The following is a 72089-nucleotide window of genomic DNA, read 5'->3' on the forward strand; positions in this document are numbered from 1 at the left end:
AAAGGTATGGACATATCCTCCGAATCAAATTTCTCAACAAATGGCTTTAATTGATGTCCATTTACTTTAAACTCATTGTCATTGTTTGGATTCCGAATCTTGACCATCCCATTGATAATAGTGAAAGGGCCAGTCCAACGAGATTGGAGCTTACCCGAAAAGAGATGTAATCGAGAATTATACAAAAGGATCTTTTGACTTAGCGTGAATGATTTTTGAAGAATGTGTTGGTCATGAAATGCCTTCATCATGTCCTTGTAAATTCTCGAGTTCTCATACGCATCATTCCTGATTTCTTCATGTTCATTTAACTGAAGTTTGGGCAGGATTTTTGATTACCTAGTAGGCTCTATGCTCCAACTCCACAAGCAAATGACAAGCCTTACCATAAACAAGTTTAAAGGGAGACATTCCAATAGGGGTTTTAAATGCGGTACGGTAAGCCCATAAAGCATCGGTCAATCAGATTGACCAATCCTTACAGTCAGGGTTAACCATCTTTTCTAAGATATATTTAATTTTCTTATTGAAAATCTCAGCTTGCCCACTTGTTTGTTGGTGGTATGGAGTACTCACCTTATGAGAGATGTCATATTTTTTCATTAAATTCGTGAATGGCCTATTACAAAAATGTAAGCCCCCATCACTAATGATGGCTCGAGGCATTCCGAACTGGGAAAGAATGTTCTCTTTTAAGAACTTATTGTTATTGTTCTGGCATGGGATCGCTTCGACCCATTTAGTGACATAGTCTACTGCAAACAAAATGTATAAATGGCCAAAAAACTGGGGGAATGGTTTTATGAAATCGATGCCTCAACAATCAAATGCTTCTATAATAAGGATGGGGTTTAAGGGCATCATATTTCGACGAGACAATGTTCTCAATTTCTGACAACGCTCACAAGCCTTGTTAAAATCATGAGTGTCCTTGAACATAGTGGGCCAGTAAAACCCACATTGCAGAATCTTGGTCGTGGTCTTTTTAGAAGAAAAGTGACCACCATAGGCCTGAGAGTGACAGAAGGAGATGACACTTTGATGTTCATCGTCTGACACACATCTCCTTAAGATTTGGTCTGGGCAATATTTAAACAAGTATGGATCATCTCAAAAGAATTTGCGCACCTCAGTAAAAATTTTCCTCTTATCTTGCACAGTCCAATGTGTCGGTGTAAAACCTGTGGCAAGATAATTAGCAATATCAACAAACCAAGGTGAATGAGAGACTTTGAACAATTGTTCGTTAGGGAATATGTCATTTATGTGTGTCGTCTTAAGGGAATCAGAGAGATCAAGGCGAGAAAGATGGTTAGCCACTACGTTCTCTACTCCTTTTTTATCTTTTATTTCTAAATCGAATTCTTGGAGGATCCATCTTATCAGAAGGGGCTTAGCATTATTCTTAGAAAGAAGATGCTTGAGCACTGCATGATCTGTGTAAACGATGATTTTCGATTCGATCAAGTAGGACCTAAATTTGTCCAAAGCGAACACTACGGCTAAGAGTTCCTTTTTTGTAGTTGAGTAGTTCACTTGGGCAGGATTTAGAGTTTTACTTACGTAATGAATAACGTAGGGCTTCTTTTCTTTTCTCTGGCCTAAAACCGCCCCAAAAGCATAGTCAGACGCATCGCACATAAGTTCAAAAGGAAGACTCCAGTTGGGTGGCTACATGATAGGTGCAGTGGTTAACATGCCCTTAAGCTTAGTGAAAGCTTCCTGACATTGCTCAGTCCACTCGTATGGTGCATCCTTTTGAAGTAGATTACATAGAGGACGAGAGAGGGACTAAAGTCTTTTATGAATCTTCTGTAAAAACTGGCGTGTCTTAAGAAGGATCGCACGTCTCATATGTTCTGAGGTGGAGGTAAGTTAAAGATAAGATCAATTTTTGTCTTATCTATCTCGATTCCTTTGGATAAGATGATATGTCCAAGAATAATTTTCTTACGAACCATGAAATGACACTTCTCCCAATTGAGTACCAAATTCTTTTCTGCACATCTTTTCAACACACATTTAAGATTCTTTAAGCAATTGCTGAACGATGGACCGAAAATAGAGAAGTCGTCCATGAAAACCTCTAGATATTGCCCCACTATATCAGAAAAAATACTTATCATGCATCACTGAAAAGTGGCAGGGGTATTACATAATCCAAATGGTATCCTTCGGTAAGCAAAGGTATCGTAGGTACATGTAAACGTAGTCTTTTCTTGATCTTCAAGGGCTATCTCTATCTGGTTGTAGCCCGAATATCCGTCAAGGAAACAGTAATAGGAATGACTAGCTAGCCTTTCCAAGATTTGATCAATAAAGGGCAAAGGAAAATGGTTCTTCCTTATGACGATATTCAACTTCCTGTAGTTAATGCACATTCTCCAACCAGTAGTAACTCTAGTTGGCACAAGTTCATTTTTGGCATTGACTACAATGGTGATTCCAGACTTCTTGGGAACCACCTGAGTTGGACTCATCCATTGACTATCGGATATAGGGTATATGATACTCACATCCAATAGTTTAAGAACTCCGGCCTTAACCACTTTCTTCATGTTTGGATTTAGTCTACGTTGTGATTGCCAACAGGTCTTCGCATTATCCTCGAGATAAATGCGGTGAGTACAAATTGAAGGGTCAATTCCCTTGAGGTCTGCAATTATCCATCCAAGGGCTCCCTTATGCTCAATGAGAGTAGATATGACCATACTCTCTTGTTCTTGCTCAAGGTGGGAAGAAATTACCACCAGGTATATCTTATCTTGACTTAAATAGACATATTTCAAATCAGAGGACAAAGATTTTAGGTCAAGCTTCGGTGTCTTGAGGTTAGATGGCAGAGGCACTTCATCAGTTTGGGGCAACTCTTCAAATTGTGGCCTCCACCAGTTAACTTCAAGTACTGGTATAGTATCAAGCATGACACCCATCTCTCTGATCATATCATCATGAAAATCATAGGAGTGGGCCAGACACGTCTCTAGAGGATCAAAGGATAAGGTCAAAAGTATTCTATCTTCCACGAAAGAGTCAATCATGTTAATGTCGTGGAAATCGTCATCATCCTCTAATCGTCTGCCTGTATTGAAAAAGATATTTAGCTCTAATGTCATATTCCTGAAAAATATACTCATGACTCCATTCCTGCAATTAATAATTGCGTTTGAAGTGGCAAGGAATAGGCGACCAAGAATGACGAAAATTTGAGTGCCCATGTTACTGATGGGTTCCATATCCAGGATGATAAAATCTATAGGGTAGTAGAATCTGTCAACCTGAACCAACACATCCTCAATTATCCCTCTCGATACACGAACTAAGCAATCAACAAGTGTAATGTGGTTAGGGTGAGTTTTAATTCACCTAGACCTAACTATTTGTAAACCGAGTAGGGAATCGGGTTTACGCTTATTCCTAAGTCAAGAAGTGTGTGCTTAATTTAGTAATTCCCAATTATACAAGGTATGGTTGGGTTACCGGGATCTTTGAATTTCTATAACACATCTTGCTTTAGGATGACACTCACTTTCTCAGTTAAGAAGATTTTCTTTTGAATGTTTTGTCATTTTTTGGGTGTACACAAGTCTTTCAGAAATTTGGCATATGAAGGTATTTGTTTAACCGCATCAAGTAGAGGAATATTGACCTTCACTTGTTTCAACACCTCTAGAATGTTCTAAGAGTTAGAGAAAGGTTTTGGTGCAACCAACTGTTGGGGAAATGGAGCAATCAACTTCCCTTGAAGTTCTAGTTCTTGGTTTATTGCCGTTGTCCTCTTCCAGGTCCTTAAGCTTTTCAGTCCTAACCGGAATGGTTTTGTCAATGGTCTTCTTAATCCTAAGAGTGGTGATAAATTTAACTTGCTCCATCTGATTCGAAGAGCTTGTATCGCTAACTTTATATTGTGGTTTTGGATTGGGAAGAGGTTGAGTTGGAAGGTTCCCCTTATTCCTAATCTCACTTTTAGTCTCAAGTCCTTGTATAGCTTTTGTGAGGTCTTAAAAGGCTTGTAGCATACCCTGATTGAAAAGCTCTTGCTTTTGAAGATGTTTTAGAACCAGGTCCTCTTGAGGTTTCTCTTGATTTGGAATTTGATTAAAGAAACCTTGAGGTGTAGCAGTTTGTCCATTCATCCAACTAAAGTTTGGATAATTTCTCCAACTATGATTATATGTATTGGAGGTAGGTCCATTAAAAGGTCTTTTGCGATTGTTCACGGCATTGGACTGCTCATTCAACACCTCTTGAAAGGCAGGTATTATTGGATAATTTTCAGTTGTGTGAACGTCGCAAGCACAAATACTGTAAACAGTTTCCTTAACCTTATTCTTTTTAATTCCATAGCCTCTAATTTCCTTATGAGATTAGCCACTTTAAATTGATATCATCAACCTCCTTCAAAAGGTATAATCCACCCCTCTCCTTTGACTGAGTGGGCCTATAAGTGGTGCTTGATTTTGGGTAAGTGTCCCATGATTGTGCATTTTCAACAAGTCTATCCAAGTAGTCCCACACATCATCGACATTTTTATTCATAATTTTCCCATTGCACATTGTCTCAACTAATTGGCGCATGGAAGATGTCAGACCATCATAGAAAAAGTGTGTAATGCACCACGTTTCAAAACCGTGTTGTGGGCATGAACTGACAATATTCTTGAACCTTTCCCAACATTGGAAGAATATTTCATCCTCCTTTTCGGCGAAGTTCATGATTGACTTGCTAAGGGTGTTCATTTTATGATGTGAAAAAATTTTCCTTTATGAATTCCCTTATCATGTCATTCCATGTACCAATAGATCCGGGATGTAGTGAATGCAACCACGTCTTAGCTTTCTCTTTCAAAGAAAAGGGAAAGAGTTTCAATCTGACCATGTCCTCAGATAGGTTTGGAAAATATAAAGTGGATATGATCTCATCAAACTCTTTCAAGTGCAAATATGAACTTTTATATTCAAGTCCATGGAATTTTGGAAGGAGTTGGATCACCCCTGGCTTGATATCCATGTGTCCCGTATTTTCTGGAAAAACCATGCATGAAGGCGTACTCACCCCCGCTGGTTGTAAATAATCTCTCAAAGTACGAGGCGAGGGTGCTTGATGCACCTCATTCTCATCATGGACTTCCTCAACCAGAGGTTGAGGTTGTCTTTCGGGTTGATTTGCAGACATCACTTCAATTAACACTTAAGATCTCAAGTGGTGTTTAACCCTGTAATGGATAGATAACCCCTCAACTAATCCTCCTTCCCTCAAAAGATGTCGAGTGTTGTCACGAACTCACTTGGGCATGAAACACTCTCAGCCCTCAATCTCGGATTCTAACCTAAACCTAAAAAGGAAGAAAGGAAATAGAAATCTATAAATAGAGAAGAAGAGAGACTTGGAGAGAAGTTGCTAAATTAGACGTTCCTAATTAAAATCCTGCAAAACAAAACAAAACAAGTCAATTTCTAAAAAAGGAATTTTAAAATTAAAAAGTTTCTAAAAACAGAAAATAAATCATAATCCTAAAAATAGGAAAATAAAAAAATTAGAAAGAGATTACCAACTTAGAAAGTCTATATCAGGATCCTACAAAACTGGAAAGTTAGGTTAGTTTTTAAAAATCAAACAGAAAAACCTAAACCTAAAATTAGAAAACCCTAATCTTAAATTATAAAACTAGTTAATATCACACCCCAAACCCGGAGATCGGGCTCATAGGAATCCCGATCGCCGAATCCGGTGCCAACATCCTCCATAGTACCCCATTCTCGGCTCCCAGTACTCATTGCCAGATTCCGATCCTAGGATCCTACAATGAGGATTTTTCAATGTACATTTATCTTATAAGAAGCATAACTACAAGTTTACCAAAATCATAAAGGCAACATCATCATCACATATCCACTAATATAAACATTTGAATACAATGCTGAAAGGGAAATATATATGTTAAAATCAAAGCTCCAGAAGACCACTGCACGCTCCATGCTCAATGCTCCTGCAACTTAATGCCACCTGCACGCATCTATCGTGCATAAGCTTATAGAAATCTTAGAGGGCAGTGTAAGTGTGTGCACAAGGTAAGTGTCAAGTATTCAATACAATGCCATAATCATACAATACGAAAAATACTGGTAATCCATAAATCGTATAATATCAGAATAAGTAGAAATACTGAGAAGATCATAAATTATCAGAGTAAACAGAAATACTAACAAGATCAGAAATTATCAGAGTAAACAGAGATACTGATAAGATTATAAATCATAAAATATCAGAGTACACAATACAGATCAGCTAGGCAAATGAGGAGTCATAGAGAGCCAAATATCAGATGTCGAGGATGTAATGCAATGTGTAAATCCTACTAAGTCCGTCTAGGCCATATAAGTGCCGAAACATAGCAACCCAAAATGTCATATGCCTGCGGATGTAATGCAATATGCGGTGCAAATGGAATGACCATGGTGGAGTATGAAGTCAGGATGATAGTACGTAGTATCGCAGGCTATGGGATCCATCACAAGGGACTTCTATCCAAACAAGTCACATACCTAATTTGGATAGTCAGACTCAATGTGGTAAACTCTTAATCTTAGGTTAGTCACGCGCCCCAACCGAAATCCTAGCCATTGTGAGGGTACACATAACAAATGTTGTGCACCACCCAAGTGGATAGTGAATGAATGAATGAATAAGTATGCAATTCCTACTCAAAAAGTCCACATATCAGTACAGTTCATCTCTGGGATCATCACCGGGGTTTTGTACACTCCAAATGACACTGCCGCTCTCCCAGCCGCACAGTCCAAATAAGTGTAAGAAACCTCATTATCTGCCTGGCCAACAGTCTGCCAATACCTATTCGCCACGTCGATAGCGGACCCATTCACAAGCTGGTCAAACTCAGCCTAGTAATGCCCCCTACACTCGGGGGGTAAGGCCACACCCCCTCCCAATCGACCACGACACAGTGGGAGACGCGACCTCTTGGTATTCGGCACTCGGGGGCTCATGTATCCACTCGGTCTCGATATTGGGCCGTCTCCTGGCCACGAAGGTTTAGGAATTTTCACCCAGGGACATCTACGACGCCCGTATGCTAGAACCAAACATTTTTGGTATCCCATCTGGCTATTCACGATATGCCTGTGGAAGCTACGGCCCTGATATCGCTAGGGCATACAGTAGTCATATCAGAAAATGCGTGATGCATGAGTCATATAATCCGATCATACATCAATTCTGCGCATGCCGTGTGCTCATATGAGATAACCTCCTCCTATCAGGGAGTCTCATATCAACACGCCCAATGACATATGCAATGGTCAATCACATCTCATAACAAACATGCAGATGATGCGTATGGGCATGTATCATGGTGCTATGCTGTCACCTACTCATGATCGGTATCAATAACCGAAATCAACAATCAGCCTTGACAATGTGGACATTTAACTAACATTGTCCCCAAGGAATAGCCCACGTAGAGCCAAACATATAATGGGCCCACGACCTCACATAAAGGCCTGATATACAACACAATGGGCCTTACTCAAGGGCCACATATACACAAAAGGTGGGCCCTGCTCATGGGCCTTAAATACATGACATGTGGGCCCTACACATGGATCTCAAATATATCAAATAGGTCATGCATCATGGGCCTAATACATATCACAATGGACCTTGCCCATAGGCCACGAATACATCACAATGGGCCTTGCCCATGGGCCGTGAACACATCATAATGGGCTTTTCCATGGGCCTAACATACATCATAATGGGTTCCATCGCCTGGCCCTCAAATGCATCGCAATGGGCCTCATCACATATGCCTCATATACATCAAATTGGGCCTTAAACACGGCCTGAATGCGCATCACAACGGGCCTCAAATACAGGCCGCATATACATCGCATTGGGCCTCAAACACGGGCCGAATGCACATCACAATGGGCCTCAAATACAGGTCGTATATATATCACATTGGGCCTCGACAATCGGCCTCGATATCTAGCCTTGATATCGAAATCGGAATCAACCTCAACACTCGGAATCGGTAATCGGTCACGATAATCGACCTCGATCGTTAATCGGTCAATTGGCCATGACAATCAGAGTCGGCAATCAGTCACGATAATCAGAATCGATCGATAATCAACCTTGATCGTAAATCGGTCAATCAGTCACAATAATTAGAATCGGCAATCGGCCACGACAATTGGAATCGATCGATAATCGATTTCGATAATCGGAATCAACAATCGGCCATGATAATCGGCCTCAATCGCTAATCGGTCAATCAGTCACAATAATCAGAATCGTCAATCGGTCACGATAGTCGGAATCGATCGATAATCGACCTTGACAATCTAAATCGGCAATCAGTCACGATAATTGACCTCGATCATTAATCGGTCACGATAATTAAAATCGGCAATCGGCCACGACAATTGGAATTGATTGATAATCGATCTCTATACTCAGAAATCGGTAATTGGTCACGATAATCGACCTCGATCGATCAATCGACCACGACAATCAGAGTCGATAATCAATAATCGGCCTCAATGAGAATGGGCCGAACAAGGCCTGAGGGAAGGTCACAACATGGATATTAAACCATCATTGCCCATCAATGTGGCCATTTAACCATCATTGCTCTCAAGAGTGGCCCACATAGAGCCAAACGTATCGTGGGCCCATAGCCTCATACAAGGGCCTCATACAATCATCATGGGCCGTATTAATGGGCCGCACCAACGGGCCTCATGTACATCAAGTGGGCTGTATTAATGGGCCTCGTGTACATTTAGTCGGGCCTCATCATATGGGCCTCATATATGCCAAGTGGGCCACATCAACGAGCCACACTAATGGGCCTCATATACGGTCAAGTGGGCTGCATCAATGGGTCGCACTAATGGGCCTAACACACAACAATAGGGGCCGCTCACATGGGCTTCAAATACCTCACATCGAGCCTCACCATGTGGCCTGGAAATACGTCACAATGGCCCACGACATATGGGCTGTACATACATCACAATGGGCCACAACCCATGGGCCATACATACATTAAGTGGGCCGCACAAGTGGAAGGGACAGATGAAACATGAACAATATAGTGGGCCCTACATTCACACAGCAGGTGGGCCCTGCATCCATGGCCAAATTGTGTGGATGTACAACGCATTTATCATGGAGTCCCACCATCATGGTGAGGATATACAACACGTGCATCAAGGCTGGCCTCACGTCCTAGAAATGGAGGGACGGCCTGGATATAAATCACATACATCACATGGGTCCCATCCTACGGACGGTGCGGATAAGATCCATACATCATGGCCGTCCTACATGGCAGAAAATAGATGGACGGCGTGAGTATACAATATATACATGAAGTGGGGTCCAACAGTTTAGACAATCGGGATACAACACATTCATCAGGTGCGTCCCACGATCTGGACAGATACATCACGGTGTGGCCCACAGAACTTGCTGACGCTAGCCAGCAGCTATATAGCTGGAGTGGGGTCCATGGAGCTTGCTGAAGTCAGACAGTAGCCAAGTGGCTGCACTGTCCAGATGGACAGTTTAGATGTATAATACATACATTAGAGTGGGCCCCCACCAATCACCGTCTAGTAGTGGACGGTGTAGATACATAATACATACAGCAAGGTGGGTCCCACCCCCACATGTGCCACACGTGAGGGGTGGCCCCACGTCCAAAGCGAATGGATGGAGTGTATAAAACACATGCATTACAGAGGGGTCCACCGTCCAAACTATGGAGGGTATGGATACTACACACATGCATCACGGTGGGTACCACCATCCAACTACTGGACAATGGGTACAACACATTACGGTGGTTCCCACATCCAGTCAAAATGGATGGACGATCAGATATAAAACACATATATCAAAGGCGGGCCCCACCCCACACGTGCTACACATGTGGGTGGGTGCCACCCTAAAAAGGGTTGTATGGCGTAGGATATAATACATACCTTGTGACCAGACCATAAACACGTGTGGAATCCACACATGGATGGATAGTGGGGATATAATTCATATCTCATGTGGTCCCACGGCTGTCCAGCAGCGTACACTAGGTGGACAGTGTGGATCAAATCCACACATCATGGTGGGTCACACACAGGTACATCACGGTGGCCCCACACAGCCCGTCCATTGAACGGTGCTGATATAACCCATACATAAGGGTGGCCCCATCCCGCACGTGCAGCACACGTGGGGTGGGTCCCAACCCAAAAATGGAAGGACGGTGGGGTTATACCCTTACAGCATGGTGCGGCTCAAACAACACCTTCCCTATGGACGGTGTAGATATAGATTAAATACATCAAGGTGGGTCCCACCCGTCCAGAGGGCTGGACGGTGTGGATGGGACCCTTACATCATGGCGGGGGGCCACCAAAACTTGATGACGTCATTTGCACCAGCTACTTGCTGGTGAGGTACACCAGCCAATCCGTTTCAATGGTGGACGAGTACCACGTGGGCCCACAACAATATATTAATATATTCTATTTATTTTTGTTTGCTATCGTATAGTCCAGCGTCCAGTGGACTGGACGGTGTGGACTGCCACACATGTAGCGGGCCCCACCATCCACGATCCTACGGACGGTGTGGATACAAAGTACACGCATCACGACGGGATTTCCACCATCCACGGTGTTGATCTGGTCCATTCATCAAGGTGGGTTGCAATAGGAAAAATAGTGAGAGAGAGAGAAAAAGAGAGAGAGACGAGATGAGATGGAGGGACCCCGCCACTATGGGTCCCTCTAGATTACAACACATACATCAAAATGGGTCCTACATACAAGTGGGCCCTCAAGTGAAAATCAACGGTAGATCACCCACCTCGAATTCCTTCATTTCTCCTTCTGCCTATAGGTTCTAGAGCTCCAAGGGGTGTGATTCAATGGTCAAGATTGATTTTAGAGGGTGAGATTGGGTGGTAGGGAGTGGGCCATGCCAAGCTTATCTCATGGAGCTTGGACGATGGACTCTCATGGGTTGCTTGGGAGAATGAGAAAGAGAGATGAGAGAGAGAGAGGTGTAAGAGAGAGAGAGATGGGTGTGATGGGTGTGAGTGATGTGTACTTGTGTAAGAGAGAGTTGACTTTAGGGGAGGGGTGGTTGTACTTGGGGATGGGTGAGTGATGGAGTGTGATGTGTACTTTGATTGATGGGATTGATGTGATGGATTCTCTCAAGATCGCAGCGCGCGGCGTTTTCTTCGAACTGAATGCGGGTCACATCTCCTGGCTCGGTAACCACCTTGGCGCGCGAGACGCAGCGTTGGAACCACAACGACGGGCGCGGTTGCAATGATACAAGTCTCGGGTCGAGCCGATTCTAATATATGGGACATGACTCAGGATCGCGCGTAAAAGCCGATAATAGATCGCGGGTCGCTGGAATTCGACCGGGAGAACCGCAAAGGCATACGGAACGGTACGGGCTAGCATACGGGTCTTACAATTAATCTCAGAAAAACACAACTGTTAGTCCTCGGCAACGGCGTTAAAAACTTATTTCAACCTTAAGTATAGGGTTGCGATGTAGTAATAATATCGGTAAGACCAAGGTCGAATTCATAAGGACTTAACCTTGTATATATTCTAAAAGTTAACTAAAACTAAAACTAGAACTAGAAGAAGATGTAATCTAAATTAAGAGAATGTAGGAGAATAATGGTGAATTATTAAACTAAAACTTGTAAAATTCAAAGGTGAGAAACTAGGGTTTCCAAGGATCTACTTGTAGAGATTAGGAAGATCTATGCTTGACTCACAAACACAACTGGAGTTAGAATCCCATTTGCATCAAATTGGAAGATAATTCATTAAAAATCAATTATGAACTTCCTTTGATCTAATTTTCAATGAATGATAGGTATGAGAACTAAAAGTGACACCATCACTAAACCATGCCCATGAGACAAAGCAAACAACAGAATTTACCAATCCACAACCAATCTTAGAGAATCGTGAACGTTAGGAAGGATTCCATCATCCAACCATGCCTATGGGACGATGGTGAACAACGAGATTTTGTAATTTCACAATCTCAATACATGAACAGAATATACTCAATGCTATCACAGATCTATTGTAATTGAAGTCACAACAAACCATTAAAAACTGAGAGTATTTCATATAATCAAATTAGAATCAAAGATAGTTTCACTTAATATGAATCCAAGCAATAGAAAGTATTCCATCACACTACAAGCTTCACCTCTTAGCCCTAGCTAAGAGGTTTGGCCAATCATAGACATGATTAACTTAAAATCTCTTACAAACATCAAAGGAAGAAAAACTAAAGAGGAAAGAAAAACTCTTGATGATGGAGATGGCCAGCTTGCTCCACGCTCCTTCTCTCTCTCTTGCTCTCCCGTCCGATCCACGGCTGATGATCCTCTCCACGTTCTCTCTCTCTCTCTCTCTTTCTCTCTCTCTCTCTCTCCCCTTTTATAGTAGTGAGAGTTGATCGGTTGCATGATTGGTGAAGTTTATGGAGCAACAGTGGTGCGTGCGCAGCAAAACCGCAAAACTGGTTTGCATTGGAATGGGTTTTAGGACGCTGATCGTCCCAAACTCTGTTTGGGCTTCATGGGTGGGGTTGGTTTTGGCCTGAGCTTCCTCTGGACGGTCCGAATCATGCAATCGGTCAAAAGTGGTGGGCCACAACGGCCTGAGACGTCCGTTTTTCACGGACGTGCGTTCCTTGCGCACGGGAACTGGGCTGAGCTCGGTGGGGTCCACTTCAGTTGTCCTTATGGAGCATCAATCCCTTCTTCGAGCCTCTACATTAGCCCCTGATCACGGACCCAAGTTTGGAGTGAATCCGTGTTTCAGATGGGCTACACCATCAATCGACGTAGAAATGTACTCCTTGTAGGTCTAAACTTGGATGCGTGCATGGAAGCATATGAATAACAAGGTTTTGGTAAATATCTCGGTCTGCACACGATGGACGACTCGGATTCACCATTTGGATGATTGTGGTGGGCCATCATTGGTCCCAGCAAACGACATGCTCGAGAGAAGAGAGAGAGTCTCCCTCTCAGATTGGAAAGTCGTGTCAAACCGACTTTGGCTAGAATTTCGGTCCGGTGCACCATGAGTGCACTCCTGTGGTGCACTTGCAGCATGCGTGTGGGCCCCACAGTGATATTCCTGATCAATCCACTTCGTCCATTCCTTTTATCTATCCAATTTATGGGTTGAGTCCAAAGTTGAGGCATATCCAGAGATCAAGTGGGCCCCAAATCGGTGATTTATGACTGATCTTTCCATTGAACCACTTTCACAAAGATCCACGGGCTGAAATTTTACTTGTACAGTTACTTTATGATCCTCAGGCCGGATATAAAGTTTTGTGCCAAACGGATGGTGGGAACCCTATGATCTTGCATTCAGGATGATTTTCAGGCTTCTTTATCCTCGATCTGTCCCTTGCCTTGGTGATTTTTTTGCATTAAATTTATGCTTTTAGCACTCTTTTTAGTTCAAACTCCTAAATTCACCTTGCAACACAAACGTGATTAAATTAGAGCGTTAAGCATTATCATGTGTATAAAGCTTAGTAATAACTGGGGTCTAATATGCAATATTTGACCCTTAACAATACGTTCTTCGGAGAAAAGCCTACAAGATTTCACGTTTATTAATGCATTCACGTCCTCTCAGAAAACGAATGCAGGTAGCCTTGAGTAGAATAGAACATGGAAGATGTAATGTGATAGTAGGAAGGAGATTCTATGGTGATTTAATGAAAAAATGGGTGAAAAGAAGGAATAGGGATGATAGAGATGAGTTCGGACATGTATTTAGGTGTAAGGGAGATAGTGGAGTGAAATTAATAAAGTAGGGGCATTTTCGACCCGCGAAAAGTTGTTCGTACAGTAGGGGAGTATTCTTGGAAGGTAAGAATAAGTGGGCTTAGTAAAGTGTGTGGCCCGTAAGTGGGTCGTACAGTAGGAAAAAACTTTATAATATAGATGCTCCATCCATCTATTTTAATATAACATTTCAAGACATGAGCAGAAAAAATGAGATTGATCCAACACATTGTGGAACTAGGGAAGAAGAAACTGTAGGTTCAAGTGGTGTGGCCCACTTGAGCTTTGGATCTTTCTTATTTTTTTGCTCATGCCTCAAATAAAGCCTGCATAAAGAATGTATGGTGTGGATAAGCCACTTACACAATGGTGGGCCCCATATATATTTTACAATACCATTAGTTTTGGTATTAAAAAAAGTACAGGTCAAATCAAGCAGGGGAACAATGAGGTAATTACTTGAGAAAATAATTATTAGCCATTCACGGGAGATTTGGAAAATCAAACAACCCCTTATACGATTTCATCCCATGTAATCCCTTGTAATTTGATGCATCAAATTGGCTCGAGGGTCATCACTTGATAGATGGAGTTGATTTCACGCACGCAACACGGTGACTCCACAGACATTGGGCGTGTTGAAGGGAAGCGGATTGGCTGGTGTACCACACACCAGCTATATAACTGCTGTAGGTACGTGTCGTGCGAAGAAGGACTACGCTCCTCGAGCTCTGAGTTGTACGAGCGGTTCAAAGGAGATCAAAGTTACATGGGCTCCACAGTGATGTATTTATTATATCTACACCGTTAATCTATTTTTAGAGATCATTTTAAAGCATTATCCAAAAAATGAATCATATCCAAAGATCATTAGGACTACACCACAAATAGCAGTAGAGATAATGATTTTCACCGTTAAACAATTCGTAGGGCCAACCATAACGTTCATTTTCCATCCAATCTGTTCATAAGGTCACAAAGACCTGAATGAAGAGGAAAAATAAATTTCATATTGATCGAAAACTTCTGTGGCCTCAAAAAGGGTTTCAATGGTAAACTTTCAACCCCCCACTGCTTTTTTCAGTGTGGTCCACTTGATAGTTAGATCTATCTTATTTTTCGTCTCAAGCCTTAAAACGAGCTCGCCAAATGGATGGATGGTTTTGACATAACACATACCTTATGGTCAAACCTATAGAACTTGCTGCCGTCAATATATCAACTATATAGCTGGTGTGAGGTACGCCAGCCAATCCCTTTCCGTGTTGAAGACGATTCCGGTCCCACTTGTGGAAACCCAAGGGGGAAGTGGATTGGCTAGTGTACCACACACCAGCTATATGGCTGCTGTAGGCACTTGTTGTGCAAAGATGCGCGCTTATGCTCTTCAAGCTCCGACTTGTACCGAACGGTTCAAAGGAGATCAAAGTTACAATAGCAGTGGAGATAATGACTTTCAACCATAACGCAAGTAGGAGATGATGATTTTCGGCCGTAAAAAAATTCACAGGCATATCATAACGTTAACTTTCAATCTAATCTGCTCGTAAGGTCACGAGGACTTGAATAGTGAAGAAAAACAAATTTCACATTTATACAAAACTTTCGTGACACGGTAAAGGGTTTCAGTCGTAGACGTTAACCCCCGCTGCTTTTTGCAAGCTTCTTGCAGATAGTTAGATCTGTCTTGGTTTTTCGTCCCAAGCCTTGACACGATTTCGCGAAATGGACGGACGGTTTGGACACTACACATACCTCGTGATCAGAACAATGGAACTTTGCTGACATCGATACAGCACCTGTATGGCGGGTGAGAGTTTCACTAGCCAATCCGCTTCCGCCTGAGGGTCCTCTCAATCTTCATTTCCAATGCTAATCTCCACGGCGATGCATCTCCCGAGCACGGCACACGCCTCGACATGACACGCACTCACTCGATTGGCCGTCCATCAAGGAGGTGTTACGGTGAATGTTCCCTTATCTAAATGTTCCAGCCACTCTACCTATTAAATGGGCCACCCATGCACAGTAATTGAACGGTCAGAAAAGATAATCAACGGCCCACTGTCAACGCATACTTGCGGCCACCTGACATATGGCCTGGACCGACTATTTACGAGATATGCAAGAGTTCTGCTCGATGAACGCCCTGGATCTCAGACTCGTGGAATGACGGCATATGCGACGCCACTCGTGCGTCGCACATCTCCACGCGCGACTCCAGTTGCATTATCCGTGTACTTTCTGATCGGTCTGCGCTACGGCTAGTTGCGTGATTCTTACGCCGAATAGCAACGACTTTTTGGCACGTAAAGGCTCGCGAGTTTCTACGGATAAGATGGCTCCCTGGTCCCATCCATCCCACCACATCTGCGGCACACGAATCTGAGTCAATCGCAGCCTTTTATCCGATGACCCACTAAATAGTTAAATGCCATATGCTAAAAACTAACCTTGTACGGCAATCAAATCCATCTCAGCCGTCTGAACGTGGACCGTTGCCCGAATGTTTTCTCAACGAATTCGTAACCGTCAGCTTCCGCTTTACCGGTGCCTTTATAAGCCCCAATGGTATCCCACAGGCTCAACAGTGCGGATTTCGTAAAAAGTGTGCCAGGTGTACGGTACAGATGCAGGAGCAGCGACCGTCCATCTCGCGGAAGCCTCTATCAAACCTACTCTCATCTCTGCCCTGCGAAAAAGAGTAAACGCATGTATAAATGCAAGAATCCCCGTCGCGATGAGCATTTCAATCCGGGAGTAGGACGACCTTAGAGAGAGAAAGAGAGAAGGAGAATGTCTGGAGGAATAGCGCGTGGCCGTCTCGCCGAAGAGCGCAAGGCATGGCGCAAGAACCATCCACATGTCTGTACTCTCATTCTTCATGTTGAGAAATCAATCCTCTTTTCTGCACATCCCATCCTTCTCATCCTTATCATTCTCTTAATTCCATAGAAAGCTCTTCTCCTTATGCCTTTCTTTTCTAGGGTTTCGTGGCAAAGCCAGAGACTGCGCCGGACGGCTCCGTCAATTTGATGGTCTGGCACTGCACAATCCCTGGCAAGCAAGGCGTAAGTCCATTGCATGATTGTTCGCCTTCTTATTTCTTTTTGATAATTGTTAGGGGTCGTTTGGATGCCTTTAAATGGGGCTAACTGTAAATGATTTATAGTCTGTGTTTGTATGCTGAAAAATGTTTGTAAATGATTTACAGGCAAAAAGTCGGGATTTCATTTACGGATTGACTCTCCATTTACCGGACTTAAACAATTTACAGGCTATCCAAACACAGACAATCATTTACCTGTAAATCACTTACAGCTTACAGCCAAACAGGACAGGCTGTAAATGATTTACACCTGTAAATCATTTACCACTTAAACCATCTACAGTCATCCAAACGATTATGTTTTCGTTCGGTGGTAGTTTTGAATATTTTCTAATAAATCCCTTGGTTCTCCTTGATCCCTAATTCCTGCAGTTTGAATGGTTGGGTATCGACCCCACTCTTTGTGGAAAAAGTAAGGAATGAGATTGGATGCTTGTTATGACGACCAGAAGTGGAAGGATAGGATGAGTGTATTTAGTAGTTGGAGCGGGTGTAGATAGTGGTTCGTTTGTAATGCAAACCCCAAAAGTGGATGCGAATAGACCAAAGAAAAGAAGAAAGAGATTGTGGGAAAGAACGCAACAATCCTCTACCGAATGGTAGAGACCATGAAAAACCTCGTCACCAAATCTTCTACTGAATAAGCAGCAGCAAACCAAAATAATTTATTCTAATCATAATGATAATGCATTAAACCTCTGTGACATAGCTTTATATAGACTTAAACCAAGTAGAGTTAGAATTGCATGATCTTGGGCTCGTTTGAAAAGCCCTAATAACAGAAAATGACCAAAATTCCATTGAATCACATCACTACCATATAGGGCCTTGTATAAATGGGCTATAATGTGCTCAAATAGAGTCATAATTGCATGATCTTGGGCTCGTTTGAAAGCTAACTCATGGTCTATCAAACGGGACCAATAACGTACCATTCAGACACTATTTGATACCCTAAAAGTGGCACACAAAAAATGACGAAAATACAAAGGGAAAATGATTAAATACTTAATTAGACCTTCATAACTAACTAAAAGAAATAAATTTTAGAAATATAATGACCATCTTTTGATCCTCTCAGTGCCCCTCCTCAATGAAATCTAATCATCGATCCCATCAAATTGATCATCAAACTTCGGATCTAGTCTAGATCATCAATAAAGACAATTTGAATGATTGGATACTTAAAATCTTGATCAATAAGCTTGTGTGGCCAGTTGGTTGTATCAGTTTGTGTTGACTTCTTCACTATCAATTAAAAAAAAGGAGTTTTTCTTTCTTGTTTGATAAGATTATTTGTTCATCTTTGTAAACATAGCCAAAGTTTAGTCACCATGTTTTACCTTCATGCTTTTGCAACATGGTAGTTGTCCATGTACTGGAAGTCCAAGATGGTTGCCCAATATTTTAGGTGATGTTCCTTTCAAGAAAAAAAGGGGAAAAGACTCGAGGTTTTCATTTGCACACAAAACTCCCAGAATTATCTCCTTCATTTCCTTATACAAGGATGAATTTCAAAGCTTTAGTAGGTGATGTCACATACTTTGGCTCCACATGTTACATAGTCATTTTTATATATTTTTCTCACATTGAATAGATTTACGAGGACACTGCTAGTGTGAGTTAAGTCAACATTGTTGGGGTGGTCACTTGCAAATAGTAGAATGGTTGTTGATGCTCTCTAGATGTTAGAATAGTAACTTGCATTTTGTAGTTGATGGGAAGGTATTTGGCTAATTATGGCTGTTGGTGGGTTGGGCTTGGGCGGGACTAGGGTGCATCTAGGTCCGACTTTTCAAATAAAAAAATGTCCCAAGGTTGATCCACGCTTGTCCTTGTTATGTCAAAACATTTATGCCCATGCTTGACTCGTGCTAATAGCTGCAGGTTCGAGCATGAGCTTAGCTAGGGCCTTGCATAGAGGCATTTAAGAAAGATTTTGCCCATGAGTGACTATAATTTGGTGATCCAACCAAACCATTGTTTTGGTTAGCCCCAATATGGATAGTTGAAACCCAGGGTGTCATGCCCCAAACTCGGGAACCGGGCTCACAAAATTACCAGCTATCGAATCCGGTGCCGACAGCATCTGTAGTACCCCATTCTCGGATCTCAATTCCCATACGCCAGGTTCCGATCCTGGGATCCTACAAGGAGGATTTTTAGGGTGATTTTTTTTTTTTTTTTTTTTTTTGTAAAAGAGCATAAATACAAGTGTACCTAAGTCACAAAATAACATCATCATCATATATCCACTAATATAATCTTTGAGTATAGTGTTGGAAAAGAAAATACAAGATATAATCAAAACTCAAAAGATCGGGCTCATGCTTCGGATTCAATGCTGCTGATATGCCTTAACATCACCTGCAGTGTAAACAAACGTGCATAAGCCTTACGAAGCTTAGTAGAGTGTGTGTGTGTGCACAATGCACATGACAAATATAGATATCATAGTATGCGGAAGATGATGGAGAGCTATGTTGCCAAGTTCATGAATCCTGTTAGCCATACCAAGGCTATGCAATGCAAGGCCTACATGGCCTAGTGTCATATGCTAGAGATGCAATACAAACATGCCAATCCTCAACTAGTCCACGTATCAGTATGGTTCGTATTTGGAAACATCATCGAGGTTTAGTACACTCCAACACTGGCTGTCGCCACATTGTGCGCATGACCAAGTGAATAGAAGAGACCTCACTATCTGCCTTGCCAGTGATATGGCAATGCCCACTTGGCTCGTCGATAGTGGACCCATTTACGAGTTGATCAAACTCTACCTAGCTTACAACCCCCTACCCTTGGGCGGATAAGTTCACACCCATTTTCAACCTATCACGACACAATGGGAGACGTGACCTAATAGTATTTGGCACTCGGACGCTTATGTTATTCACTCGGTCTCGACGTTGAAGCATCCTACTTGTACTACGGGTTTATGGACTTTCACTAAGGACATCCATAGTGCCCTAATGCTAGAACAAATATTTTCGGTATCCAATCCGACCATCCACGATATGCCTGTGGAGACCAGAACCCTGATGTCACTAGGGTGTAGTGTGATCTTGACGTACAAGATTCGAAATGCATGAGTCGTACCATCCAAGTTATGCACCAAACCTGCGTGTACTGCGCAATCATGTGGGGCAACCCTATCTCATGTGGGGTCTCCTAAGTATCTCAAGTTGAAAGGTGTATGATATGATCAATCGTCATTCACAACATGCATACAAATAATGCGTATGGGCATATAAGTGGGCATGATATCATTACACTAAGCATGCTATTAGTTCATCCTATCAGGACAAGTACACTAGCATGTTATTAGACATATTAGGTGATAATCAGCCTTAATTGGCACATCATATACATAGAGTGGGACTCAAACAGCAGGCCCCACTAGAAATGTAAAGGTCTATGTGGCATGGCCCACTTGAGATTAGAATCGGCCCTATACTTGGGCCTGCACGCATAAAGGAGATAACAAAACAGATGTACTGTTTGGATAAAACATATGTATCAAGGTGGAACCGTGGTGGCCCCTCAGTCAGATTGGATAACAATTAAATATTACAGTGAGCCTAAGAAGATTTCCAATGGTAGGCACTCAACCACTCTGTTTTCATGATGTGGCCCACTTAAATCCAAGCCCCACACACCCCTACTAAGATCGATGGTAGGGTAGATAATACACCCCCCCAGGTGGGACCCTAAAATGGGCTCCACAACCCCTAGTGGGCTAGGAAATAAACATCATAGAGGCCTAAGGAAACTTTTAACAACAAACATTATTGCCCTCAATGTTTCCTACGGCACGACCCACTTGAGATCTGTATCGGCCAGATTTTTGGGCTCCTAGCCTAAAGTGGTTTGGCAAAATAGATGGGTGTCATGGATGAAATACATGCACTAGTCCCACGAGTGGGCCCCCACGCCACACCCTGGTGGGCGTCTGCCCACCCTCTGGACGCTGCAACAGTGCTAGAGCTTGGGTTTTAATTATTGTTTTTATATATAAAATACATTTTTGAATTCCACCATCGAGGTGGGCCTCATTCGGATAATTTGACCCGTCCACCGCGTATGCCAGATGGATTGGTGGCCAATGGCCCTGATTTGGGCTTGTTTGGACGAGCAGGGACCCCCACGGTAGGCCTTGGAAGGTTTTAACATATAGGAATTGCTCGCCTCTGTGCAGTCCACTCGAGACTCGGATAAGGCTCATTTTTCAGCCCATGGCCTAAAATCATTTGGAGAAGATGGTGGATGGCATGGATTAAACATATATATCAAGGTGGGGTCCACTGCTGGGATGCCCCCCACCCATGTCCACATGGCTGACGTGAGAGGTGCTCCCAGCCCCACCGTTGCCTCTAGCGTGGTCCACCTGATGGTTGAATTGTCCTGATTTTTTTGGGTTCCACAGCTAATATGATTTGGGAGATGTGGATGGTGTGCATCTAAGAAATACATCACAATGGGTCCAATGAGTGGAAACCCACTCTCCTAGCTCATGCAGAGGGCGTCAATGACGTTGCATACTAATGTATATACTAGAAATTGCTTGATCATTATGTATGTCATCAGTGACATCAAAACTTGTTTTGGCACCAGAGGAATCTTTAATGTCCTTAAAAAGATGAATCTTCATTCCTTAATTCTACAAAGCTTTCATCTGTGTTGTCCTCGGTGTCAAAAGACTAATGTGCAATTCTTGTGGAAGTTATAAATGGAAGGCACTAGACCTTGTTGTCTTTATTACACGTTAGGGACCAGTTTGTTAATGGAGCTTTTGATTAGTCCCTTTCAGGGACTTGTCATGTCTCAACTGAATTGTTACTAGTTCTCCTTTTTGACATGGGCCCTGTATGATGCACAATATTGAGGGCTATTTCTCATCGAACTATTCATCCCACAACATATTCTTGATCTTAGCCATGGTTGTGGCTGTAGTTGAGGTTAAACACCTTGATACCATTTCTATATCCGGGACTTGGATACATTTGTCTATAGACATGCCTGTCCCCTATTTGTTGGCATACTCCTGATGATAGCTTCAACCAGATGACTATGAATGGGTGTTGTAGCTATTGCAGTCGTTCGGTCCATATCTATAAGGTGGCATGAAAATGGATTTCCCTTACGTATATGGATCCAATGCTTTGTGCAATAGGCTGTGTTTCATAAGTCTCTAGAAATGTTGAATTGGCTCAAAGCCTCATAGACAAGTGTTGGGGCACAAGCACCATGGTTTGGGTCTAGAGGGGCATGATCATACTCTCTCTATATAGTAATAGACTAGGCTTACACAATGCATCCTTATGGTCATCCCCACAAAAAAAAAAAAAAAAAGAAAAGAGATGAAGAAAAATCTCAAGACCCCTTCAAATGGTCTCTCATCAACGAGTAAAATGAGTCATCTTAAGCCTTGACTTCTTAAATCAAAACTTTGACCATGTTAATGCCCACACTTGTTACCTCTCTAGCTATCATGGGATCAAGGTGTTGTCCTCCCAAGCAACAAGAGCATTTGCACTAATGCCTAAGGGTTATGTGTTGGTTCTCTTTCACCGTTTGCCTACATCTTTCTCACCCGCAACTTCATGTTGTAATGGTATAACATGAGCTTTTGGAGCTCTGAGTACTATAGCTTGTCCATTTTATTTATGTAGTTGATGGAAAAGATGCTCTGGTTTCTCTTGCATCATTATGGCAAAACTATTTGGGCCAATGCACAGATTGCCAATATCTGCAGGGTTGGGCACCTATTCTAGTACATTGACCACCACTTGCTGTTAGTTTATCATGTTGATCTTTTTTTATATGACATTATTCTTTTTTTATATGACATTATTCATAAAAAATCAACCCATCCAATCAGTGTTGTCAAAATCCTACAATTTATGATTTCAGTCAAATCTTAAGCAAAATGATTTGAATCCAACCTTTGAATCTCTTTTTATATGGATCCTATGATTTTATGATTTGAATCTTATGATTTATGATTCAAATTATACTTGCTTTATTCCATTTTAAGCTTCACTTGGCTTTTATTTTATGCTTTTAAATTGGTGGGGGACTATGAATCATTTATAAAAAAAACCTTAAAAAAAGAGAATCATTTAGAAAAGGTAAATTATTTATTTTGTTCTTTATAAAAGATTAAATGATAGATATTTCCTTCGACGTTAAACCGTGGAGTTTTTTTATTTTTATTTTTATTTATTATGATTTCTTACTTCTTAACTAGTTGATACACCAAATCGATCTATGACTTATCTGAAATAGTTTTATGGATCCTTATGATCATGTTGACTTGTATATGTTGTGGAGTGATGGTTAGAAATCAAAATATCTTTTTTCGTTGGTCTACACAATCAAATCTTGCTTTTCCGATGCGATTCTACATTCAAGAAAGGTAACAGCAACGTAAATTATTGAAGGATCCTTGTATGTTTTCTAAGGAAACTTTCTTAAATGACAAAAAAGAAGGAAAGATAAGAATTCTTTAACACTATTATGACATGGTATTACTTGGTTAATATTGATGGCAAAAGGATGGTTGCTATTGATGGCAAATGGACGATTGCTAAGTTTTTAGTTTTTGTTTTCTGATTTATTTATATTTTTCATATTTTAAGAAAATCATAAAAAATCTAATGATTTACTATATGATTTGTGATTTGATGCGATTCAACCCATATTATGATATGCGATCCAATACGATTCAACCGCTATTGTGATTTGTGATACTATAGCAATTTGACAACATTGCATCCAATAAAGGAAAAAAAAACTTTTTTATTTTATCAGACAGGAACGAATGAAGAAATGCTATAAATTGTCCCATATTGAACCTAGAACCCTAGTTCTTCTTCGATTTTTTACTACTTTATGATGCATATATGATTAGACGGTGTTAGATCATTCCACTTAACTTCTTTTCAATTTGAATGGAAATGAAAACATTAGTGAAAATAAAAACATCAATGTTAAAAAGGAACTTTTTATATCATCTAATAAAAACAATATCTTGAATTAGAGGCTTGGGAAACAAAGTGAAGATGTGTATGAATGAGATATCTAGCAACAAGAGTGAAAAGGATTGAATTGATGGGCTCTTGAGCATTTGGTGATCTCAGATGTGTCCATATGAATGGAACGGGTGGCTCATTAATCATTTCTTCTAATAGAAGAAGATTTTGTAAACACTTAACTCGAAATCTCACTTTTTAGATTCCTTTGTGAAAGAATTGCCTACAATTAGCCATGAGCTTAGTCTTCACCGTTGAGAAAGAAAGAGGACTTTCATCTCCAAACTTAGCTCAAATGTAGCTCGGTTCCTTTTGGGTGTGAACCGGTGTCAAACCGAAATACCTAATAAGCATTTGTTCTCTCTTTGAAAAAGGAGGTGATCTAGCTGCACTTTCCAGTACGTCTGCCTTATCTTTAGTTTAGTAAAATAAGTGCTTAGTAACTAATTTATAAATCAACTTTTAGGTATACAATAATAGTATACCTCATGCCTCATGAGATATACTATTATTGTATACTATAATAGTATAAAATAAATCAACGACATGAGATTATCGTTGCCCTTGATGCCTTTGTAGCTTTGCTCAAGAATATGCCTCATGCTTGTCTAACTACTTTGTTGAGTAGGAATGTAGGACTATTTCAATCATTTGTGTACTACTTGATATGTTAGATAAGCACGAAGTAAAAGAGAGTATACGTAATTCCGAACTAGCTTTTCTTTTTGACATGGGAAATAATTTAGCATGGATTGTGGAGGGGCCTTCTTTAAGTCATTATTGTGAACGAGTCTATGCATGTAATGATACTTTGGGGTTTAGGAAATATGTTGAAACCCAATTCACATGTGAATTAGGAATGTAAAAGTGAAAGGCATACAATAAGCTAATGCGGGATAGAGAACCTAAAAATAGCGACTTACTAGCTGTGTGAAGTATATGCCTAAGCATCCTGTCTCCTGTACCATGAGCGTTGATGGTTTTATGCACCTAATTATAAGAATGAAGTTCTATAATGTTGATTGCCTCTTTTATGAGCTGCATAGACTCCTTTATCAACTTCATCAGTGATTATGTTTTATTGTGCACCATACTCAGGAGTATAAACGGGCTTAAGAATGACAACTATGTCATTTTCTTATAATGTGTTGCTAATAATGATCCCCTCAACCCTCCCCCCATTTGACAAATGCTTTTATCTCTATTTGCCCATTTGACGAAGGTGAACAGGGTCTTAGTGTGGGCTTATGCTTACTATAGCCCTCCAATGCAATGAAGTCTATGGTGAGGTATATTGCCCCTGGTCACACTGTCCCCCCGCACCTCCATATCTTTGACAACTGTCAAATGTGATTATAAATAAGTTCGTCATTGTACTGATATCTTCAATAATGCTCCTTATAGTCGGCTTTTCCCCTATCGTCTTAAGCATTGAATATAGGTAGTGAGTTGCGCACAACCATTACAAGTTCTTCTTCTTCTTCTTCTTCTTCTTCTTCTTCTCTCTCTCTCTCTCTCTCTCTCTCTCTCTCTCTCTTTGTGCATACCTTGCTTCTATACCTTTACGAATGTGTTATTATTTATAACGATTTGGACAACGTTCTTCACCCCTATCCTCTAATGGTATTTGTCATCAATCCATATATGTGGTCTGCATTCTTAATCTCATTGGGCACATTTATCGACTTCAGAAATATTGTTCTACTCGTGCAGTAAACCATAAAGTTTTATAATTGTCCACCACATCAATTTAATTTTGTATGTCTCACATGGCGGCTACATTGAAGCTACAAAATCCTCCGTCTACATCACATTCTCATCTAGGTGATGAATCATGATCTCTTGCACTGTCAGAGGATTCACGCGCACCTCGATTGCTGCTGCTGTACTTCATCAATTATATTCCTAAGGGCTTATTTATTTTCCAATTATAACAGTAAATGATGTAAATGGATAATGATTATTTACTCTTGAATTGTGTGGTGACATCACTTACATTTGAATAATGTGATGATATTATTACATTGTTTGTTTCACCCAGAAATCACTGTAAGAATGGTAGTTTCATAATGTAATGATTACAATTTACTTTACCTGCTTCACAAGTGTATTTGACTCCCGATTTACCAACTATAATTCTTGTTTAAACAAACATCTAGAAATGACAACGATGGCTCATTTACTTTGCATTTTATTGGAAATTGGAAAGCCAAATAGGCCTCTAAAGTGGGTTGACAATTGCATTGGCTAGCACATGTTTGAAGATAAAAAACTTATAAATAAATGAACCCATCGTCTCTCTCATATCTCCCTCAATCCAAACATTCTTTAGCCACGGCTACTTTGCACCCACATTCCTATAAAAGGATGGATCTGCATGGGTTCGGCATCATAGTGCTCTGGGTGAGACGTATAAGAAGCCACCGTAAAGTCCCATCAATCAAAATAGGGCTATTAAAGGATGCTCGGACTTGGGGAACCCGATGAACTTGACTCGATTTTAAAGAGCTTGGACCCATTAAGAACTCAAGTTGGGTGCGTTTCTTGCGTTTTGGGACCTGGTTAAATTTGGTTCTAGCAAGGTTCAAGTCTGTCCATCAACTTGGACTTGATTAAAATCAGGTGAGTCGGGTCAAGTTGGGTCTTGGTCGGGGTCATATTAATTTTAATAGTAATACAATAAAATAATGAATATATATTCATCATTCTAGTGAAGCAATAAAGTTTCTAAGCCACACACATGCAAGAGAGACCATTTACACCCCCCACATGTTTCAAAGTGGGACATTTGTCTGTGATTGAATCCATCGATTGGTTGGGTCCACCCATGTAAATGCTTTTATTTGACCTGAGCCAAACTAGAAACCGTAATTAAAGACATGATGGCACTTCAAGCTCAACTTGATTCGGGCCTGAGTCTTCAAGAAAACCATTCGAACCAAAAAGGGATTAAAAAAAGACTTGAACTCGGATAGCCTGGGTATTTGCACTATAGGACATGACCCATACCTGACCTATTGACAACTCTAAAAGTCCTAGTCCCTAAAGTCTCGACCCTTGGGGTCCCAACACGGCAACATCCCACCTACTATTGCTGCTATCACCCCTTGTTATGCCATGTGCATCTCTTTTGAACCCGTCAAACCTTGTCCTGAACTCAACCCATCGCATTTGCACCCTATCCCATGTTGCCTGCTACAACTTGTCTATATGCCAATGTCTTGTTTTGTTGGCATCATCCTAGTCGGCATATAGGTCATCCTCTATAGTGCCAAGTCCACATATATGCTGTCACAATTCTTTGTTGATCTCCTTGTTGTTTGCTCCTAGCTCCTCTTTATGCTCTACATGCACTCCTTTTCATGTGCTACCCGCACTTATCTACGTGCAACGCTAGAACACAATACCTCCTCAATTTGTGCTCTCACCTCCTCAGGAACATTAGTCTAGTCCTATACATTCTGATAACCGCGTGCCAAATGCTACTTCAATTGGAATAGTTCACCACTCCTCGATCTGTGGCCACAATACACTAAACACCTATACATGTTTGCCTTAATTGGTTTTCCTCATTTTGAACTTATGTCAAGGGTTCTTGATATTTTAGATACTTTAGAGAATTCAATAAAAATGTTAGAAATATCAATGATGCAGTTTTTGTTTTTATTTTTTGTATTTTCAAGATTATTTTGATTAATTAAATGTTTTCACACAATGAATATTTTTTAACAAAAATATGTTAGGGACTCCCTATTACATATTTATCGTGTAGTAATTAATGAGAATTATTTTGCAGTTTTTTGAAAATATTTTATTAATAAATATGTTGCTAATGCACTATTTTTTTAAACATAATAATGTTGAGTTATTTAATAGAAATATCCAATGCGTCACCCATTGTATTTCCCTATTAAATATTTTTTAAATGCATTTTTAATTATTTCTGATAAAATAATAAAAATTTCCAAAAATGAAAAAGGAGCGGCCAATCTGTAAGTCCTTACACTCATCATCGTCATCTGAGCCTTATCCCAACTAATTGGGATCCGCCACACAAATTCTGTTTTGCCATTACATTTTTATCCAAGGACCATACCCTTGGTTAAAACACTAGTTGTTAAATCTTTTCTAATTCTCTCCACCCACGTTCTTTTGGGCCTTTCTCTTGCCCTTCTAGAGTCTTCAACATGAACCAACTCACTCTTAACAGGTTTAATTATTAGTCTTCGTTGCACATGGCCAAACCCCTTGGTCTACTTTCCCTCATCTTATTACCTATTGGTGCCACTCGAATGTTCCCTCACTTGCATTAATTTCTATTATATCCTTCCTCGTCTTGCCACTCATCCATCTCAATATCCTCATCCTAGCTATACTCATCCTATGAACATGTCATTCGTTGATTGCTAAATGTTCTTTCCATGCAATGGCTAGTGCTTGGGATAGAGTTAATAAAGTCAAGATGGTGGAGGGGGAGGGTGGAAGATAATTCAAAAGAATGTAACACCATTGTTGGGTTTTACAAAAATCTTTTGAATAGGGAAGGGTGGGCTAGGCTGCGAGCTTGCGACTAAATAAGCTCAAGTTTGATAGAATCTCCAAGGAGGAGGTGGATTTGCCGGAAAAGCCATTTTCTGAAGAGGGAAATATAGGCAACATGAAGGATTTACGGAGGGACAAGGCTATAGGTCTAGGTGGTTTTCCTTTTGTATTCTTTGAGGAGTTCTGGGAGGAGGTAAAAAGTGACTTGATGGGCTTTGTAAATGACTCCACGAGAGAGGCTTTATTGTGAAAGAGTCGGGGACAACTTTCATTGCTCTTATTCTAGAAAAGGAAGGAGTGGAATGTCTAAGGGATTTCAGACCCCGCTAAGCTTGCTTGGAGGTCCTTATACAATTTTGGGTAGGATTCTTATTTCTAGATTTATGGTGATTTTGGTAAGTGTGATGTTGAAGTATCAAAGGAGCATTTATGGTGGGAAGACGGTTAGTGGATAGTGTTAAAAGCTCATGAATGTATTAATTCATGTCACAAGCAAAGGAAAAAGGGATTATCTACAAACTAAATGTCAAAAAGCCCACAATCACATTCATTAGCGGTTTTTGGATTACATATTGGACTGGCTTGGTTTTAGGCAACAAAGAAAAGGAGAATTTGGATTCACGTGTGTGTGAAGTTGCTTAAATACTCGATTTTAGTAAATGGATCACCCAAAGGCCTTTTCTTAGCTACTAGAGGTTTGCTCTCCTTATTTATTTGTGGTAGTGGTTGAAGCCTTAAGCAAAATGCTTGATTAAGGGCTAGGAATGGGCTTATTGAAGGCATTAGGGTAGATAAGTCAGACTTCCAAGTCATTCATCTTTATTATGTAGACAATACCATTCTTTTTTGCGATGCGGATGAGGCGAAAGTGGACATCTTAAAGAAAATAATTTTGTGCTTTGAAGTTGTCTCTTAATGGCCAATATTCTCGAAAGTGAGCTATTGGGTGTTTGTATGTCTAAGGAGGAAGGGACATGTTTGTGAGTTTGTTTGGCTACCATGCAGGCTCATTTCCTTCATCTTATCTTGGCGTGCCGCTGTGCATAGGGAAATCAACCAATCATTTGTGGGCAAAAGTGATAGAAAGGCTTGAAAGGAAGCTTGTAAGATGGAAAAACACGCGCCTTTCCTTGGGTGGAAGGTTGAGGTTGACAAAGGCGGCGATGTCTAATCTTTTGGCCCATTTTGTCTTTATTTAAATGCTCTTAAGTCATTGTTGCTTAACTTGGAGAGGCTTAAGAGTGACTTCTTATGGTTGGGATGGAAGAAGAGCGTAAGTTTCATCTTGTGAAGTGGGAAGATGTGTGCAATCCGTTGGATGTAGGGCTGTACACGAACCGAGTTAGCTCGGTTAGCTCGCTCAACTCTGACTCGAAAAAGCCGATTCGACTCTGTTCGAAATTGAGTTCGAGTCGAGTTGAGCTGATTTTTTGAGCTTGAAAAAATTTCGAACCGAGGTCGAGCTTGCCCGAGCTCAACTCGACTCAGATCGAACCCAACTTGAATCGAACTCGAATCGAATCAGTTCGGTGACTCGGTTACTTTGATATTGATGTTGCTCACCAAGTGTTTGATGAAATGACTCAACGAAGTGTGGTTGGTGGCAAGGAAGGTATGTATATGAAACAAGTACGCCCTTTTTTTTTCTTGATTTTTATGTTGCTTACAAGGTGTTTGATGAAATACCTGTAAAACTACTGTTGCTGTTTTACATACAATGAGATTTTGAAGGTGCAGTCTATGTGTTTGTGAAAATGCTGCACAGGCGAACTCGGCCCGAACTGGCCCGATTTGCTCACAGAACGGAGCTGAGCTAGCTAGTCTGGCTCGAGGACCAAGCCGAGCTGAGTTTGAGTTGGGGTTAGCAAGTGGCCGAGCCGAGTCGAGATGTGCCAAGCTCGACTCGGTTCGACTCGTGTACACCTCTAGTTGGATGAAGGGGGTGCTGGGCTAAGAATCTTGGAGGTTGTGAACTCTACATTACTCGGAAAATGGGTTTGGAGGTTTGATTCAGAAGATCTGTCTTTGGAGGGAGGTTATTTCGTATAAGTATGGAGGGCAGTTAGGAAAATGGTGGACAAGAGACTCATCTCTGGATAGGGCCTCATCCTTCTCAAAGTCTGTGGTCAGTTTTGAGATCAAAATTTTCGGAGGGGGTGGGTGTTTCCTTGGGGGCATGGTAAGATGATAAGTTTTTGGGCAGATTTTGGTTGGGTGAGAAAGCTTTGAGAAAGGAATTTCCAAGAATACCTATAGGGGCTATGGAGGAGGCATGCATTTTGGATACTTGGTGCTCCTCCCTTTTAACTAGGGAGGTGATTTGGACTACTTGTCGTAGGAGCCTATCAAACGAGGAGCCGAAAGAATTTGTGAGACTTTTGGAATGGATGCACGGAGTCTTTCCTTCGGGGGAAGAAAAGGATGCTATGGTGTGGGTCGAATAGAAGTCAAGTTGGTTTTTGGTTAGCTCTATGTACAAATTAATTGTTGGTCCTTCCTCCAAAGGGAAGAAGCGGTCATGGGGTTCATTCTAAGGTCTTTACTATCCCTTGGCTCATGGGTTGGAACAAGGTGCTCGCCATTGGTAACCTTCGAAAGAGGTTGATGGTGCTTCGAATGTTTGTGTGATGTGTTTGAAGAATGAGGAGTTGGTTGATCATTTCTTCATCCATTTTGCTCATTTGCCAAATAAGTTTGGGAAGGCTTCTTTGATTTATTTAGGCTTGTTTGATTTGCAGTAATTATAGGGAATTTGGTGTAAATAAGTAATAATCATTTGTTTTATTATTTCCTACATTAGTCAGAACTTGCAATTATTGTGCTTTTACTACTGTTTACCAGTACTTATCGGCAACCAAATAGGCCCCCTAGTGTGTCGTGGGTGATGCCAAGCTCAATTGGGAATTTGTTTCTAGCGTGGCATTGGGGTGGAGTGGGAAAGGTTGGGAGGGCGGTTGGAGGCTTTGTTGTTGGCTGGAATTTGGTTCATTTGGGGGAGAGAAATAATCATTGTTTTAGGAATTGTAGCGAGAGGGCTGTGGGGATTTTAATAGGCTAAATCTTATTAGGTTATGGGATAGCATTAAAAGTAGCAGGCGACAATTCTTCTTTTCCTCTTTATTGGTTTGATTTGTAATTTTTTTGACTTTAGCCTTTATTAATAAAATCATCATGCTTGTCTTGTAACTACCTTATAAAATCTCTCCTTCAATGTCCTTAGAAAAAAAAACCCTTCAATTTGATTGGAGGCATGTACACTAGTAAGCATTTATTTTTTCCCCATGTGCTTTGTTTTTTAAAGGGTGGAATGGAAGAAAGTCAGATTCCCAAATTTCTTTCTTTTTCACCTTCAAAATTGATATATTTTTTTTTTGGCTTTAAATCCATGTTGATCCACTAAATGCATGCATAGATATCCATTGTGTCGAATATGCGAGTATCAATCAACATTGTGCATATTTTTAACTAGTATATCTTCAAAATTTTGTGATACTATCGATATCATGACATATTGTCATGTATGGATGCAACATGCAAGGTGGTTTTGTGAGTATTTTGAGATTTCGTATTGCCCATGTGCATACAAATAATATCGGCTGGTATCATTTATAGATTGATAGCTGGCCTTGCCTTTATGAAATCCGGATTATCAATTGTCGAGGAAATTTTAGAATTATTAGTGGAAGAGAAAGGAATATGTTAGAATCTTAAAGAGTACCTTAGAGAAAAGTCATGGATAGAGAGAAAAAGTGGAATAACTCGCTGGACCAGTTTACTTAAAAGAAGGTTTCAAATACCAAGGATGTTATGGGTTGGCATTGTGCAGAAGCTGACATCATGATATTATTTTATTTAGTCTATATAGTGGAAAATGGTTGTATGATCTGGTGGAAATATGTGAGCCAATTATGGACTTTCATACAAACTTGTACTGTGTGGAAAGTTGGAAGTGGTTGAAGCTTATAACCTGCAGATATTGTTAGATTTTAGATGCTTACGTGGTCATGTTCTAGTGCACCATTTATGATAGTGAGATCAAGAAAGTAGTCTTCATCTTATAAAGGGGATCTTGCCTAGGCTTTGATGGATTTTCGGTTGCATTCTAATAAATCTTTTCTTATCCGTATTTCATGAATGTGGTAGGTTATGCAGGGAGATTGAAATGTCATTCGTTGCTTTAATGTCCAAAAAGAGGGGGTGGTGACTTTCATGATTTTCGGGCAATCAATCTCATTGGAGGTCCTCGCAAAATTTTGGCAAGAATAGTTGACTACAAGGCTCCTATCCTCCCAAATATTCTCTCTTTCTCCCTTGGAGCTTTTATCATGTGAAACCTAATTTAGATGGGTGTTAGTGGCTCACAAAAGCATTGATCATCATTATAACTCATCCATATCGAGTTTGATGTGTAGGTAGGTCATGGAAAAACGTATGATTACATTGACCAGGGCTTTCTTGAACATAGGTTGAGAAGGATGGATTTTGGATTTTGATGGAGGGTTGGATGAAAGCATGTATTGCTTTGGTGTCATTCCCAATTCTTATAAGTAGCACTTGAAAGGGTTCTTTGGGGTTACTAGAGAATCAAATAGGAGGCCCACTCTTTATCACTTCCTCGTTGCGATCGTGGTGGAGGTAGGGGCGGCAAAGGCTCGGGCTAGGGTAGGGCGGCGGTTGGCCTTAGCCCTTGGCCTAGTCCCTTGCCTTGGCCATAATTAGGGTAGAAAGAGCTTGGCCTTAGTCCTAGTCCTATAGGGTGGGGTTGGTCTAGGGTCGGCCCTGTAAGGAAAAGAGTGACATGATCAAAGGCTTGAAATGGTTAGAATCTATTTTCTTTTTCTTTTTCAATAGCCCCTTCATCCATGATGAAACCCATCATATAATTGGTCCTTTTTTCTCTAAAAAAAATCATAGAAAAATGTCTGCGAATCAGAAAGTGCTTTTAAACTACACATGTATGTTCAATGGGACCATTCACAATCACAAGTGTCTTCAAATTGGCCATTCTTTTGTATAATAGTGACTCACTTGATGATTGGTTTGGCCCAACTAGTGACTCTATCGTAGCTTGGTTCAGACATCGAGCCTAGGTTTCAGCTTAGGCTAAGTTCAAGGGCCCAAGCTTGGCCCTACAAGGTCGGGTTGGGCAACCTGGTCACCCTTAGGTGGAGGTGCTTGGTAGAATGCTTGACGATGGAGTAGAGGAAGGCATCATCAACGGTTTTAGAGCGAACTGATCAGGGTTTCAGGTTTCTTACCTCCAGTTTGCTGATGGTGCATTACTTTTGTGCAATTCGTTAAAGGTGATATTGAAATTTTATGAGGTATCTTGGGTCAAAAGATAAATTGGTCAAAATAAGTTCTTAGAGCCGAAATGAAGGATAGCCCTGTGCTGAATCTTCGAGTGATTTTGCGTTGTAGGGTTGTCTCTTTCCTATTGACTTATTTGCGCCTCTTGTTTTGCATCGGCAAACATGCAAAGAACCTTTGGGATTCGGTTGTGGAAATGGTGGAAACGAAACTCTAAATATGGAAAAGCTAGTTGTTGTTTGAAGGGCAATTTACCCTTAAAAATGTGATCTTGTTAGCGTTACATGTTCTTAAGGTGTCAAACATGGTGCCTAGATTTGGATACGTTTTTATATCATATTGGAACTCACCATGTCACTCTGGTAGGTGACAATGATGTGCCGGTCGGTCCTAAGAGTCTTAGGGGGTGTTTGGCGCATGGTATTGGGAAGGATTAGGTCGGATGGGATTAAAAAAACATAATTATTACATGTGGCAGGGTTTGTCCCGTGTTACCATGGGATAAGCGTAATTCCATGCTATGTTTGTAATACGGTGGTACATTGAATGGATATACCCACCATCATTTGAAACTATTGAGAATGACACATATGTGTTGTATCCAAACCATTCATCTGTTTTGTAACCTCGTTTTATGGCATGGGCCTAAAAATGAGGCAGATCCAAAACTAATGTGGCCCCAAAGAAGTTTTCAACGGTAGGTATTCAATCCCCGTTGCTTTCTATGGTGGGGTCCACTTGAGCTTTAGATCTACCTGATTTTTTGGCCCATGCTCTAAAATGATCTTGAAAAATGGGTGGACGGTGTGGATATAGCCCACACATCATGGTGGGACGTACACAACTTGCTAACATTGAGTGGAATTGGCACGAGACCCAATGCAATTCCATCTAATCTAATTCCAAGCTTTTCCATTCTTCCCAAACATTGAGCGGAATTGGCGCAGGACCAAATGCAATTCCATCCCACCTAATCCCATCTAATACCACGTGCCAAATGCCCCCTTTAAGAATGGGTAGAGGGTTGATGTTAGGTAGGGTGTTGGTTATCGACTTAGGGCGTTCACTTGAAGTGATGCTCCACAATTTGTAGTTTTGGTTATGGTGGGAGTTGAACCTTATTTGCACATAACCTTCTACTCAAGGATATGTCCTTAAACAGGAAATTATTGGCGAAGCCAACCCCATGTAGCCGGGACAAAGCAATAATAATGGTGATGATTGAAAGATAAACCTATATAAATGAATATGATGATTTATATAAATGAATATGACATAAATCATCATCATCTTCATCCTAACTACTTGGGGTTTGCTACACAAATGTTATTATGCCATTCCACTATATTAAGGACCATTTCCATAGTTAAACGATATGTAACCAAGTCAGTTCTTACTACCTCCCTCATATCCTTTTGGGCCTTCTCCTCTCTTTTCGAGAGCCCTCAACTTGAACCAACTCCCTCCTACTAACATTTTTCTTGGTCTCCATTGCACATGGACAAACCATCCAAGTCTACTTTTCCTCATAAGTTCCCTATAGTGCATTAATTTCTAATTCTATCATACCTTGCCTTGCTACTCATCTATCTCAAGATCCTCACTTCTGCTACGCACTTCCTATGAATTTTATAGCTATCTTATAAAATTTTCCATGTGGGTTGATTAGCACATGGCAATCACATACTTTGGAGGCATGTCTTTGGTCTCCACTTGTTCCACCTAGCTTAGTGAGTAACATCCTTCTCTATCTCCCTGCTCATGAATTATCAACCTAAGATATCAAAAATGGTCATTTTGGGGTACTTATTGGTTATCAATCTTAACTAATTCCATGTTTCCGCTATTATTGTTACTAAAATTGCATTCCGTGATACTGTTTTAATTCAACTTTTTTTTTTTGATCGGCAATAAGTTTATTAGATCAAAAGGGCCTAAAGGCTAAATGTAAAAGCACAAAAGCACACCTATCAAAGAAGGGGGCCTTCTCCATAAACATAAGGCGGAGGGAGACCTGTTCCTTCTCCCCCAAGGAAACAAGATGCTCAACTCGGATTACAGTCGAAACTGACGAACAAAGACCCTCAAAATTGCAGTTATTTCGCTCCTTCCATATTGCCCATATCACTGCAACAAAGCACATCTTACCAAAGTGTTTTATGCCTCTTGTAAGCATGCTGGACCCTCCAAGCATCAAATGATTGCTGGATTCTTGAAGGCATAATCCATTTACCTGACGCTGCCTCGAAACCCATGTCCATACTGACTGTGAGAAGTAACACTCTGCATGCCTCAAAAATTAACCACCCATTAACTATGATCATGTTACAACGATGAAGGCTGTCCACCGTTAGAACGGGATCATGACCGGCGAGCCACAACAAAACTATGGCTCTAGGGGGCCCTTACCTCCAAACCCAGCCCATGGAAGTGAAGAAGCCACTGAGAATCAGTTTTTTTGCCAACGACTTATCTGGGAAAGATATGGATTGATCCCATCGCCAAAGAAGAAAATCTTCTCTCAAGATTAATTGCTGTTGAAAATAGGCGACTCATCAAGTCCAAGACCTCAGCCCCTTCTAGGCACTAGATTACAAAAAGTAGAAGCCTCCCACTTTTGCATCCTTGTGAACAAGCATAAAATATAGACAAAGGAATGATATCCGCACCTCATTTTCCTTGTGCCATCTGTGGCATCGAAAACTAGTCTTTGATAATCATGACTTCATTTTTTATAATCATCATACTTTTCTAGCATCCAGAGGCTTTCTATCTAATAGAGTATGGAGTGCACCCTCCATCAGATTGGTGATCATATTTCAACATAATCACCTCTCTCCAAAATGCATCTTTTTTAGTTGCAAAACCACCAAATCCACTTGCCAAATAGGGCGTCATTTGTCACTCTTTGCAATCTGAGACCCACCCCTCTAATGATCAGCTTATAAGCTTCTAATCAAGAAGATGAAACCTGTGCTTAAGCCTTTGACTAATTTTAAAGCCTTTAGATTCTAAAGCAAACCTTCATAGTTTTAACTTTTGTTGCCCTTCCCCCCCCGCCCCCCCCCCGCGCGCACGCGCATCTCGTCAATCAAAACTATTATATCTGCAAATGACGTACAGCACAGGACCTCTTCTTCCAAATGCCTTGTTGGTCATCCGTATAATGCAAAAGGATATGGGTTCATTGCCAATCCCTAGTTTAAGCCTAAATTAATTGGGAATTGTCTTGTCTTTCCACTGGTGGTCCTCACATTTGTTACCACTCACTTATATCCTTAATCATTCCAATATATTCTCTTGAAACTCCTTTCTTTCCCCAAACCCTCTAGATTAACTTTCTAGGGACCCTATTATGTGGTATCAAGTCAGTAAAGGCCATTTAGAGATACCTTTTGCTCTCTAATATTTCTCCATTAGCTGTGAAGCAGGAAATAGTGTCAATGGTTGGCCTTCTTGGCATAAATCCAAACTGATTTTCTGACACATTTGTCTCACGCCTTAACCTTTGCTTAATCACTCTCCCAAAGTTTTGTGCTATGACTCATAAGTTTAATTCCATGATAGTTAGTGAAACTGTATTTTTCCTTTGTTCTTGTAAATAGGCGCCACGCTACTTTTCCTCCATTTGTTTGATAGTTTTTTTGATTTTACAGTATTGTTGAACAACTTTGTCAGCCAAAATAACCCAATATCTCCCTTGCACTTTCAAACCTTTATGCTACATGGTCCTAGTGGGCTTTGTTGTCTTCATCTGTTTCAAAGCTTCTTTCACTTTAGGTATCTTAATCCCACGCAACTATGTATAATCTCTGACCTCATTTATGCTTATGGTTCTTTTTATTTCTATGCTCTCAAAATGGTTGTCATTGAGCAAGTTCTGAAAATAGCTTCTCAACTTTTCATTGATCTCATTGCCTGTAACTAGCACCCTCTCTGGTCATCATTCTTAATGAATATAACACGATCTGTCCCTACCCTTTCTCTCATTTTGCAAGTTTGAAGACATCTTTCTTCCCTTCTTATGGTTCTTTTTATTTCTATGCTCTCAAAATGGTTGTCATTGAGCAAGTTCTGACAATAGCTTCTCAACTTTTCATTGATCTCATTGCCTGTAACTAGCACCCTCTCTGGTCATCATTCTTAATGAATATAACACGATCTGTCCCTACCCTTTCTCTCATTTTGCAAGTTTGAAGACATCTTTCTTCCCTTCTCTTGGCGTTTATATATATATATATATATATATATCTTCATTCTTACTTGGTTGCCAAGCCTCGAGACAAAGATTGTTTCTTCGTTAGTAGCCTTTTGGACCTCATCATTCAACCACCAAATTTCCAATTTCCTACAAGTTTTGACACTTTCATAATGCACTCAGCGATCCCGTTCCGCATCACATCTTCTTCCTCAACATTCCAGTTTCCTTCGTCAATCAATTTATTATTGCCTTTTCTCCTTCTTAAATTCCACCACCTTTTTTTGGACATGCATGTAATATAAGTATATAAAAAACACATAAATATGTTAAAATCTATTTGCATAGGGTTTTGTTGACATGCATTCGAATGCATGTTAATCTAACATACGACTGAGTTTTGCAAGGCACACACATAATGTGTATGTGGAATCAAAACTGTGAATATGGTGGGTAGGCTCATGTTCACCACACATCCTAAGAATCATCTTGATCCAAAGTTGAGGTGGAACACCACAAGGAGCAATTTACAATCATGCTCAAAACCTGTATACTCACATGGTGTAGGCCACTTGGATTTTTGAATGCCCTGCATTTGGTGTGCCCCTTCATCCTGGTGCTTCTCAACTGATGAATGTTTGGACGGGAAATACAAAATGTGGTGGTAGTGTTTTAAATATCTACTCTATGTAGAGTGTAATTTATGCTACGTAGCGTAGCTTAGCTTTAACGCTACATAGCTCATGATTCATGAACATAGCTTAAGTCGCATGTAGCCTATGCTACATGATAATTTATGTACGCTACACACTACATAAACTACGTCTATGCTACATGCTACATAACTCTACAAGTTATTTTTCACTACGACATTAAATCAATCAATGTTTTCAATCATTTGTTACATTTTTCTATTTTCAATTAAAATCAATTAATTTTTTCAATGCTTTTGGTAAAATAATATAAGCAATTGCTCTTTCTTTACCTTTATACTCTTAATCATTGCCCATTCCTATTACTTTGGTTGCGTTTGTTTGCACCAAATATCATGAAATTTGTGTACGCTACACACTACATAATAGTAGAGAGCAAAGAACACACAATAGGGTCTCCCTAATAACCCTGTTGTTGAGTGTTCAAAGTGGCTTGAATGTGGCATTATTTTTGGAGAAATGAAGCAATGCTACCTAAAATATGAAACCCCCTATGTTTTGAGTTACCTGATTGAGGGTTCCAGATTACTATTTTGGTGACTTGAAATTATGAATGAAACCCCCTATGTTTTGAGTTACCTGATCGAGGGTTCTCGATTGCTATTTTGGTGACTTGAAATTATGACTCTTTATTCTTATTATCGATCAAGTTATGAAGCAAATTTATATTTAGAATGTAGAGATTTATACTTCTATTTATTTAGTTATAATATAACACCAAGCATGTGGAGTCTATAGTAATAACATTCATCATTTCATATATAAATTGTAATATGAGTTCATAAATATAGTTATATTGTGTACAGTGTATGTATTGGAGTGACACATGATCCTACATTCCTACCTGTGTACCAACTATTGGAGGAAGTAGCGTACCGTGTACATACCAAAGCGATCCATGGTCCGAGTAACCTTGAAATGAAGTGTCTTTGTTATTTAGCACAAATTTAGGAAAATACATCAAAATTGTATGAATGATATTTAGTAAAAATGAATATCTATTGGATAAAAATGAAAATCTAATTGCTTAAGCTGGTAGAGGCTGTGCATCCCTTGTCAGTCACAAATACGGAACCCAAATATGCGGAGGTTGCAAGTTAAATCTCAACATATTTACCACCTCTTTATCAAAATTTCAGCCTGTTGTCACTGGGTGGAAGTTTCTGATCCAATTCACACTTGTGCAGCATTGGCACACATGCCCATTCTAAACCAGCCCACCTCATGTTGCCTATATGCACAAGCCTATGCTTGTGCACTGAATCACTTGACCCGTTTTTCAAGTGCCAAGCTAACACGCTGACCTAGGGCTGTCAACTGGCCGGGCCCTGGGGTTGGCTTCAGCCCGGATTTTGAACCATTCAGGCTGGCCTATTCAAAATTTTGATTTTGTCTGGCTCGAGCCCAGCCATTGACAGCCCTATGCAGGACTATGGTGCTCTGAATCACCAGTGCACAATAGGGATCTGTGGGGGTCTCACAGTCTCCCAATGCCACAACCCTGGATGCATGCCCGAAGCCTGAATACTTCAACTGAGTGATCTGCCAGTCTAATACCATATTGGTACCTCTGCGCCACATGCTAAGCAGTGAAGCTCTGCCTTAAGGACACCACCGTACGTCATAAGCTGATCAAAAAGCTCTGGCTCATATGCACCCTATGGGCTAAAAGCCAAAACCAATCACTTGTTGAACTTTTTCTGTTCCATCATAATCTATCTTGCACATAGCTTATTGCTGGAATCTGTTCATCTTGGCCAGCTCTTTGGCCTAATTGTTTGGGCCTTTATACTGCAATGTTTGCACAAGCTTCCTGCCTTGCTGAAACCATTCGGTTGCTAGAGTGTTCATGAGTACATGTACAGATCCCTGGACTGCAATGCTTTGTAACCTGCACAAACATATGAAACCTGCAGCATCCAGACAATATCACCACCCAATGGAGCATCTGAAATCAAGAAAACGAGTACCTTCTTCTAAGACCATATCTTTGGTCCCTTTTGGGCCACGTCTCACTTACGGATACTAACATAATATTGTTAGGCAAGATGCCACAATGCTCTAACCTGCAAGACCTATGCATGTTGCGCCGGGCTGAAAGAGACTGCCAACCCCATCATCTATGTATATGGTAATTCACTGGGTCCCTATCACTGCAACACCAACCTCTGGCTTGGTGCTATATGCATAGTGCCACCTTGTGCTGAGAGCATCATAACATCCCAAGTTCACGGCCTTGCAGCAAAGGGACCAAAGCAAAGGGACCAATGAGGCTCCTGCAAGCACCCATTGGTTGGCAGAGGACTTTGCTCGCAAGCATTGATCGATTGTTATTCAATGAAATTCTTCCACACAGCTCATCCACAAGGAGGCTCCAAAGGTGCCAGAAATTGCTCTCATTAAATGGCCTCTTCGCCCTATAACATGTCAAAAGTCTAATGGGCTAGTTCCTGTCATGGCCAAATGACATGTCATGGAGCCAGTGGGCTGTGAAACTGTGTGCCTGGCACAAGATGGCAGTAACAGGGAAAGTGACAAAGTTAAAGCTTTCTCCTAATAGTTCTGTTTTTTCTCAGAATCACTGCTTCCAAGTCCTCCTGTTTTGTTTGTCGTTATTCTTAAATGCTTGTGGTATCTAGACCATTTCAGTGAGGGTGTTCTTGAGGGTTTTCCCCAATCAAATCACTGTAACTACCAGAATGTGAGTGACTAGTAACTACTAGAATATGAGTGACTGGTTACCCAAAGCGTGTTATAAAAGGGATATATGCAAGGAGGACATCTGATTTATTCATTCAATTCTATTTCCTTTATTATGATTATTATTTTATCAAACATTGTAGGCTTGATTTGCTACCTTGATTTGTGCCTTCTATTCCAAGGTGGAGGTTTGCTAAGCCCATGTGCATATGGAGCCTTGACCATCAACATGCAATCATGCATTTCAATATGGCATCACATGCAAAAATCTAATCCAGTAGGCCGCTTTTTTTATTTCTGCCAAAATATCTGGTTGTTTCTCTCAGGTGGGTCTCGGTGTACAAAAAATATCATTATTTAAAAAGTGTACAGAAAATATGGATAGCTAGAAGAAGGTTTTTTTAGTGTGCATATGGGCAGGACTCTACATGCATGTGGGGCTTAGCGAACTCTACAAGGTGCATGGACACATTTATATGAATACATTTCTTAAAAAGAAAAAAAGAAAAAGAAAAAGAAACTTGCAGAGGAGATGCATTATGGTAGAGGCATCACATTATGGCCTAGAGGCCTTGTCTAAATTGTACACCACTCTTCTTTGTTTTTTTTTGCACGCACCCTCACACCCCATACACACCCACACACTCACACCACAGTGGGATTTCACCACAATGGGTACTTGAACCCATGACCTCCCGTTGAAACTCTTGCGAATCTACCACTGAGGCATGAGTAGGGACTCATCACACTTCACTGATGTTGTATCAAATTCTGTGGTTTTGTCTTTCTTTGTACCGTTTATGAAGTACATCAAATTGCTTGATAATTTTGCAGACTGATTGGGAAGGTGGCTATTTTCCCATCACACTTCACTTCAGCGAGGACTACCCAAGTAAGCCCCCCAAGTGCAAGTTTCCTCAGGGTTTCTTCCACCCTAATGTCTACCCCTCTGGGACGGTATGCCTATCGATTCTCAACGAGGACAGTGTAAGTATGCTGTTATCCTATGCTACTGATAACTGAAACTTCTATTAAAAACTAGAGGAAAAGGAGAAGTGGCAGGGGGATCTACCCAAGGAGAGATTGAAGAGGTCATTGGTGGCACATATTAGATCCAGAACATTCATCAGGTAGGGGCTGCTGCAAGCATGAAGGGGTCAGGCTGGTCCAGTAACCTGGTTGTCTCACATTTAATAGAAGAATGCATGCCATGGAATGTTCATGGTGCCCTCCACTTGATGAGTGGCCAAAATCCAGCATATGTGTGCCTCAGATGACCTTTTTAGTCTCTCTTCACATGAATCATCTCAACATTTGTCTATATACATTACAGACCCTTCAAGATAGTGGCTAAGAGTTCAAATACAAAAAGTTGAATGATGACACACACTCTTTGGCAAGGCTGTTACCAGTCTCACTAACTTCTACTGAAGAGGTAATAATGCTGTGGCTGAGAGATTGTACGTTACCATCTGGTGTTTTCAGTTTGTAGGTGGGGCTCATTTTTTTTTCAATTATGGGGTCCGAAAGTTGTAGTCTTCACGTCGTTGGCAGGGAGGAATAAGATCCTCACAGTTGATAATCTTTGGAAGTGGAAATGGTTATCGTTAATGTATGCACAATGTGCTTGCAGGAAGTGGAATCGATTAGTCATCTCTTTGTTATCTGTTCCTTTGCTGGTGAGTTATGGCGAGGTTCTTGGCTATCTTTCATGTATCTTTGGTGATGCCAGGTACATTGAGGGCCTCGTTCTTTCTTGGCATGGGAGTGGGATTGGGTAGAGGGGGCGAATGCTTTTGAGACTTTCATTATTAGCAGGCATATGGACTTTATGGGGTGAAAGGAATAATCTTTGTTTCCGAAATCATTGTGGGTCAATTTCAGAGATTTTTAGGAGGGCTAAATTGGATGTAGCAGCTTGGGCCTCAAATATAAATTACCTTGCTGAGTTTCCTATCCTGGCTTTTTCTTGGTCAGTCTTGTAATTGCCTTTGGTTGTTTGTCTTTGGCCTTTATTTTGATAAAATTATTAACTTCAAAAAAAGAAGAAGATATTATGGGACCCACCATGAATGGTTCATCCATGCCGCAAAAGTCTCCCAAATGTGAAATCCTAAACCTGTCAATCTGTGATGAACAAAGAAATGGTTGAGAAAGATAATTTAGTAATAGTTCCCATTTGACGAATAAAAGGCCAAATGTTCTATTACTAGGATCTTCCTATTTGGGGTATTTCTTGTGGGTGGGGATCCATGGTGAATCCCCTCATATAAACTTTTGAAGCCCTATTGTACAATCTTTCAGCTGTGGCATTTGATAAATCCTCACTGAAACCTGATGGAAAAAATCAGTTAGATGAGAAGCTACACCACTAACTAATCTTATCGTGCTTGTACATGTCTATGCTGGATTTTCAGTAGCTGTATTGGTCAGCCAGAAAACCGATATGTACTGTTGGTTATTTGTCATGTCTAGGGGTGCAAATAGGTTCTGTCACCCCAACGGGATATTGGACCAGACCTGCCAATGAACAGGCTTGCGTCAATGTTTGACCCGATTACTAAATTGGTTGGGCTTGGGACCTCTCAAAATCAAGTAATCAACCCAACCTGACTTGACCCGACCCCATTTCTAAATAGGTCTGATTTGGACCATCTTATAATGGTTCAACCCAGACCCCGAGAAGTACATTTAAAAAAAAAAAAAAAATTAATTAATTTTTTTTAATTTTTACAACACAGGGTGTGCCCACCCCCTTTTGAGGTGAGACTATTCCCTGCGGATACCCGAGAAAGTAGTTAATTTCTAAATCTAGGGAAATTAGGAATTAGGACATTTTCTATAACTAAAGTGTTATTAATTAATTAATACATTACACTAATGAAAATGGGCATTGGGAAATCATAATTAGTCAGTTATTTGGATTTTGTAAATTAGAATAGGAATATTAGAAATCAAGTTCTTTTCCTTTTCTTCTTCCTCTACAATGAACTTAGGAAATACAAATCATGTAATCCTCTCCTCCTGGCTCCTCTCTCTGGCTCTGGCAGCAGGTACCATGATACCATCATATCATCATCATCATCTTCTTCTTCTTCTTCATCTCCCCTCGTCCTCTTCTTCTTAACTCTTCTCCCCTCATCTTCTCCTTCCTCTTCTTCTTAACTCCCCTCGTTTCTTCTTCTTGCATGAAAACTCTGCTATGCTTTTTATAGCCAAACCGTGAACCATGAGAATAATATGTCGTTGGGTCTGGATCCTTCTATACCTAGACCCAACCCATTAAATAAATGAGTTTGCTTTTCTTGCATTGGACTTTGCCCAAACTCACTGTTCCTGATCTTAATAGGCTGGGTTTTGGTCCAAAATATATTCCCATTTATTAAATGGGCCAGGTGCGGGACCTGATCCATCTGCTCCCCTGGCAGTAAAGGCTGAATCTATGTGAATTCTTTTAAGTAAAAAATTTGAGAAGATATTAGTTAAATCAGAAAAAATGGAAAATGCCTAGTCAGTTTGTGGTTATGAACGTACTGGTCTAGTTTGTGGTATGGTCGTTGTCAATGAGACTATTCAGCCTTCGATGCTCTGTGTTTAGGTTTTTGATGGCTACTTTATTTTTATAGTTTCAAGGTTTTCCATAGTTCCTAAGGGCGTGTTTGGCCAAGTGGATTGGAAGGGATTGAATGGTATTAGGGTGGATGGCATGGATTTCAAGGTAATGATGGTATTGTCAGTGGATCGTCTTAAGATCCATGGGATTGCTCTATCCAGTCTGTTTGGCACGCCCGGCCAATCCCGGGATTAAACCTTCCCATCCCTACACGTCCCAGGCAAATTTGAACGGATTAGGGTGGATTGGATGGGATTTAAAGGTAATGATGGTGTTGTCATTGGATTGTCTTAAGATCCATGGGATTGCTATATTTCGGGGTCAGATCACCCAGTCTGTTTGGCACACCCAGCCAATCCCGGGATTTAACTTCCAATCCGCCTCGCCAAACAGGCCCTAAATCAGCCAATGCAAAAATCACTTGTATTTGTTTGCAAAATTGAGAAACAAATGAGTCATATGGGGTCAAAAACTACAGGTCTACAATTCTATGGCTAGGATACAGAGTAAAAACAATTAACGAATCATATTAACATTTGTTGGTAGATATAAGGGTAGTCTGGGATACCAAGTCAATACCACATCGGAGGTTGGGAGGGCTCCTGATCATGTCATCATCCTCATTGCTATGCCAGTTTTAGTGTTTTAAGGTGTCTTTTAGTAGTTTGTAAATGAGGTTTTTACTGTAACCTCATCAGTCCTCACTAAATTCTATAATTTCTCTCTACTTTCTGTGAAAAATAAAATTACAAACCTCTCCTCTCCCAAGTTCATAATCACCTCCATCTCCTGTGTGGTCTTCAATATTCTGCCTCCCAAAAGTACCATCCCTTCGCTCTTCCCTCTCTTTCTTCTTGCTCAGGTCAGATGGACCATATATTCTTCACAGAATTCATGCCAACCTGGCACATCCATAAAAGATCTTGGCTGTTCATGGAGTCAGGCACATTGTAATCATGCCATGGACAAAAAATCAATTGTAGAATTCAGCAAGGAAGTGATGGTAAAATCAATTGTAAATAACCATAAAGAACCCATTTCTAAATCAATTAATGCAAAGTATTGTGTGTTTGTGTGAAAGTTAAAACTCATGTAATGCAAATTTACAACTCGCCAAGAGAAAAGGACTCCTTTATCACTTTCTCATGGAGAAACAAAGCCAGAAAAAAAAGCTACAGACATAAGAGTTAGCTGATACTGTATTGGCTGTATTGGTTGACATGTATCGGCTGAATCAGTCGAGACATTGTGCATTTTGGGGGTGACCAGTTACCTGTTTTCATTTTATTTGCTGGGACCAATGTGTGATATGCATCATCTGTTAAGCAATGTATTGGTTAATGTTTTGAACCATGTTACATGCCCACTGACCAAAAGTTTCAAAAGGGGTATTAGATGTCCATCGTCAGTTAACACGCCGGATATTGCGATTGCAGGGATGGAGGCCAGCAATTACAGTGAAACAAATTCTTGTCGGCATACAGGATTTACTGGACCAGCCGAACCCTGCAGACCCTGCCCAGACTGATGGATATCACCTCTTTATCCAGGTTTCACCTTCAGGAGTTGAATGCTTGCTTTATTTACTCGTCCTCTTCTTCTTTCCTTTTTAAATGTTTCTTGCCAGTTAAAGCAGTATCTAAATCAGAGCCCCTCAAGAAAAGGGAAATAAAAAGCCTAGAGGCTTCTTGATTATACACCATATTGAGAAATTAAAGTCCCTGAGGTTCAAGAAATGTACTGTTGGCTGAGGCTCAATTCCATACACGGTGGCCTCTGGTTCAGTCATCCAGATCATTGATCCGACCCCATCGTGAATGTCTGATGCTTCAAGTCACCCAGATAGGAACATCACAACATTTGGTGTTTTGACCTTTCTCTGGTGAATGTGAGCCATTGCTAGATGCACGGTTTTGCTGATGTCTCCACCTTCATGGGAATTTCCCCTAATTGGCACACGGGGTGACCTATTGTCGATCTAAACCGCTCATTCATTCATACCATTATGAGTGATCCATGGTCCAAAAATCATGCCAATCGTGCCATCCTAAGCGTCCGATCAATAAAATGGAAAATGGACAGCCAATATTGAATGGACAAACAAAAATAGCTCCAATCATCTTGAAACATCCACTACATAGATCACCCTTTTCATTGCTTATAATTCTAAAGTAGCACTTTTGTTTGATGATTCTAACCATGTATCTATGGCTGGTAAACAACGGAAAGTTTTAATAAATTGACCCCATTCAAAGGGTTTGGATCATCTGATTGATGTGAGTTTTGTACCATGGCTTGCTCCCTTCGGTACTATTGAATGAACTATCTCTATTGATGATTGCACGTATCTAAGGTATTCATTAACAGTTTATGGCCACTGTCGTCACTGTTACAATGCAGCTTGTTACAATCTTAAAAAAAAAAACTGTATGGGCACCTTAACGGCCAGTTCGGGCTACTCGTTACAGCCTCCTAACATGTGATGGTTGCCATAGTTACCATCATGTAACTGTTTTTGGATACATTAGGTGTACCACAAGCCATTCAAAAGGGTAGGGGACGTTGCTAATGTCCCCATGAAGGTAGCGACGTTCGCAGAGCCCTAGGAGTGGATACACATGATTTTTAATTTTTTCAAAAGTTCCGTGTAGGAACACCCAAAAGCAATAACACTAGATTTCAAAAACCATAAACAACCACATGCATGGTTCAGATTATATTTGTAGGCGATTAAACCTATTAGCGATTTCCACATAGATTTGTTTGTGTAGATCCTCCAGTATAGGTCTCTTATTTCTATTATATATAAAGGGAGCACCCAAGAGAATGTATTATCTTTGGTAGAGGAGGCCAAAAGGTGTGGACGTCCAAGGCTTTCTCCCTTCTTTCTAGGTTAAGATCTTATACGGAGGAGTTTGGTTTCCAGGATGATGCACACCATATGGTGATCCGCCATCCTATGGAATATCTATGTGCTCTACGGTGAAAGATGTCCATATCCCTGCCTAATCTATGCACTCCAACCGTCCTCCAGGGTATGCATCATGTTAGATATCAACCATTGAATGTCTATTGAGGATGATTTAAAACAAATCGATGGTCAGAAACGAAATTTTAAGGGATGGTCCAAACCTTAAGATTTGCCACTTATTCATCTAATGAGTGTAACCTTCATTACAAGCCTAGCCTTGTATTTTTCCACCTTTCCTTCCATGTTTCGCTGCTCTTGTATATTCATTTACATTCGATTGGCTTCACCTCCTCAAATCAGTATGTAAGAGTTCACGTATGGTTAAAATACTTGGACTTCATATCGTCCATGACTTCCTGGTAGGAAAGCGGGTTTGGCTGAAGACTGTTTGATACCGTTGTAAAGACCTCTCCCAAATTTATGAATCTATCTGGTTCCCAGAGTGCTCTCTGACTCTGATGCAATGTAGGTGCTAGCTGAGGATTAGGGATATGCCCTTCTAGAACATGCATCACATGATCATTTGAAGGCGTCTCTTTGGATCTCACATAAAGATCTACCACGCGATCACCCTTGTTATCTCGTACGATGTCTTATTCCAAGAAGACCCGTCTCTGCTGATCAAAGTTCTTTTGTCCATAGGGTGATAGAATTCATATCCTCTGGATTCTCGTGGATATTCAACGAAGAGACACTTAGTACCCCTCGGTTCCAACTTACCAGCAACTGGATGTTTTGCGATCGCAGGGTACCCCCAGATAATAATGTGGATAAGAGTCAGTTTGCGGCCTTTCCACAATTTAGATGGTGTCTTAGGTCCTGCTTTGGTTCGAAATGGGAAGCGATGTATAAGTCATCATGGACCTCACCATATCTAATATTGTATAGTTCTTCCTCTCTGTAATCTTGTTCTCTTGAGTGTAAGTTGTGGTCCATTGAGCGACAATCTCTTCTCTTTGAAGAAACTCTTTGAATTCATTGGAGCAATACTCTCCACCTTTGTCAAACCCTTACACTTTGATACTTCTTTCTAATTGTTTTTCAACCAAGGCCTTGTATATTTTGAATGTCTCGAAGACATTCGATTTGTGCTGTATCAAAAACAGGCAACCAAACTAGGATTAGTCATCAATGAATGTCACGAAGTACTCTTAACCTCTAGCTTTCACATTGAACGGGCCATACATCAGTGTGCATAACCTCAAGGAGTCGTAAGTAGTTTGATCTTTGCTTCCTTTTGGAAACGGCATCCTGGTTATTTTTGCATGCAGAGAAGACTCCTAGGTGGGATGAGGTTTATTTTGCACATTAGGTATAATCCCATCATTTGATAACCTGTTTACCTTGTCCTCACTGGGATGACCAAGCCAAATGTGCCACATATACATAGAGGCAGTTCTGTCTCTAGCCCTCTTCCTAGATCATTTAGTAGTTAGGGTTTGTAACACTTCAAGCCGGATAGTTGTGATTGGGCCAATGTTGTCAAATAGCATATGCGATCCTGTGCGATTGCATATGCGTGTGCGCATATGCGATCGCACAATCGCATATGCGGTCGCATATTTATTTTTTTTCACATTTTTTCAAAAAAATTAAAAAAAAAATCAGAAAAATCAGAAAAAAATAAAAAAAATTAGAAAAATCAAAATAAATTATTATATGTCATTGAGACATGAAATACATTTAATTTTAAGTAAAAAAAAAATAAAGCCAACCAATTACATACATATGAATGTATGATAAATTGATAATGATACATCATACATTTACAATTTACAAATTACAATATAGTTAACTTCTTAAATCTTAACAATTAACATTTTAGTTACATTTAACAAATAACAATAACAAATATGAAATATGAAATATCAAATATCCATATTCAACATTCAACACTACATGTACATGATACAAATCCAAATCATACAATACATAATATATCAAGTTATCAACAATCAACAACATCAACACACTTAGACTTATGAGACAAGCATTAAACAAAATTAAGAAGTTATGTATTTATTATTTATCTAATCAATAATCAATAATCATATACATTGATCTAGCATCCATTGTGGCACATCACCACCAGGTCCACCACCACCACCACCACCACCATCATCATCATCATTCGAGTCATCTCCTTCTTCCACATACACTTCTTCTTCTTCCATTTCTTCGTCATTTGTACGTTCTAATACTTCATCAACATCTAATGGTGGATGATCTTCAATTTGATCATCATTATCACCTTCTCCTTCTTCAATCTCATCAACGGGTTGACGGCTACTACTCGCCCCCCGGCTCCCCCCTGTCCTTCGCCTTCGAGTGGTACTAGTACCTTCACCAGGTGTCGATCCATATGCAGCATCTTCAACTTGTGCCCATGTCAGATCCTCTCTAGCAAATACTGGGTCCTCCGTCTCTACGAATCACTCGTTATCTGCATCCAACTCATCTAAGCAGATAGGGTCAAAGAAGCCAGGCTTTTCTTTTCTACTTTGGAATCGTTCTCGCAATTTTTATTGTATTGAACAAAAACTAAGTCGTTGAGCTTTTTTTGCTCAAGGCGATTCTTTTTCTTGGTATGAATCTGCAAGAAAGCGCATTTGGCATTACCTATTTAGGTAATTAATTTAGCTTAGGCTACTAAAAAATTAAAGTTTACAAAAAAACAAAATAATTACTAAATAAACAGTCTAAACTTACCGCCTCAAACATCCTCCAATTGCGCTCGCAACCACTGGCAGAACACGTGAGTCCAAGAATCTTCATAGCCAGCTTCTTTAGAGCTGGATCCTTCTTGTTCAGGTCCACTCCATAAGCAGCCCACCAGTCAGTTGAGAAAAATAGTTTTAAGTATAGGTTAGACCGTCAGAGTCTTAGTCTCTTAGAGACACTTTGTAGAAAAACTATTTGTAAGAGTTCAGCACACAGTTGATAGTACACTAACATTCATTCATAGAAGTACTTACTGGGTAATTTCATTGTCTGACGTCTTATTAAGATATCCGCTGAGAATATCCCTTCACTTTTTGTGTAGAAGTCCAGCAAAGTTGAGATCTTGTCCTGTTCTCCTCTATCTGGAATCATTCTTTCCAAGACATTAATAAATCCAACCATATGCATAATTGGTGCTTCTGCTAGATCAGCAGAAGCGAATAAACAGGCTGGGTTAAGGATGTAAGCAGCCGAATACAATGGGGATGACATTTGGCTGCCCCATATTTTATTTATAATATCTAAAATTGGCCTGTAATCACGGTCTCTATAGTTAAAATGGTCCATGATCTTATTTTTCGCCCTCTCCATCGCATTATATATGTAGCCCATTGCGGGCTTCTCATCCCCGTCCACCAATCGCAACACAGTGATTAAGGGCTCGGATGATTTTAACGCCTTTACCACTTGAGTCCAAAAACTTTGAGAAAGAATTGTTTGTTGAACCCATTTTCCTTCAGCCTTCTTTGACCAAGGCCCACTTGTAAAATCGGCTGACACTACAAAGCTTCTAAGTTCTGATTTCTTTGCATGTAGCCTTTGTAGTGTTAAAAAGGCTATAGCGAAACGGGTGACTGCTGGACGTTGAAGTTACCCCCAATGTGTTTTCTCATTCGATTGAGAAGAAGGGCGTGTTTGTACATAAAGACCGTGATTCTTCTAGCCCTTGCAATCACATTTATAAATAATCTACCTATATCTTCTAACATAAGATCAATACAATGGGCCGCACAGGGGGTCCAAAATAAACGTCGCCTCTTCTCCATAAGAAGACGACCGGCCATTACATAAGAGGCTGCATTATTTGTAACTACTTGTACAATGTAGTCCTCACCTATTTCTTCAACTACACTATCTAGTAAGTTAAACAAATATTCTCCTATGTGTGAATGGCCCGACGCATCCACTGACTTCAAGAACATTGTCCTAGCTGGACAATTTACCAAAAAGTTAATGAGAGACCGATCGGATTTATCGGTCCATCCATCGGCCATTAGTGAACAACCATATATTTTCCATGATTCCCTATATTCAGCTATGAAGGATTGTGTATATTCAACTTCAATTTTTAGGCATGTCTCCCTCATTTCATGATATGAAGGAGGTTTAAGCCCAGGTCCAAATTGACCTATAGCCTCAATCATTACTTTGAAGCTTTTCGATTTAATGGTGTTGAAAGCAATGTCGGTTTGATAAAACCACTTAACAATATATTGAATTGTGGTTTTCTTATCTTTTTGCTTATACCGGTTCTCTAAAGTTGTTTGAGCCGGTCCTTTCCATCTACCTCTTTGGTCGACTACATCCTCGGGGTGTGGTCTAAACCATCTATCTATGGGCCCATGCCCTCAAGCTCTTTTCGGTGGTTATACTTGTGGTCTAGACCGGCCTGTCGAAGTAGGGAGAGTGGGACTAGCTTCATCTACATTTATTACATTTATATCTTCATATGCATCTTGTTCCATATATTCCTCTTGACGTAGGGCACTATCGCATTTCTTTCTTGATTGTTTTTTCATGCACTCCACGATTTCCCTTCGGATTTCTAGAGTAATTTTGTCGCATGCTTTTGCATTTGACCCCGGTAAATGTGCAAGGTGTTGCTTGTGCCTTGCAATGCCACCGGAACTCACAAACCCACATAACTCACATACTATGTGAGTCTTTTCGGTAGCCCTACGATAGTGCCTATACTTTCAACCCGGGTTATTCGACTTGGGCTTCAAAGAGGAAGATTGGGAAGAAGACATTATGATGGTGGATGGTGTTGCGTGTATTAGCACTAAAAAGTAACTAGCTAGCTACTAACTAGAAACTAGAAAGTAAACTACAAATAAAAAGAAAACTAAAGTAAAGTAAGAGACTAAGAAGTAAGAAGAAGAACTAAGAAGTAAGAAAGAAGTAGATCTAAGAGAGTAAGTAAGAGTAAAGAGTAAAGAGCCTAAAGAGATGAGACTTGGGGGAGAGAGAGAGAGAGAGAGAGAGAGAGAGAGAGAGTTACACTTACACACTTACACTTGTAGAAACTAGAAAGGGAGAAGAAGAGGGAGAGAAAGAGTTGAGTTACACACTTACACTTGTAAAAAGGGAGAAGAAGAGGGAAAAGAAAATGAGAAAAAGAGAGAGAGTTGAGTTACACACTTACACTTGTAGAGAGAGAGAGAGAGAGAGAGAGAGAGAGAGAGAGAGAGAGAGAGAGATTTACACACAAATAAAAGTAAAATTACAGTTTACAAATGTAACAAATCTAAAAGAGGTTCCCAACTTTCAACTTTCAACTTCCAAATTCGACTCTAAGTTGTCTACTTGTAACTTGTCTTCTCTTCACTTTTGCCCCTTCACTTGAGTATTGATCTTGAAATCTTGTTGTAACTTGTAACTTGTCACTTGTAAGTTGTAACTTGTCACTTGTAAGTTGTAAGTTGTAACTTCAAACTTGTAACTTGTATTGTAAGTTATAACAACTAACAATTAACAAAGTAACAAACCAATTAACAAACAAAATATAAAAAAAAAAAAAATGATAAAAAGAAGTTGTTAGAAACTTAGAATTAGAAACTTAGAACTTAGAAGTTAGAACTTCGAAAACTTAGTGGATGGAGATTGGAGAGGACTAGAGGAGTGAGGAGGAGTCTCTTGACTCTTGAATCTTGATTCTTGAATATGGATGGTAATGGTATGATGTATCATGTATCTTGGATTCTTGATTCTTGTACCCTTCCTTGATTCTTGATTCTTGAAAGTTGAAAGAAAAGAAAAGAAAAGAAATATGGATGGAGAGGAGTGGAATGTAGATTGTAAAGTGCTTAGAAGTTAGAATTAGAAATATGTAATGTAAGAGAGGATGTAGTAAGAGAAATAGAGAATAGAGAGAGAGTTTGAGTTTTTTTGCAGGTAGGAATGCTCAGAATGCATATTTATAGAGTAAAAATCCGGATTTGAAAAAAAAATAAAAAAGGTCAGAAATCTGACCATTGGCCATTATGCGATCGCATATGCAGTATGCGATCGCATACATCGCATATGCGATCGCGTATGCTGGCACATGTGGCATATGCGATCACATATGTGCAGGGATCGCATATGCCACTGCTGCATATGCGACCGCATATTCGCATGTGCGACCGCACATGATAACACTGGATTGGGCGGGAAGATATGATGTACAATCCATCTTTCAATTCACTAGATGCTACCACTTTTCTGTTGTGGGAGACTTGAACGGTTGTCTCAAAGGTATAGATGTATACCTGCTCGGACAGTTTAGATGTTGAGATTAGGTTTCTCCCTATAGTTGGACTATAGGAGCAATCATATAGGACTATCCTATTTTTACTGCCCAACTTGAGGACTACTCTGCCCATAGCCTCAACATGAATTTTAATTTTCGACCCAATGCATATAAACTCCTCATCCTCCCATGGCATCATGACCTTACTCATGGATTCAAGCGAATTGCATATATGTACGATTGTTTCTGTGTCAATGCACTAGGAGTTGCATATTGTGGAGACGTTATTTGTCTCACACATACAAGTAATTGCCATGGGCCTAATGAACAACATGCATTTACATAGGCCCAACACTTTTCAGATCAGATTCCCTGCAAGAAAACATGGGTGCAAGGTGCCGTGGACGGCGCATAATAAAAGCTAGGGTTGACAAGTGGGCTTTATGGGATCTGTATGCAGATGAATCTCGATTAATTCGTAGGAACACAATGCACCCCATGCCAAGAAAATAATATTTAGACAATTTGGTACTTAAGTCAAATGATCAGCTCTCATTGATCCGTCAACTCTTACCGCCTAAAAGCATCTAACATGAACATACACCAACTTGTGAGTGTAACTTTCATGTTAGTGTACACTCACAAGTTAGGGGTCTCAATGGCACACACTAGTGCTGTCTTACCAATGCACATGCAAGGTAGAGAGATAACAAGTTCGCATTAGTGAAATAACAGTATATACCATAATCATATACTCAACCACAATGCACTTGTTTGGACAGCGTTGTCCTCCCTCCGACATTGAGTCTCACATACAAGGAATGTGACTAGGACACTTTTCAACATCTGTGAAGCTGTAGAGTGTAATTCGAACCACATTCATAGGATTAAACATGCTAGGGTCAATGTGACCTGATGGTCATCCCTTTATGCACAATAAAGGGAAGACCCATCAAAACCATCAGATCGTGCCTCCCACTACATAATCTAAATCGTTGGATGGGAAGATCACATCACCAGTAGGCTACACATCAAGTTTCGGCCCAATCCGATCTCAAACAAATAAGATCCATCCAATACAAGATCAATGATCCAGATTTAATCCGAGACAGATCCAAATCTCCAAGTTTAGATCCACTTCGTCCATAATCTTCATCATGTTGAGTTAGGTTCCACGTGAAATTTGAGGTCGATCGGATCTATATGGCCCGAACAAGTTCTCATACAGTCATACATCACAACATTCGAATTGTGTAGTATCCATCCAAAACATCAATTGGGCGTCCACACATCATGGCGTCTAGTGCTGGATCATCCATCCATCAATCACATAGCTTTGGCCAAGCCTGTAACGACATGATCAATGAAAATCCAACTTTCAATGGTCAAGATCGCATGAGCTAGTAGAGACAGTGTAGTGTGTGTGTGAGTGATCCAGGGTTTAATTCCTAGTAGTGTTATCTTTAAAAAAAAAAGAAAAAGAAGATCGTGTGATTGTGAGGGTACACCCACCAAGTGGAGACCATTGCCACAAAGGACACGTGATGGGCCGAGCTCCGCCCCGAAAAATCAGAATTTTAAATAGGGCCGGGCCGTTGTCCGTACCAAGAATGACGCAGGGGAGGACGTGAGGTTGAGCACCGTCTTCCTCAAGAGGATAACTATTCCGAATCCACGGAACTTCTCTGGACTCCTCACAGAGACTTCTCGAATCCACGAGGAAAGAAAGCAGAAAATAGAAATAAATTCTAACAAATTCGAAATTGATTAATCAATAATTGATAATCCTCTAATGCGTCTCTTTACACCATTAATAAAGAAAAAATAAACTAAAATTCGTAATTACCAAAAATAACAAAATTTTAACTCTAATCAAAATCCTAATTCTAAAAAAACTCTTCTAAGGCCTAATTTCTAAAAATAAAAATTGCAAATAAACTCTCCAGAAGAGTCCTAGTATAACTAAAAGTTACTTCTAAAAGGAAAGAAAATCTAAATCTCTAAAAATATTTTAAAAATTGAAATTACTAAAAATAGTAAAAATTTTCTAAAAATTCGTTTTTGAGCTGAAAGCGCGTGTTTTCTGACGAAATGGACAGATGTGACTCACTTTGTGGGTCGGTTCACCTCGGATGGCCCATTTCAGTAAAGATTGATAGGTTGTGCGCCCCGTAACAATACCCGGATCAAAAGTTATGGTCAATTCACGGTCCATCTTCTTTTGGCTCAACCATGCTAGGAATGTGTCTGTGACAGGTTCTACATCCGTTGACAGCCCTAATGCTACCACCCACCAATCATGGGTGGGCCCACATGCCTCACCATGCATGGATGTTCAATCTAAGCCCATCACAAGGGGACCAATACATCACCTCACATGATAAACGATCAAAATTGCCCATTGACAAAATGACTATTTAATTTATTAAATTTTCAAATTTGAAAATTTTCACAAATATCCCAAAATTCCAGATATTAAGCTATTTTAAAGGAACACAGATTTTTGAAAATTTCCAAATTGGAAGATTACTTGACCATGAAGCACCATAAGAGAGAAGAGGAGTGAAGAAAAAGGAAATTAAAGAGAGATAAGGTCGCCACCCCCCTTCCACTTGCTATTTTGGTATGGACCCAACCCACATGGGAAGAGACATTAATTACTGATATCATCATGGGTCCAACGTGGCCCACATTCTCTTCGATCTGCGAACACCATTGTGATCTGTTCTCGGAGCTCAATCTGATGAACCCATGTTCACATTCTTCTGTCGATATTTGCCCATGGGTCTTTTTTAAGGCTTGGGATTTCATGGCTAGATTTATATGATTACATCATGATTCTGGCTAATCCAGGCTATTTAGGATGTTAAACATGATTAGATCTTACTAAAAGAAACAAAAATTTCAAAGATACATTTTGAGAACGGCTTTAGAACATCCCATCTTTCATATACCGCATAAAATATGGAATTTTAAATCAATAATAAATCTACAATGGAGGGATTTGGACGGTTGGGTGCATGGATTAGGCAGGAATATGGATCCTTCACAGCGGGGTACGCAGATGTTCCATAGGGTGGTGGAGCATCATATGGTGTTCATCCTCCTGTAAACCAAACTCCTTATGAGATCTTATCTTAGAAAAAGGAGGAGAGAGCCTTGGACGTCCATGCCTTCCCCATGGTATATGTCTTAACTAGAAATTGAGAGAGATGGACCTTTGATCATAGGTATGTGCATGTGAGAAGCGGATTCACGGGCTTACTTCATAGTAGGGTGCAATGAAGTCCGTACGGTGGTAGCGCATAATTTTGAATGCACCCTTGAGACCCTAACCCCTCATCTATTTAAGGATTCTATTGCAGAGGAGATGAGGTTTGATGTTCCCCTCCCCCTTGGATGTCCCTACCTAGAGAAGAGAGAACATATGAGAGAAATCCTTCTCCCTTTTCATTCATCCCTTATCTAGCATTCTCTATGTGGTCCACCTTTGTGGGCGATTATTGTGTTTCCTTGGTCCCTATTAGAGGAAATACATTATCTCTTGGGTGATCCCTTCATTTGCAATAGATCGGGGAGGGACCTCCTGGTTGGAGGATCTACAACAAGTCTGCATTGTGGAAATTGTCTATGCGTTTAAACACCATCCAAGTATGAAACGAACCAGGCATGAGGTTGTTTTTGGTTTTTGAAATATAATGTTGTTGCTTTCGGGTGTTCGTGGGTGGAATCTTTTGAAAAACTTAAAAACCATATGTTTTTGTTGTGTTTAGTAGCAAAGGACCCAAAACCCATGATTCTACTGCATTTTTATATAAAAGGTTTTGCCGACTTCGTCCGCTTCATTTGTAAAACTAGGAGCAAGCCATGGTGCAAAAATCATGCCATCAGGGTGATCCCAAGCTTCCGATCAATAGTATGAAAATGGACAAGCAAGGTTGACTTGTAGAAACAAATAGGTCCAATCATCATCTTGAAACATCTACTAGATGGATCCCACTTCGTATTGCTTGTGATTCTAAAGTAGCACTTTGGTTTGATGATTCTAACCATGTGATATATGGCTTGTAAGTACACGAAAGTTGTAACAAATTGGCCCCGTTCAAAGGGTTAGAATCATCTGATTGGTGTGACATTTGCACCATGGCTTTCTCCCATTGGTACTACTAAATGAGGCATCCGGTAGCACTTTGGTTTGATGATTCTAACCATGTGATATATGGCTTGTAAGCAACGGAAAGTTGTAACAAATTGGTCCCATTCAAAGGGTTAGGATCATCCAAACGGCGTGGTATTTGCACCATGGCTTCCTCCCATTGGTACTAAATAAGGCATCTAGATTGATGATTGGGCGTACCCAAGGTATTCAATAACTGTACGACCATCGTCCATCGTAGTTACAATATGGGCCGTAATGGCCATTATGCCTTTGTTTTTGTGTGTGATCCTAAGATTCTGATCAATAGTATGAAAATGGACAGTCAAGATTGACCGGAGGAATGGAATAGGTCCAATCATCATCTGGAAGCATGTACCAAGATAGATCCCACTGTATTTCTTATGATTCTGAAGTAATACTTGTTTTTTGAGAATTAATGATAATTTATTAAAAAATGACAACACAAGAACCCAACTTGAAGAAATTAAATCCACAGGGATTTTCAAGATAGACTTCCAATTCAAAATAGTAACACTTTGATTTGATGATTTTAACCATGTGATATATGGCTCGTAAGCATCGGACGGTTCTAACAAATTGGCCCCATTCATAGGTTTAGGATCATCGGATTGGTGTGATTCTTGCACCATGCCCAACTCCTATGAATGAATAAATGGTTAGGATTGACAATAGGTTACCATGTTTGCCATTGAAAAGGTTTGTGGACATTGCTAACCTTTCCATGAAGGTGGGGAAGTTAGCAAAACCCTATATATGTCCACCTATTTGTAGGCTACTGATCAAATACTTGGAATCTTCCAATCTGAGAGGGGCATACCCCCGGTCGTCTTGGTAAATGAAACTTGAGCTGGACATGTAAGCTGCTCCATCACACTGTTCATTTTCTGAGGCTCGAGACCATATAACTTATTTTTACACCTACATCGCTTCTATTTCACCTTGTGTATTGTATATTCTTCTTGGCTTCATGGTCTAATGTGATTGATTGGTTTGAACTCACAGGAACCAGTGGAGTATAAAAGAAGGGTCCGGCAGCAGGCCAAACAATACCCACCTCTTGTCTAATCTTGGAACCTCCCTTGAATGCTGGGACATTCATTACTCTCTACATATGCTGACTGCAGAGTAAATATTGTTTTGTCAGATTGGCCTAACTCTTATCGTCCAATCGGCGTTCTTCATAGTTGTTGGACGCTGGTGCTTGCATACGGGTTCTTGTGTTTGCGTGGTCTGACTCTTATTGACGGATATGATTCAAGCATTTCTTGTCTGTCTGTGTATTGATGATTTGTCTCTTTCGACAAGATGTTATCACAGGCTTGTATCCTTATGGTTGGTGTGTTTCATTTGCTTTGCGCTGATATGTGCCTCCGGTTTGTAGTGCATCTTTTTGGCAAACTGGATTCTCTCCAGGCACGAAAGTGGCGTCCAAAAGAGGCCTCATCGAATGAAACCTAAAGAGGAAATCAGGAATACCGGTTGTGCATGCATGACAGCAGTGTTATCCCTGGACTCGGATCAGGGAATATTGCATGTGTTTGGTTATAGAGATGCCTGGAAGTATTCCCAGTATTTGCGGCCAGCCTGTACAAGATCTGGACTGTTCTCACATGTTGGGCCTACTTTGAATGGATGGTTCCCCAAAAATGCATTGTGGGATGATAATCCTAGACAGCCTGCTTAGTGAATGACTTGGCAGTGGTTGACTGCCGATTGGTGGTTGGAATTTTTATTTTTTTATTTTTTAAAATTCTTTCTTTCCAACCTGTTCTCTACCAATCCTGCAATTTCTGCTACATCGGCAGTTTCCTTTTTTCAGCCATGAATGGTGGCTCGTTTATGTTCCTGGCCACTCTTCTTGAGTTGCACGATCTGCTGGCTCATGCTGGATTAGATAACCTACCTCCCCTAGCCTCCGCAATCTCGAACTGGCTTTCATGCAGATGACTTCTCCACTGTCTATAATTCCAGATACAGCTGCTGCTTGTGCTGTCTCTCTGCTATATCTTTGCAGCATGCGAATGTGAGCCCACTTTAGTGAGAGGCCAATATGCTGTTTAAGCGAAGTGCTTATCTTTCTGTTGGATTTGTGATGACAAGGGATGTTGTTTTGGCAATGGGCTGGGATTGAATGTTCAGGGTCATCCTAGTCCCAAGGTGTAACCATGGGCTTGTGCCGGTGCCTGAAATGGGCTAACTTTTCTAGGTTTAAGTCTTTACTAACCCACCCCCACCCCCATCCCGCCCCTCCCCCCCCCCCCCCCCAAATGTTTATGCAATGTATGCATGTACCTATGTGTTCAGCTGGGCTGGGTCTTGTTAATATCTGGCCTTGTAGTGCCTTGGCCAAGGTTTCACTTCATCTCACTAGATGTGCTTTTGCATCTAAGATACCCCCAAGCACTAGCCGAGTATCTTCTTTGGATAGCAGCAAGGTTTTAAATTAGTGTATCAGGTATCGTATTGTTCATCAACGATAATTACCTTGATATTGGTACGTATCCAGTGACATGTGCAGGTTTTGGACTATTTTTAAACGTTGGAAACTAGGCCTTGTACAACCACGCGTTGAGTTGAAATGTGTGGCAAGTAGGGATTCAGCTTGTGCAGTTTTCAGATTGCAACTATCATCATTGTTTTAATGAAATTGGCAGAAAACTTCATTATGATATGGGCAAACCACATTAGTAATTTCATTAACATTTTGTAATTAATGGCCACTGCCACAAGTGGAGCATATCCTGTTAAGGACAGTGAACGCTCTTGGCCACTGGTTTCAGCCATCGAATTTGAATCAGTCAATTTATGATTCTTTTACTAAACTCACATGTTGCAATCTAAGCCTAGCGCCATTGCCTTTCGGACCCTGGTGGGAGCATTTCTACTTAGTAAATGCTGTCAACCATAACGCGGCTCAGGAGATGTTTTTTTTTTTTGGGTTCCCAGAAAATCTAGAGTGAGATTGGGACCAATCTTTGAGGATTTTCAACTAAGGATTTGAAAACCATGTTTTGAGACCACATATATCTACAAATTCAATAATTAATTAACTTTTTTTTTTTTTTGCGGTTTTTTGTTCAAAGATGCATCCGCACATTTCATGCATGCATGTGGGTAAGATAACCTTTAAGAGGAAGTCCCGTTGGTCACCCTTTCCAATTTCTGTCCACTTAATTAAGGCCTCTGTCATAGAGTTTTGATAGATGTAGTCATCTCATCCCAAACAATTCTCACTATTCAACAGGTTAGAAATAAATGGTCAGCGTCCTTCTCAGCGCTATTGTCTACTTGAAAAGGCCCAGGGCAAATCTTTGTACGATTAAATCAAGTATTAGATGGCCGCGGAAGTGAGTCTACTAATTTAAATATCATTTTATGAGGAAAAAACTATTGCATATAAAAAGTTGATCATAAATTATCATAAAATTAATAATAACAATTAAAAAGTTTAAACATAAGTCTTCAGTAATTATCATACAAAACAGCTCTGAAAAACGGCATTTAGAAAAAAATTATAATGAAATATTTTTCTTCTTCAGCAGCCTTGTAGTTGATATTCTCACATTTGGAGGAGCACTTCCCCTGGACTATTAAGCCTATCGATATGTCCCATTTGAAGAGTCATTATCCATTGGTGTATATGATTCAAATCCTTAACAGGGCAAAGGGGATAATGGAATATCATCCATTAGGGGATGTGGCGGGGCCTCTTCTATAATTTCTCCAAGAGTGCTTGATATATTTTTCGAACATTATTATCTTCGTATGTAATCTTCATCTCATTGTAGAGTTGGAATGACCTTTTCCTTTAAAAAAAAAAAAATTATTATTTTTTAATCTTGAAGTATGATTGTAAAAAGAAAGAGTTTAGATATTAATTGTAGAAATAAGGAGTTTAGATATTAGATTCTCATAACATCATTTTATATTAGAATTATAAATGAATGTAAATGATATAGGATTTTTTTTTAATTCGCCTTAATATATTCTTTTCAAATATTTTTATTCGTAGTTATGCATTTACGTTCTTAACACAACTAAAGACATTTTTATCTAATGCTTTTTTCATAAAGTTAAAATATTTCACAACGTTTGTAGATGATTTCTGCAGTTGTCCACATTCACAAGGACATTGAACCTCCCTTTTGCCGCCTTTGCTATTGCATTCTCTACAGCTCTAAAATTATGGTCGCACTTAATCCTAAAATAACTTGCTCTATAAGGATGTTAGCCATACACGATCCATAAATGAAGTTAAAGTGATCACCACTCTGCTATTGCGATTTGCTTTAGATTTTCAACATATTGAAAATTTTAACATTTGGAAGTAAGATAAAGTATAGAAAATATTAATTTGCAAGTAAGATAAGATAACATTTAATCCAAATATTGATATATTTCTAAAAAATAATGTATTGTTGTTTGAAAAAGTATTAATCTAGTACAACATTGTCAATGTTCTATTCATAATTAAAAAAAATATATCAAAATACAATTAATCTACATTGCTTTTACAATGCTTAATCTAAACTTGGTCCATCTCAGGCTCTCCGTCCTGGCTCATGCTGCTACGCTTTCAACACCAACTGGCCCTTATTGGACACTTTTATTTAAGTTGACATTACTATCGTACTTTTCATCATTGCTATGGATAAGTTGACATTATTGGACACTTTTATTTAAGTTGACATAACTATCGTACTTTACATCATTGCTATGGATATCTTCATCCTAGATTTCCTTCTAGCCATCTTCGTTTTCTTCTTTGTTGTTGTTATGGGGAAAAATGAACTGACCTATAATGAAAGGTCAAGTCGGAACCTTGTGAGCTTGGTCTCGCGAAAGCCCAACGTGAAGCTTAGATTCCACAAGGGCCAGCTTCCTATCCTCGGTCCGTGGTAGAATAACATGCCTATAAGAACACCACCTCCGTCGATTCAAAGATCTCCAAAGTTTGTCAGGACCCCCTGTCTTCCTACTTGACCAGGAAGGCACGTCGGCATGACCCAGGTTAGCGTTATTCGGGTTGGCATCCCCGGATCGACATGCCCGCGTCGGCGTGTCCAGGTCCGCCAAGACCACCTCGGCCTCCCACTGCATGTCTCCAATAGTTCCGGGGAATCAGGCCTTGTCCAAAAGAGATCCGCCTGAGGTCTTCTCCAAAGATCACGGGGGATATTTTCAACACACTCAGAATCCCGAGATCCTCACCCATGATCTCGAGACATCCTCCTACTAGTTCAGAATCTGAATCCCTCTACAATACACACCTACTAAAAAGGTAGATCGCCTCTACACCATCGTCTCTCCTAAACTATAAATAGAGGTACTTCTAATGGTGAAAGGTACGCACAATCTCTAGCCTAAAACCCTTCACTCGACTAGACCCGAATTTCCTACCTAACTTAGGCAACGAAGGGTCCCCTGTACTAGCCAGGGTCTCTTTTGTCCACCTTGTACAGGTATTCGAAGGTCCAAGAAAGGCTAACCAGATTTCTGCATTAACAGTTTGACGCCATTTGTAAGAATCGACATTAAAAGCTGCTCTCATCTCACCATAAGTTCAATAATGGCGAAAGGGAAGAAGAAGGCCCAGGCCTCTTTTGTTGCGCTCGACCTTGTACCACCAGATCAGTCTGCCAGCCACCGGGACTCCACTTCCCAACTGCAAGTTGATTCTGCACTCATAGGGCCAGTGCAACGATCCCATGATCTAGGAGGACGACTAGTCTCCCTCGAACAACAAGTTGAAGCGCTGAACAATAACATGAATTCCATGAAGCAACTGTTGGAGCAACTACAAGACCCTTGCAAAGGGTAGAGCACGCAATGGGACCAATGGTACAGGAGCCCCCTGAGCCTTCTGACACACCCACTGCCTCCCATAGAAACTAACAACTCGAAACATCAAGGTTGGCACCTTCTTACATCTTTGGCACCGCAACACTGGCCGCTTCTGACCTCTGTCATGAGTTGGATAAGAAGAAGCGCGACAAAGTTCCTGAGGTAGTCGCTGAGGTTAGAGCCGAAAGCGGCGACCCCTGGGAAGCTGAGCTGAATGACCTGCAGGGCCAGATCGGTGACATATGGCAGGCTTATCGTGTAAACGCTCTGACCTCAGTAGAGGTAATACTAGAAGAGACCGAGCCTTTATTTACCACCGACATTATGCATGTGCAGTTGCCATCAAGATTCCGTATGCTGCAGATCGCCCAATATTCTGGTACCACCGACCCAGCCAAGCATTTGGAATCCTTCAGAGTTTGGGTGGAATTACACGGTGCATCGACCGCAGTCATGTGCCACGCATTTTCACTAACCATGACAGGAGCAGCTCGGAAGTGGTTTCAATAACTAAAGCCGCAATCGATTAGTTCTTTCACGTAGCTCAGCAAAGCCTTCATCACCAACTTCATCGGTGGGAAAGAAAACCTCAAACCAGCTTCTTATATCCTCAACATCTTCTAGAAATAAGGCGATCTGCTCAAGGACTGCATCAAGTGATTCAACCTGGAAACAATGCAAGTGCAAGCGCATTCAAAGGATATTGCATTGACCACAATGATGTGAGGACTGAGAAAATGGAGATTTCTCTTTTCGCTTGACAAGAGCTCTCCCACGATGATGGCCAACCTCCTCAACAGAGCCCAAAAATACTCTAACGCAGAGGAAGTTGCTTGTTGAGGGTCAAATATTGCATATTATCTCACATTTATATCTTGGTTTTATGAACATGATAATAATTAATGTTCTATTTTACTCATGTTTGCGTTGAAGGTAAATTTAGAGCTTCGATTGAAAAGGGTGTTAAAAGCATGGATTTGATACTCAAGAATCACCAAGGTAAGAGATGGATCTTAGGAGACCAAGATTGAAGAATTCACATGCCAAAGATTCAAGAAAACCAAGTGAGGAATTATGAGAATCAAAGATTTGAAGTGAATAAAAGGAATATTGAAATCGTTCTGAAAAAGTATATTCTGAAACTCTGGGTCATTTTGTGAAATTGTGTAGAGTGAAGTCTATTTTGAAAAACTGTGCAGAGTGAAGTTTATTTTAGCAAACTGTGTAAATTTGAGGCGATTTCTAGAGTTTTACAACTATGTGCGAAAGTTGGAGTTCCACAATTATAAATATGACTCTCTAGGATGTTCCTAGGCAGCTTCAAGGGTTTGAGAAGTGGAGCAAAAGGGTGGAGAAATTAGTAAACATGAATTCAACATAAATATGAATTCACCCTAGTTCCTACCTTTAAATTCTTTGTTTTAATTACTTAATTCACAATTACTCTCTCAATCACTTCAGAATTAGTTTTACGTCTTCTTATAGTTCTATTTCTAGTTAATTTTAGAAACGCATAAGATCAGTCCCTGTGGATTCGACCTCAGTCTTTTCGAGATTATTACTACATTGCGACCCTACACTTGGGGTTGTGAACATTGCTGGCCTGCAGAGAGGCTCGGCACAAGGAGAGCTCGGCCAAGGAAAAATTACCCAAGGGGGAACCCAATTCAACCAACGAAAACAAAAGGAGGAAAGAAGACGTGCCACAAAGAACTCAGCACCCAAATAGGTGGCCCGACAATAGATTCAGCTCGTACACTCCTCTCAACAGGACGTCCAAGCAAGTCCTCATGGAGGTCCGAGATAAACGGATCCTCAAGTGGCCAAGCAAGATGAAGTTCGATGATGACAGGCGAGACAAAGGAAAATACTGCCATTTCCACCGAGACCATGGCCACTCAACTAGCGACTGTTTCAGCTTTAAGGAAGAAATCAAAACACTCATCCGCAAAGGGCACATCCGAGAATATGTTAACAGAAGAAAAGAACGAGTTGATTCAAAGAATAAGCAACCCATTACCAACGAACTGACCAGAGAAATCCACCCCATTTTCGATGGGCCCACTAGAAGAGGAGACTCCTAGAAGTATCAACCATTCTAAATAAAAGCATTATATCCTTGTCACCAATAGACCCTTGAAAGAGTAAAAGGTAACATCTTGCGATCTAACCTTCACCGAAGAGGACGCCCGAAGAGTCCATCATCCCCATGACGATGCACTTGTGGTTACTATGACTATAGCTAACAGCAAAGTGTTTCGGATCTTGGTGGGCACCAGAAGCTCGACCGATATCCTCTTCGCTGAAGCATTCAACAAGATAGGAGTAGGACAACCTCGACTTCGAACTGTCAAAACTCCCCCGCTCGGGTTTGTGGGAAACAAGATCACTTCAGAAGGGTCGATCTAGCTCCCAGTCACAGCTGGGGATGCAGAACTCGATAACGACCATGATTGACTTCCTACTAGTATACTGCTCGTCCGTCTATTATGCCATTCTTGGACAACCTTCACTCAATGCTCTGTGGGCCGTTGTGTGGATGTACCATCTTACGATGAAGTTTCCCACTGAGCATGGTGTCAGACTAGGCAGGGGAGACCAATAGGAAGCTCAGCAGTGCTATACCATGGCATTACGGACCCAGCAACATGCAATGGCGATCACCTCCCTCGATCCCTAAGAAGACTCAACTGAAAGAGGATGTCCTATGGAGGACCTCGTACTCCTCCCGCTCAATGATTCGGATCCGACCCGAACGGTGCAAATCGGGTCGTCCCTAATGCCACCATTGCGAGACGAAATCATGAACCTCTTCTGACGATACGCCGATGTATTTGCATGATCTCATCAGGATATGCCCGGCATCAGTCCAAAAGTCTTGGTCCACAGGTTAAATGTCGACCCTGACCATCGACCAATACGACAAAAGTGAAGGGCATTCGAACCCGAATGGTACGCCATAATCGGAGAAGAAGTCAAGAAACTTCTTAAAGCCGTCTTCATTGAAGAGATCTACTATTTAGACTGGATAGCCAACATAATTTTGGTTAAAAAGTCCGCTGGAAAGTGGTAGGTCTGTGTTGATTATACAGACCTGAACAAAGCATGCCCTAAATATTGCTTCCCTTTACTCAGGATCAACCAGCTTGTCGATAGCACGACTGGGCATGAACTGTTTGCCTTTCGGATTGAAGAACGCTAGAGCCACATACCAAAGGCTTGTCAACAAAATATTTACTCGCCAGATCGGGCGCTCTATGAAAGTTTACATTGACGACATGCTCATCAAGAGCATTAAAGCTGCAGATAATATCTCTGACCTCGAAGAGATGTTAAAGATCCTTCGGGAGTACAAAATGATTTTTTTTGTTAGCTTGTTAGTACACCCACTGTCAATTCACACTTCATTGTTAGCCACCCCCACTAGGGATCGATACCAAGACCTCAGTGTTGAAACGAGGTATCTTTCACTTAGTGTACCACTTGAGCTATGGATCAGGGTGTTATCTCTAGTAAGTTCCTCAGATTCTTGGTCAGCCAGAGAGGAATTAAGGCGAACCTTGATAAAATCCAAGCCTTGCTCGACATGAGCTCACCTAGGACGATGAAAGAAGTCCAATGCCTTACAGGAAGAGTAGCCGCATTGAACCGCTTCATATCTCAAGCTACAAACAAATGCATTCCCTTCTTCAAGCAATTGAAAAGGATGTAAAAGACAGAATAGACGGAGGAGTGTGGGCTCGCCTTTCAGCAATTCAAGCAATACCTGGGGTCATCGCCATTGCTCTTGAAGCCAGAACAAGGAGAACCATTACTGCTATACTTGACAATTTCGACAGCAGCAGTTAGCTCGACCTTGATCAGGGAACAGGAAGGGAAACAACTCCTAGTGTAATACGTCAGCAAGGCCCTGGTCCTTGCTGAAAGTAGGTACCCAGACATAGAAAAGTTGGTGCTGGCCCTTGTCATTTCATTCCAGCGCTTATGGCCGTACTTCCAAGCCCATATCATCATTGTTCCAACCAATCAACCTCTCCGCCAAGTGCTACGGAAGCCTGAAGTGTTAGGGAGACTAACGAAATGGGTGATCGAACTTAGCAAGTTCAACATTAAATATCAGTCCCAAACAACAATCAAAGGCCAAGTGGTGGCTGAGTTCATTGCCGAGTTGGCTCCTCTCAGCTGGAGTCCAGTCCCCAGAGTCGGCCCACCTGGACCAAGCACCAGGTGGTTGTCCCAGATCAACCAAAGCGGAGGCTTTACATTGATGACTCATCCAATTCTAAAGGCAGTGTGGCCGGTATAGTTCTGGAAGCTCCTGACTAAACATGTGTACAATATGCCTTAAGATTTGAATTTCAAGCATCAAACAACACAACAGAATACGAAGCATTATTAGCCGGGCTCAGGTTGGCAGCCACCATGGGAACCCTACGTCTGAAAGTTCACAGCGACTCACAACTCGTCATCAACTAAATAGCAAACGAGTATTAGGCAAAAAAAAAAGGAACGGATGAAGGCCTACCTACAAAAATCCTGGGAGTTGATTGGCAAGTTTCTGATGTACAGCATCAGCCTGATCCCCAGAGCAGAAAATTCTAAGCAAACATGTTGGAAAAATTGGCCACCGCAATGAGGACGATATCCCAAGATCTATCCTGATCAAGTTCTCTACCAAACTGAGCGTCAACGAGTCTGATTTGGCCACAGTTTTCTCGATAAACTCAGAGCTGACCTGAATGGATCCAATAACCGATTACCTCAAGGAGGGAAAGTTACCCGATAACCGTCCAGAGGTGCGCAGGCTCCAGGCCAGAGCCGCTCGTTACACCATGGTCAAGGACATCTTGTATAAAAAGGGATTCTTCCTCCTTTATCTCAGGTGCCTCTGATCAAAAGAAGCTGAGTACATTTTGAAAGAGATCCACGAAGGCATTTGCAAAAATCACTCTGGTGCTCGAGCCCTCACCCAGAAGGTTATTCGACAAGGGTACTTTTAGCTGACCATTCAAGAGGACGCCCGACAGCATGTTCGAAAATGCGACAAATGCCAACGGTTTGCAGCAATACTCCGACAGACGCCCGAACAACTGACTCCTATGACCGGACCATGGCCATTTGCCCAATGGGGATCGACATCATTGGCCCCCCACTAACCAGCAAAGGACAGTCTAAGTTCGCGGTTGTCGTGGTCGACTATTTTACTAAATGGGCCAAGGCCAAGCCCTTGGCTAAGATTAATGAGTAGAAGATTACAGATTTCGTCTAGAAAAACATCATATACAGGTATAGGATCCCCACATGATCATTTCGAACAACGAGAAACAATTCGACAATAATCAGTTCCAAAGTATGTCTAAGAACCTCGAAATCCAAAATGTTTACTCGTCACCTCGTCACCTATAAGCCAACGGATGTGTCGAAGCAGTCAACAAGATTATAAAAAACTACCTCTTGGCAAAGCTTGAAAAAGCCAAAGGGTCATGGGCCGAAGAGCTCCCTCACGTCCTTTGGGCGTACCGAACTATTGCCTGGACGACCATAGGAGAAACTCTTTTTCCTTGGTCTTCGGCGCTGAGGCCGTTATCTCAGTTGAGATCGGACTCTCGACTGCTCGGACCCGCTCTTACAATGAAAAGCAGAACGCCGAACTGATGACACTAGATCTCGACCTCATTGAGGAAAGAAGGGAGTAAGCACAGATTAAGGTCGCATGTTTCTACAATTCCAGGGTAAAAACAAGAAGGTTCTGAGCTGGGGACTTGGTCCTCCGGAGAACCTTCCATAATACCAAGGAACTTGGATCGGGAACCTTGTGACCGAATTGCGAAGGACCCTATGTGGTGATAAGCATGAGCCGACCAGGATTGTATCGACTCGAGGACCTGAAAGGTCGACTCCTGTCGCATCCGTGGAACGCCGAACATCTCAAAATCTACTACGCATAGGGGCGGACCTACCCCGAGCACGAGATCTACTTACCTACTATGTTTTGAAAACTTTTCTTTCTACTTCGATATAAATAAAATCCCTAGGTCGGGACAACTTCGCTTTCTACTTCGATGTCTACAAATGGACCATCTATTAAAAATCTACTAAGGGTTCCATAATACATGGGAAGAATAGCCCTTATTAATGGGCCGACCCTTCAAGAAGAGGTCGCACCATATATTACCATCGTTACTTAAGCTACGCAATTCGCGTATCCGACCTACGGAAAACTACTTGGACATCACGACCTAAAAAGGTTAAGCCGACCTTTCTACTTAGAAAATTTGCACAAACGAACAATACGGCAAAAACTCATTGTATTAACAAAGCTCCGAGGAGCATATTACATCGAAGATAAAAAAAAAAAAAACTTTTACAAGGAGGGAAGAAAAGGCCACTAGGCTGCAGGGGGCTGCTCGGAAAGTAATTTCTTTGGAGGCACCTTGAGATCTAAGTCAGCTTCCTCGTAAGCCAAGAGGTTGAGCTCAAGATGGTACCCCTTTATATCCACGAGGCATTCTCATACTCGGCGCCGTACAGGAGGTCCCGATCGTCCGTGTACTCCTTAGAAGACTTAAACTCCTCCACATCGGCTACTTGAGCTTCAGCAACAGCCGCCTGGGCTTCCTTTATCTTTAGGTCGAAATAACGTGTCAAGACAGTCAGGTCGGACTTCCACCGGGGCCCCCTCTCTAAGGCCTTGTTGAGTAGCTTCTTAGAGGCCCCCAACTTAACCGTCGAGCTCTCCGATTGAGCCTTCAGGTTAGATCGAAGCTGCTCGGCTTCAGCGTTGGACTGAATAGCCTCGACATGGAGTTACTCGGCTTCGACGCCCTTCCTCAGCAACACCGCTTTCGCCTCCTTGACTTCCATTTGAAGGCGCATTATCTCATGATGCACATGAAGCAAGGAAGGAGCGTACTGCAAAGTAGGAGAAGTAATGATAGGATTGAAATAAGACAAAATTGACGAGTCATCCCAAGGAAGGAAAACCCACCTTAAAGAAAAATTTCACCATCTGATTGATGATTCCATCCGGCGACGTATCCATTATACAGGTGAATTCGGCATCGGGGATATGCCGATCTACCCAGGGCAGGAGACTCTCTAGAGAGGCTCGAGCCGACTTGGGAGACCTCTGATCCCCTTCACCGAACGAGCCCCTCGCTTGGGGCATAGGAAGCTCGGCAGACGTCCCCACGACACCCGGGCCCCCAGCAAAAGGGGTTTCAGCAACCGAAGTAGTCCCAACGACCTTCTCAGCCACCTCGAGAATGATAGCCGAAGGAATCAAGGTCGGCTCATTGACCACGACCTCTTGGATCACAGGGGACGAAGGTCCGACCTTCCCCTTGCTTTTAGAGGTCGTCTTCTTCTTCTTTTTCTGGGCCAGCTTGGTTAGGATGGGTGCCTTGCGCTTCCCGGGCCTCCCCTTCGGCATATTTGCACAACTATAAGGGTCATCAGTAAATTTACGAAATATGTTAAGTTCTAAAACAGGCAAAAACTATACTTATAAAGATGGAATCAAGACCTAATTTAAGTAGGAGCTCGGGTGCGAGAAACTCCCTCCAAGATCTCAGATCAGCCTCCACCAACCCCGCTTCGACGACTCAAGGAAGCGCTTCCGGACTTAACACATTAGGGTACTTGGAAAAAATTACAGAGAAGATATATTAAGTCAAGATAAAGAAAACGACCAGGTAAAAAGGAAAAAGAAAGCTAAGTCTTGACAATACCGACCTAGCGCAGAGAAGGAAGTC

General features: G+C 40.9%; 1 protein-coding gene across 1 annotated transcript; it reads left to right on the top strand.

Annotated features, from left to right (window-relative positions):
• The first annotated feature begins 16582 nt into the window (after nucleotides 1-16582).
• On the top strand, nucleotides 16583-59852 carry LOC131229383 (SUMO-conjugating enzyme SCE1). The gene is made up of 5 exons (XM_058225325.1): nucleotides 16583-16751; nucleotides 16874-16957; nucleotides 42330-42482; nucleotides 46545-46658; nucleotides 59494-59852. Exons 1-5 carry the CDS (start codon nucleotides 16683-16685, stop codon nucleotides 59554-59556), a joined length of 483 nt encoding a protein of 160 aa, XP_058081308.1. The 5' UTR covers nucleotides 16583-16682; the 3' UTR covers nucleotides 59557-59852.
• The last annotated feature ends 12237 nt before the right edge of the window (nucleotides 59853-72089 follow it).

This window comes from Magnolia sinica, chromosome 16 (assembly GCF_029962835.1).
Source record: "Magnolia sinica isolate HGM2019 chromosome 16, MsV1, whole genome shotgun sequence".
NCBI lineage: Eukaryota > Viridiplantae > Streptophyta > Magnoliopsida > Magnoliales > Magnoliaceae > Magnolia > Magnolia sinica.

Coding starts and splice junctions, on each gene's coding strand:
- LOC131229383 (XM_058225325.1), top strand. CDS start 16,683: ATGTCTGGAGGAATAGCGCGTGGCCGTCTCGCCGAAGAGCGCAAGGCA. Junction 16,752..16,873: donor GGCGCAAGAACCATCCACAT/GTCTGTACTCTC, acceptor TTTCTTTTCTAG/GGTTTCGTGGCAAAGCCAGA. Junction 46,659..59,493: donor GATATCACCTCTTTATCCAG/GTTTCACCTTCA, acceptor TTGAACTCACAG/GAACCAGTGGAGTATAAAAG.